This window comes from Choloepus didactylus, chromosome 4, assembly GCF_015220235.1.
Source record: "Choloepus didactylus isolate mChoDid1 chromosome 4, mChoDid1.pri, whole genome shotgun sequence".
In the NCBI taxonomy this organism is placed as follows: domain Eukaryota; kingdom Metazoa; phylum Chordata; class Mammalia; order Pilosa; family Megalonychidae; genus Choloepus; species Choloepus didactylus.
In genome coordinates, this window is record NC_051310.1 from 13,349,539 (window position 1) to 13,417,462 (window position 67,924).

The 67,924-nt window shown below is 47.2% G+C and overlaps 1 protein-coding gene across 1 annotated transcript; it reads right to left on the reverse strand.

Moving 5' to 3' along the window:
• Positions 1 to 6,845: 6,845 nt before the first annotated feature.
• Positions 6,846 to 26,007, reverse strand: SERPINA4 (serpin family A member 4). Its single transcript, XM_037835017.1, is given in 7 exon segments — positions 6,846 to 7,046; positions 7,825 to 7,987; positions 8,695 to 8,827; positions 8,830 to 8,949; positions 11,443 to 12,008; positions 12,010 to 12,100; positions 25,944 to 26,007. Coding segments are annotated over 7 exon segments (1,338 nt in total).
• Between the last annotated feature and the right edge of the window lie 41,917 nt (positions 26,008 to 67,924).

The window sequence follows — 67,924 nt, forward strand, 5'->3', positions numbered from 1 at the left end:
TCACGCCTCGAGGGCCTTGGAAGTCCTGCTGCGAGTGGGGGTTGGGGAAGCTTGGCTTCATCCTGAAAACAATGGAGGGAGAAGAATTCTAGAAAGACCTCTTTGGCTATCAGGTGTATGATGGACTGAAATGGGCGAGTCAGGAGAGCATGGAAATGCCGTGATAATCCAGGTGAGAAACGATGGTGGCTTGTGGTGGGTGTGAGTGAGAAAGAGGGGTTGAGGTCAACAGCCACGCTGCTGTGCGGGTGATGCTGTGGGTCACTCAGGGAGACTGCGAATATAAGCTGCACTGTGGGTTCGGACACCCCTATAGGGGATGCTGAATTCAGTTTGGGATCCAAAGAGTCAGAGGCCCCTGGCCCCCGATGACAGAGATGACAGGTAAGCAGGTCTGGAGAGAGAGATTTGGTCATCAGGAAAAGAGAAGGGAGCTGAAGCCACAGGAGCAGACGAGGTCAGCATCTTGAGAGGAGGGAGGAAAAGAAGAGAGGATGATGTGCAGTGTGTGCAGAACTCTGGGGTCCCTGAGCAGTAAAACTGAGCAGGGCAAGAAGGGCTCACAAAGGTGACTGAGAGAAAGGAGGAGAAGCAGGGAGACAGAAACCAAGGGAGAAGGAAGAAGGGCAGGATCTGTGCCAGATGCAGCAAGATGTTCAGCAGGATGCATATGGCCAAGGGACCACAGAGGCCACCTCGGTGACCTTGGTGGGGGTGGGGGAAGCAGGAGCTGAGGTGCCACTGGCTGAGAAGCCAACGGGACCACACCTGCAGGCTGCTCCTTGGCCAGAAAGGCCTGGAAGAGATGGGACCCGAGGCAGCTGTGGATGAGAGGGAGACGTCACAGGTCTGGAGACTGTTGGGAAGGAGCCAGAGTGGGAAAGGTGGTTCTTAATGGGACGGGGTCTTCAAGGTGGCAGGAGGCCACAGGCTCCAGGGAACAGAGCTGTTTGTCAAGAAGAAAGATACCTGTTCTTGGAAAATTGGGGAAAACAGATCACCCAGCTCCATGAACAGGTGGGTGGGCTAGAAGTGGGACAAGCTGCCCCCTGTTGACCTTGATTTTCTCTATGAAGTAGAAGGCAAAATTGTCTCTTGGGAGATGCATGGCAGGTGAGAGGACTTGACAAAGGCAAAGAAGATCCAGGGTCAGGATGGAAGAGATGGCTACCCTGGGACAGGTACAGCCTGCAGACCTGGCGATCTCAGCGGGGCCATGTGCTTTCTCCTGCAGCCCTGCTTGGTGGCACATGGCCAGAGGGCTGGCAAAGGCTGACCATCGGCCTGACGGGGCCACCTTCATTAACTCGGTCTTTATGGTCTTAGGTTAAATGCAATTATGGTCTTTCTGGACCCAGTTCTTGTGAAATAAGGATTCTTCCTCCAGAACAGCCACCACTCAATCTAAGGACCGATCTGTTCTGATAGGTTTATTTTTCTATTGACCTCAAGAGAAACAGAGCACTCCATCCCCAGAAGGGAAGTACTGGGCAGGGCAGGTTTGGCTTGGATCACTGAGTGCTTGCAACTGTGTTGAACAGAAATGCCTTTACTTCCTGTCCAACTGCTTCTGTCCCCATCGCTCTTCTTTTTTTTATACAGTTTTCTGTGTGGTCGTTACCTTGATGCCCAGAGCCCTGCAAGGAGGGGCTTATGCTGCCCAATCTAGAGCTGAGGAGACTGAGGCTCAGAGGGGAGGTGGCTGTCCCCCTGCCTGGAGACAGCAGGGCAACCACCCAACCTTCTTGCCCAGGCTCACATCCCAGAAAGGACACAGGAGCTGGCTGGCCTCCCAGACCACGAGCAGCGAGCAGCGCTGAAAGGAAGCTCTGAGGCCTCACTCTTCCACAGGAGGCCCAGAGAGGCTAAGTGACTGGCCGAAGGTCACATAGCAAACTAAAGCCCCTTCCCCTGCTTGGGTGACCGGCCCGCCCCTCGCAGGCACCTAAAGTCGTGACCCCCTGCTCTGGACGACAGCTGTGAAATGAAGCAGCAGAGCTGAGATGTGTACAGCACGGACGGAGACATCCATACAAGTGTTTTATGTGTGTTGACTCATTTAGCCCCCACAGTAGGCTTTTGAGTTAGGTATTATCATCTTCAGTTTACAGGTGAGGGAGCCCAGGCCCAGGGAGGTGGCCCACACCCCCCACCTCCTGTTTGGTGGCATCCAGATTCGAATCAGGTGGTCTGGCCCTGAAGTCCAGGTTCCTTACTCAGTGCTCTTCAGCCTCTTGACACCGGGTGCCACGTACTTGGCAGCTCGTTGCAGGCCTGCAGAGCTGCCCCTTCTCAAGGCCCCCCTCTCAGGGAAGGGCCCCCTTGCCTCTCCCCGCAGTCAGGGATAGAGCTGACCCCTCCTGCCGCTCACCCAGTGCAATCAGCCGGAAGCCAGGTGTCTGGGTCTCTATCCTCAGTGGCCCATGCCCATCTCCTGTCTCTGCTGCCTGGATTTGTGCCTCTGATGTCCCTGCCACTTACAGGTGAGGAAACAGAGACGCAGTAGGGGAACACTAGTTGCCCCAGGCTACACATTAGTGGAGAAGCTGGGATTCCAGCCCTCCTTGTCTGACTCCAAATCCCAAGCACCTTCCCTGCATCAGGAATGTCCCTCTAGCTTCCCAGCTACCCCCTCCCCACTCAGTACCTGGTTGTTGAATGGACGTGTGAATAACTGAAGGAAACTATATGCACTCTCCCCACACCCACTTACTGGGGCCAGGCAAACTCCCACCTCAGCCGGGATCTGGGGCCTCGCAGGTCAGATCACCCTCACTCTTGTGACTCACTGCCTCCCTCTGCCCTCACATTGCAAAGTACACAGAGGCTTGTTTTCCCTGCTGGACGATAACCACAGGATCACAAACACACTCAGCTCCTCCGACGGCTGAAGACTGTGGCTGGTCCCGAAAAAGTTAGCCTCCCTCGTAGCATGACAAGAACCCCACGATAAAAGACCCATAAGTGACCTGCAAAACAAAAGACGTTGAGGCCCCATCACTGCTCTCGGCAGACAAGGTCTCCTGCTTCGGGTTTTTTACATCTTTTTTTTTTCTTTTTTTTTTTTAAATACTCCCAAAGGGCATTTTGAAACCTGAGGACCTGGACTAAATATTTGTCCAATCAATTTTAGGGATGGGTCGGGGGTGGGGATGCAGAACAAACAGCCCAGTGCCCTTGCTCAAGGCACAACCTTTTAAATTCGTTCATTCCATAAATACTGGTGGGCCTCTCCGCAGGCCAGGCCTCCCCTCGGCTCTGAGCCAGCAAGGACTGCGGTGGGCAGCAGAAGTTCAGGGCCAGGGTCCCTTCCTCACCCTTGAGATGGTCTAAGAGGCTCAGGTGGGCAGAAATCACCATCAGGCCAACCACGGGTGATGGAGGGACGTGTGGGCTCAGAGGAAAGGAGGCAGATGTGTGATCCTGCCCCAAAGCAGATTCTCAGAGGGGGAGGGGTGTTCCGGGGGGGGAGGGGGCTGCAGGAGCGAAGGCCCGGATGTGGGAAGCCTCGGGACAACCTGGGGAAACAGCAAGACCTTCCACACTGAGTACATGAGAGCGAGAGGAAGGAGAGGCTGGAGATGCAGGCGGGCACCGGATCAGGGAGGGCCTTGCCTTCCAGACAGAGGAGTTTGAACTTTATTTTGCAGGCAACAGGGAGCCATTAAGAATTTTTGAGTTGGGGAGGGAGGAGCTTAATCAGGATAAGAAGGTATCGCTCTCCAGGCTGAGTCCAGGGTGACTCGTTCCCCTATGAAGGAGACTTCAAAGACGGGGTCATTGCCATGGTAACCAAATCCACCCACCTGCCTCTGTAGGGACAGAAGTGAGAGTGAGCTAGCTCGGACTTTATTTCTTGGGTGGCTGTTGAAAAACAGAACCCAATTTCTCAGCAGGTGCAGGGGAAATGCACCAATATTTGAGCTTAACATGGTTACTTTTCAGTCCCTAAAACCAAGAGGTGGGAGGGAGGGTCTGCGTTGCTCTGAGTAACCCCCCCAGGGGGTCCTGGAGCATTTGCAGGTCCTGGTAAGTGCAGCAGGAGCTAGTGTGATCAGCATCAGAATGGCCTCACTCTGCAGTTTTCTTCTTTGGAAACTTTCCTTGGTCAATATCCCCTGACGGCTGTTCTGGGCCCAGCTCCAGGCTGCATTCTAGAGGCCGGGGCGGGAGAGGAAACCCCCCTCGCTCTCTCCCCGCCTGTCTTACTCCCTTCCACAGTGGCTTTTTCCACCATAAAAACTAGTCTGTCTGTTGCTCCGGATATTAGTTTCCTGGTTTCCAGCAATGAGGCTTTTCCTGTGGCTGTAGAGCTCCGTGGACCAGGGACCATGTCACACAACCCCTGAGATCTGCTGACTCTCGAACAGTCGTCAGTGCTGGAGGTGGCTCTCCAGCTGCTCTCCTCGGTCCCAGCCAAGGCTGTGCGCTTGTGACAGGGAGATCCTGTGCTTGCAGAAGACCAGGACCGGACCTGTGGGTTTTGTTCTCCAACCAGTGGCCGTCCGCCTCCCGGGCATTGGGCAGACCCCGTGGAGGGCACGTGGGGAGTGGCTACCACTTCCGAGAACTAGAAGATTCGTTGAGCGAGTTGCAAGGTAACAGCCTCCATCTTTCAGTCCAGATCAGGAAAAACTGTCCCTCCTGAACCTACTGGCCAACAAGGGAACAGAAGCGCTGCCTTTGCCCCTAAAGGGAGAAAGCTGGACACCTGAAGGCTTATGCAGAACCTTCTGGAATCGCACTTTGGAATTTCCCCCTGCTGAATAGTAAAAGCCCTAAAATGAGAAGGGTTTTGGAGTCTCCAGATGGCAGTCAGAGTGCTCCCAACCCAGAGCCAGTGGTGGCAGCATCAACTGTCTGGGGCCAAATAATATTAATGGTAATAATAATAGCTAACATTTGCATAGCACTATTTCAAGTACTACATTACTTAAGTATTACGTATTTAATCCTCACAGCAATCCTATGAAGTAGGTGGTATCATTATCATTATCCTTGTTTTATAGATGGGGTATCAAGGCCCAGAGAGGTGAAGTGACTTCCTCCAGATCACACAGCTTCTAAGTGGTAGAGTTGGGACATGAACCCAGGAATCCTGATGTCGATCATGCTGGCTGTGGCCCGAGCAGGAGTGGATGGGCTGCCTGGCATGGTCCACAGGGCAAGTGCTTGATGGCAAAGCGTGACAGGAATCCTTGCCCTGAGCCTGAGTAAAAGCAGAGGGAGAGCTGGGCTCCATGAGAAGGAGGGGTGGCCCCCATGGCTGGATGGTCCCAATGTCCCAGGGAACTTCATGTCCCTGGTCAAAGGCGGGAGGCCAAGCTGAGGCCCAGATTGCCACCAGGGCACCGGCCATCAAGGAAACCCACGGGCCATCTCAGGGAAATGCATTGGCAGGAAGTTAGTGCGGCTGGGGCAAACAAAGGCAGGGTCCATCAGCCCATGGTCAGCCACCTCCCTCTGGGAGGACGGGGGTGGCTGTGGGTTGAATTATATCCCTCAAAAAGATATGTTGAAGTCCCAACCCCTGGAACCCTAGACTGTCATCTTATTTGTGACCTTTGCAGATGGGACTAGTTGAGAGGAGGCCAAAGTGGACTGGGGGGCCCTGATCTAATTTAACTGGTGTCCATGTAAGAGGAGAGGACACAGAGACATGCAGACAGGGGGACCCACGTGGAGACAGAGGCAGAGTTGGGGAGAGGCAGCTCTAAGTCAAGAAGCACCAGGACGGCCGGCACCCAGCAGGGTTCAGTGGTGGCACGCCCCTGCCAGCACTGGACTGGTGGACTCCAGGTACCAGAACTGTGAGAGAATAAATCCCTGTTGTTTTAAACAACCCTGTTTGTGGCACTTTTTAAAGGGAGCCTCGGGAACTAAGGTAGGTGACGTTCTAGAGGGTATTGCAGACCCTGTCAGAGAATTCGTGAAAGATGGTCTGAGCTGGAATCGTCCAAGAGATCCTCTGGGCCAGCCCATACTGCTCAGCTGGGGAAATTGAGGCACAAGATGTGTGGGGATTAGTCTGGGATCCCAGAGCAGATCAGGGGCAGAGCCAGGTGAAGGGACAGGCCTACAGCTATAGTGCCTGGGTCCCAGCATTTGCCCACACTGCATGTGCTGGAAAGAAACTGGTCACGTCTCCATGGTCACAGGTGGGGCTGGGCCTGTGCTACCCCAGCTGGTGTCCACCTCACTCACCTTCCTCCCCAGGGCTCTGTCATAGCTACCTTAGCACTCTCCCCTGCCAAGATCTTCTCAGCCCCCTGGTGGGAAAAAGGAACCGTCTCCCCACCGGCCTGGGGGCAGCTGCTGCACATGCTGCACCCCCTTTACAGGCAAGGATGCTCACCTGTGCAGGTAGCACCCACCTGGCGTCACACCACCATGCTGGCCCTCCCCCCATGCACACCTCAGACAGCCCACTGACCCTGGATCCAGCATCCCTGGCTCCCCAGACTTTTGTGCAGGACTAGGTATGTCAGAGGATTGAAGCACCAATCCCAAAGGGCCAGGAAAGGGGACACACATTTATTGAACACCTACTATGTGCAAGACACTGAACCAGGCTGGTCAGACCCAACATTTTGTTTAATCTCTGCAGCCACCCTGGGAAGGTTTCACCCACTTTCTGGGGTGGGGGTGGGGCTCTATAGCCCCGTGAAGCCAGGTTTCCAATCCAAGCCCATCCTGTTACCACCTACACCCCTCCCCATTGCCAAGGGCTTCTGCCCGGACTTTCTGCACCATCGTCATCCTCTGCTTCAGACATGGAGCTGCCCACACCCAGCCCTCACTGGCCACATTCCCTTGCATAGACGGGATGAGCCAGACATGGAAGGCTATGGTCCCATGGGATTGCCAATCTTGCCCATAAAAAGGAAGCTCTGGGTGCTGGTGGAGATTAACACCACAAGGAAGGGCCGGTTGAAGCAAATGATTCGGGGATTATTCTGGGCAGACAGGAATATGCTGCAGAAGGTCGAGGCCGCTGCAGCCTGGGTGCCAGCCTCATCCACATCCAGGGTGGCTCTGTGGAAACTCTGAGAAGGAAATCACAAGGGTAATCTTCAAGCTAACATGAGCGGGGCCTGGAGAAGACTGAGAGAACCAGAAACCTCTGGAGCCCGACAGTGCACTCCCCAATCACAAAGCACTCGCATGAGTTTCTACATTGGGCGGGGTGTTGGGCTGGATGACCTTTTATTACAGACTGCAATGAGAGCTGTCATGAAATGAGCATTTGCTATGTGCCTAGCTCTGTGTGCATCATCGGATTCAGTCTTCATAACCACACTATGAGGCTGGTAGTATTATGTCCATTTTAAAGATGGGGAAAAGAAATTCAGAGATTTAGGCAACACCCCCAATGCCATAAAAAGCAGAATGGGGATTCAAACTTCCAAACTCAAAGATTTTTCCCTCTGGGGCACTTTTGCCTTCTTCTTGTCTGAGAATTCTCCCTGATACGTACCTACCCAACCCCAACCTGGTCTGCCCCTTTTCTCTGTTTCTATCATTGCGTTTATCACCCTCTCTTTCCATGGTCTATGAAGTGCTATCTCCTGACTTCACTGGGAAAGCTCCTTGAGGGCAGGGACTGGATGGACACTCTTTCCTCAGCACCGAGTGCCATGCCCAGCCACGGGAGGTGAGTCTGTGGCTGCTGACGCCCGTGGATGAGTGGACAAACTCACACCCTGAGACTCCACGTGGGGGCAGGGAGAGCACCCATTACCCAGCAGCTCCCTAGGGGCAAAAGTCCCCACTGAGATCTTCCGAGGCTGGAGAAGAAGAGCCATGACCATCGATAGGACTTACTTTGGATGCCTGTAGGTTCAGGTGTTGGCTGATGCCCGACAAGTTGGCCCTCTGTGAGAAGAGGTCAGTGAGGCCCAGCTTGGGCAAGATCTGATCTAATTCATAGGAGGCAGAGATGGAGAACTTGGGGAAATGCAACTCTAGCTTCCTGTAGAAATAGGACCTGAAAGGTGCATTGGGTTAAAACACTGAAATCATGAACAAGCTGCCATCACAGATGGGTTACCTCTGTGTGCTCTCCTTGACTGCACTCTCTGCTGTCTCTGCCTGAGTTCTGCCACCACAAATACTGTTGGGTCATGCCAGCCTCTCAAGTGAGTGCTCACAGTGGCTTAAGGCCAGTCTCCTTCCCCAACCCCACCCCTCATATCCAGGACTTGCTATCTGCAAGACCTCCTTCCACTTGTTAGCTCAGAGGTTGCTTTCTGTGGGAGTGCCTTGTGCCCATGGAGATACAAGTCTCCCTGTGTGGCAGCTGTGCATTTTTTTTGTTGGGGTCCTATGGGTTTCCCTTGTTTTGGCCTGGAGTTCTGGTGACCCATTCATTCCACAGAGGTAGATCCTCACAGAGGCGGTGTCACTTAACCCAGGTCTTGTGCAATGGAAGACCTAGACTCAGAATCCAGGATTTTTAACTCCTAGGCTTGTTCTCTTTCTACTGATGAGGGAGAACTCACATTTTTGGAAATTCTATTTTAGGAAAATAGAATCCTATTTTAAATGAATGGGAGAGTTTATTATTTAAAGAAACCCATAGGAAATCTTAGAACAAATGAGAATTTTTTTTTTTTTTTTTTGTAACTTGGAGATCACTCCCCATTTGGGCCATTGAGGGCTAGTGCTGATCATAGATTAAGCACCACTCAGGACAATGATTAGCTTTTCTGGAGTAAGTTGTTCCATCTTATCAGCATCTCTGGAGTCAAAAGGTCTTCCACCTGCTTCATTTTGCCTTGGTTAGGAAGAATGAAAAGCACCATTCAATCTCCCTCGTAGTTCATCTATAATGAAGGTACCAGTGCTCATTATCCTGCAGCATCATGGGTACCTGGACCGTTGCCTTCTCATCAATGTAGAAGTTTTGGAGGGTGGTTGCTGCGTGTCTGAATGGTTTTTCCCACAGAGCTGAAGGGAAGAATGGAGGGAGGTACAGGGCATCTGCAGACAGGGAAGCCAACCCTCCCAGCCCGGGAAGACCACCTGGTGTCCCGCACCATCCCAGCAGCCATCCAGACCCCAGCTCTGTTACACCATCCGTGTGGACCATTCAGATAATTCAAAGTCTGATACACCAGGGGAATGAATCCCTTACTCTCATTTAAATTTTAAAATGGGAGAGACCAGAGAATATCTGTTGGCTGATATGTGAATAGGATTGAGACGGTAGACAGAAAAAATGATGATGCTAGAAAGGGGATAGTTGTTGGGTTAGCATCCTCAAGGAGAGAGGAGATGGTAGAGTGTGAGTGAAGGGGTCAGCCTTTGTTAAGAGGTGGGTCACTCCTTCCATTATCAGAGGAGGGGACACTGAGCTTGTGAGTCCAGATAAAGGGAGAGAAGTAGGTTTGGAAGTGAAAAGATGAGAGATTTCCAATCTAAAGGACTCATCTCAATGAAATGTGAGGGAAGATAAATTGAAGAGTAGGGAAGAGAGTTTGAGAAGGAGGAAGCTGTTAATAGCTGTTTTGGAGAGTTTAGAATGAACACCCTGGACAGTGCAGAGTAACCACTGAAGATTAGTGTTCACAAATTTCAAGTGACAATAGTCAGTATGTTTGGATATTTTTCTCCAACTATTGTCAGCTGCTGGGTGCAGAGGAAAACTAGTTAGATCATTAGGATTAAGCAGATTTGCAGCTATGCAAGGTAAGTATGATGGAAGGAGAGAAAGCCAAGGAAGTTAAGAGTGTTTGCAAGGAAATGATTATAATGATGGGCAGCTGAATCTATGCTGTGTGAGGCGGGAAGTGAGAATAAGAAGTTATGTGCAGTGAGGTGGTAGTAGGTAGGGTCAATGGATTGGTGTCTCCATGAGGTTGGTAATTGCCAAGACTCCTAATGCAGCTAGAAGTGTAGGATCTGGGATTCCAACCAATGTTTAGCTGGCTGTAAAGCCTACACTCCTTTTTCTTCCTTTAATCCCCTCCTTCCCTCCCTCCCTCCCTTCCTTCCTTCCTTCCTTCCTTCCCTCCCTCCTTCCTTCTCTCCATCCCTTCCTCCATTCTTCCTTCCTCCTTCCCTCCCCTTCCCTCCCCCCTTTCACCTTTTCTTTGTTATCCCTAAATAATATAGTTTAATTTTAACTGCTTTCAATGTTACATAAGTGAATCAAATTGCTTAATTTTTGCTCAACACTGTGTTCTGAGAATCATCCCGTTGCTGGGCACAGCTTTACTTTGCTCATGTTCATTGCTCTGTAGCACTACGAGTGATTATGTATCACAGTTTGTCTATCCCACTCTTGATTAACATTCAGATATGCGTAGGTATGCTAAAATTCTAACACAGGTTGCCTCAGGGTGGCAGGATTATAGGCAATTTCTATTTTCCTTTATATACTTTTAAGTATTTTAAGTCTTCAAAATAAGCATTGTTAAAATTAGGATAACTATAGGTGCTATTTATTAAGCATATATAATGATCAGGGTTAAGCAAATTTTTTTTTTTGTAAAGGGCCAGATAGTAAATATTTTAGGCTTTGTGGGTCATTTGGACTCTGTTGCAAGTGCTCAACTCTGCCTTTGAAGAGTGAAATGAGCCATAGATAAAATATAAATGAATGAATGTGGCCGTGTTCCAGTAAACCTTTATAGAGACAGGTGGCCGGCCTGATTTGGTCCAGGAGACGTAGTTTGCTGATCCCTCTAAACCTTCTTCTAAGGAATATACAAATATGTCACATTGTTTGAGCCTCAAAACAAATGTTTGAGGTAGGTTCCCTTATTATCCTTACTTCAAGCAAACAACCTGCTCGGTTCACACTGGTAGTAAGTGGTGGAGCTCAGATACAAATCTTGATGACTGGAAAGAATGCATTTCATACATTGCTTAAAATAAAAAGCCCTATAGCAATGTTAAATTTCTTGAGCTTGATAATTACACATAAGGGGTTATATAAATAAACATCCTTGTTCTTAGGAAATGTACATGGAAGTATGTATTGTGTGTTCAAGGAGCATGAGATATACAGTCTACTCTCAAATGTGCAGAAGATAGATAAATAGACAGACAGATAGATGAACTGATAGATGGATACAGAGATTAATACAGCAAATGTGGCAAAACGTTAAAATTGGTTGACCTTGGTATTTGGGGGGCAGGAGTATGTTGGAATTTTCTGTATGGGTTTTGCATTATTTTCACAACTGTTCTGTAGGTTTGGAATTATTTCAAAATTAAAAGTTTAAAGAAAAAAGTAAGAAAATATGTCAAAAGATATGAAGGGATAAAAACCTCAATACTACACAATCTTAAATATATGCTACTCTATCATAAAATCTTCTCGGAGCTGCTGGACCCCATAGACTCAACCCATACCCTTTTAAAAATATTTAATCAGTCAACAAATTAGGGGGGAAAGAGGGAGGATTTCAGACCCACCAATGAACTGACTCTTACCTTTGGAGTAAATGTCATTCACCAGCACCATCATGATATCCGAGCTGAGCCCACTGACCAGATTCCCAATCGTCCCCCTCGTTTCCTTACTGACATGATCGTTGATAAGCCGGGTTGCACTCTCAGTGTCTTAGAAGTTAGTGGGGAAAAATCGGGACTCGTATAAAGCCAGGGTGTCGTTAAGGAATCTCGGAAGAAAGGGGAGACCCTGGCTCAGAAACAGGGCACTTCCCATGTGTATATCCAGCCTGTTCCCGGGGAGGTTGAGAGTGTGTAGAAGGTGTTGGAAGCCGTGGTGGATATCGGCCTCCGACATCTCTGTGAGGTTGACCCCTAGGCCCCTGAGGATCTGGTTCTGGCTGTGTGAGCGGGCTCCCAGAGAAAGCATGGCCAAGGTGGTGGAGATGCTCACCGGGGAGAAGATGTTCTTGCCAGGGGTTTGGGAAGCAATCAGATGGTAGAGGCGAAAGGCAAAGTTGGTATTTCCAGGAGCGATCTTGAGGCTGGGGGAACCCTCACCTGTACCTAGAGCCTCCTGGCAGGAGCTGTTGGCGGAACCCTCACCATTCAGGGTGCAGCTGACCTTGAGAAAGGGCCAGTAGTCCAGCCAGAAGAAGGTACAGGGGGGCGGCAAGACGCACCTTCTCTGCTCTCAGGTCTGTAGGAGGAAAGAGAATGCCCAGGAAATTCCCCCAGCAGAATACCTACTTATGGTGAAGCTGGGTAGGGGACAGAGCCCCAGAAGTGGTGACACCAGCAACTCCTACAGAATGAAAGATAAATGAACACGCAGCCCCTGATGGTAACAACATTCCCTGTGGTACTTTAGTGTTTACCAAGCACACCCCTGTCTACCATCTCATCTGATTGCCCCATCTCCATGAGCCCTGTACTCTGCTGTCATTTCAGAGAGAAAAAGAGGAAACACAGGCTTCAGGTGTGACTTAATCAACATCACCTAACTAGCAGAAATCGGAGCTAGAATCCAGGTGTCCGGACTCTCAGTCAGGTGCTCCTTCTACCATGCTACCCTTTCTAAGGAGTTCATTTAGCTAGTTCCGTGACTTGCATGAGTTATTTTAGCATTGACTCCATAAACCTCAGAGTGTGCCTTATGGTTTACAAATCCCTTTTATGCCATTGTGTTTGATCCTTTTACCCAGGTAGAGGTTGGTAGAACTGCCATTCCTGTCGTCACCCCATCCAGATGAGGAAACTGAGGCTCAATAAGTGATTCATACAAACTCCTAGGGATAGGGTTGCCCCCCGTTTCATAATGAACTCAACCTTCCCAAATCAGGATGCTCAGTTTTCTCCACCAAATCTGCTCTTGCCTTATCCAGTGGCCCTATGCCTGTCTGGTGCTCAGACACACACCCTAGCTGTCAATCTGGCACTCTCGTTGCCTCTACCCACCACCGCCCCATTCAGACTATCAGCTTGTGCCGCTGGTTATTCCTCCAAACTCCCAACTCCTCCACTGCTGGAACCCAGACCACGGTCAGCAAACATTTGGGAGAGCAGTCTGAACGATAGTAAACATTTTAAGCTTTACAGGCCACACAGTCTCTGTTGCAGCGACTCCACTCTGCTGTCGTAGCACAAAAGCGGTTGTAGAGAAGACAGTATGAATGGGCACGGCTGTGTTCCAACACAACCTCATTTATGGACACTGAAATTTGAATTTCATGTAATTTTCATGTCATAAAATATTGTGCTTCTCCTTCTCCTTCTTCCTCCTCTTCCTCCTATTCTCCTCCTCCTCCTCCTTCTTCTTCCTCTCCTTCTTCTAGCTCATGGGCTGAACAAAAACAGTGGGTAGGATTTGACCCAAGCGTGGGCTGCAGTTTGCTGACCCCTGGCCCAGACCACTGCAGTGGCCTCTCAGCTGTCAGTTTCCCACACAGCAGTTGGAGCGATCATCTTAAAGCATGCAGTGGACCGTTTCACTCATCTGCTCAACACGCCTTCCCCCAGCATGGCGTCCCGCCAACCTGGAGCAAAGCGCCGAGTCCTTTCCATGCACAGCCTGCAAGGCTGCCCGTGAGCTGCTGCCCCACGACCTCCCTGACCTCAGCCCCCTCCCCTGTCACTCTGCTCCTGCCCTGCTGTCTTCTCCGCTTCCCCCCAACATGCCGGCCCTAGGGCCTTTGCACTTGGGGTTCCCTCCCTCTGGGATGACCTTCCTCCAGATGCCACCATTGCTCACTCCCCCACTTTGTTCAATACTTGTCAAATGTCACCTTCTGGGAGAGAACTTCCCCAACACCACTCAGCGAGACAGTGTCCCACGGCCCCCATCGCTGTGTTTTTCCCAGCTCTTCTTGAATCTTCTTCCCAGCACTTGCCACTATCTGAGCTTACATTACGTATTTTTATTATCAGCTTGTTTGCTCTCAGTCTTGCTCAAACCTCTACTCCCAGAGCCTGGAGCTAAGCCTGGCACAAAGCGTGCTTTCAGTGTCCATTGGAGGAAGGAATAAATGGATACAAATAATAACAAAACAAGCCACCGATTCAGAAACACGCAGCATATGGTTACTTTTCAAACATTACCATCTTTTCTCTTTACAACTCCAGAAGAGAGGTCATATTTTTTACATTTTCCCAATGGACAACGTGAGGTTCAGAGAGGTTAAGTAGCTTGTCTAAGGTCACCCAGTCATGGTAGGAGACAACCCCATTTCTGTCTGGCTCCAAAGTCACTTTCCACCACGCTCTGCTGTTTCTGCTGTGCTGTTTGATGCCAGAACACGGGTAAGGAGATTCAGCAGCCAAGTTCACTTGAAATGTTTGTTCCAGGGGATAAAGGAGCTGTGTTCTCCTCCCTAGGGCTCTAGATATGCTCAGCAATGCACCTTTGCATTTCTCAAGGGCAAACTTTTAAAAATTTTCCTGTTTATCACTACACACTTACTGGTATAAGAAACTGTTAACTTCCATACAGATAATAATAATAATAATAATAATAATAATAACAATGGTGGTGTTAATAAGAGAATAACTTACAGTTACTGAGAAATTAAATGTCAGGCTCTGAGCAAATGGGCACAGAACTTGATCAGTCCTTACAGTGACCTAATGGGGTCACAATCCCCATTCAGAAGAAGAGGCACCCAAGCTCGAAAGGGTTTGGTGTCTTGCCCCAGTTCGTCTGGCTGTCAAGTGGCAAGGCCGGTTGTTGTCGTAAGGAGAATGGACATTGTTCGCACTCCCATGTGGCAGGAGGGCAGATCTCAAGAGAAAGGACACCTGTCCCTTAGTCCAGGGGACAGACAATTCATGGTGCCCTGGAGGGCCGTTGTTTTGACTCCCAGCTCTGCCATTCATCACAGGACTGGGTTGCATCACATCTTTGAGCCCCAGTCTCCTTTTCTATAAGATGGGGATGGTACTGAGCCCCTGACCCATCTCCAGGTTGTGCAACACCTAGCACCGACCCGGGCATAGAGAGGGGGCTCCCCATTCTTTCCTCCCACCTGTGCCCCCCACCCTGCATCACTCATATACTTCTCCCTGGCTTACAGCGAGACCATCCAGAATTCCCCTCTGGGGTGAGCTCTCCAAAGCCACCTGGACTGGGAGCCAGAAGATCTGACACTGCCCTGGGCTAGGCTGTGCGCCTTGGGGAGGCTCTTTCCCGGGCTGGGCACCAGTTCCCCAACCAGTGCAGATAGGAGGCTGGGTGCAGTCACATGCAGGGGTCTTACCAGCCATAGCAGTTGTCATGTCTTGGTGGGGGGATTTGCTTGTCCAGGTTTGCCCAGGGTTTCCTGGTGTTAGCACTGACAGTTCCGTGTCACCCTCCCTCTCAGGTCTCCATCATGGCCCTCAGAGGGGGTAGTGTGGGGATCCCAGGAAACAGCTACTTAATGCACAGCGGGTCTTAGAGTGGCTCCCAGGTGGCTGCCTGAGCTCTGGAAAGCACCCAGAGATGTGTCTCCAGGTTTATCCAGTCAGGAGGACTGAGACAGACAAAGTCTTCTCAGCCCCACAGACCGCCTCCCCGATCAGGTAATGATTAATGAGCTTGACACAGAAGACTCTCCCCAGGGTGGCTGGCCTCCACCCATGAGAAACACCCACCTCCTGGGTCCCAAGAGGGGTTCACGCCTTCATGTGCGGACAGAGTGGGGATCCCCATGGGGGCTGGTCTCCAGCCACCCCATCCCTCATTTGCTCTGTGAACTTAAGCACATCCACCCCCCAGCCTGGGCTCCCACCACCACCCCGCTCCACTTGCAAAATGAGGGTTGGATCAGACTGGGGATGCAAACCCCAGGTAAGGAAGATTCCAGGGGACACGGTAGGAACGGTGGGGCTGCAGAACTGGGGAAAATCAGCTCTCTGCAGTTCAGACAAGCTCCATCTGCGGGTTGGAGCTGCCTGGGGCGCTCCTGTCTGCAGACTCTGGGCTATGTGATTTCAGAGGCACCTGCTTTTAGGGTGGAGGTTTCTATGATGGAACCTGCTGGGATCACACAGGTTGAATTGTAAGAAGCGTGCACCCCGGGGGCAAGGGGACCTGGTGGGGGGGGGGGGACCAGACCCCTCCTGGAGCCAGGGATCCAACTGGTGTCCCTCTTTCACGATGGCATGTACACCTCTCTCTCCTTGCCTCAGGCCCTTGGAGCCCTTCATGGCAGCCGGATATGCAGGTGGCATCTGGGTGTCTCCCAAGCCATGGGGAGGACCCCAGGGAGTGAGGTGGCCCGTCATTGTCCCATATGAGGTGACCGTGGCCTTTTAGGCTTCCTTAGAGACTTTCCTGAACGTGTTTCCAGGAACGTGGGGTCTTAACCTAAGTGGAGTGTACACCTTTGAGCAGCAGGGTCTGGCTGGGATTCTTGAGCCATGTGGCACATGGGACAGATAGAGAGGGAATCAGAACAGTCCTGGACCCAGCTGGCCTGGGGTTCAAATCCTGGCAATGCTGGGCTCAGAGAGGATCAGGGGCTTATCCAAAGCCACGCAACAAAAATGCACCAATAGCAGGACAAGAGAGGAACTTGATTGTGCCAGACAGAGGGAGAGCTCTTGTCTCGATTCTATCTGCCTTTCTGGGCTGTGGCCAGAGAAAGGGACAGCCTGTCCCCACCATGAGCACACACTGACTGCTTTTGGTTCCTGGCATCTGTCCCTGCGATGCTAAGAACAGAGCTTGGGCTTTGGATCAGGCAGGGCTGGGCTGTGAGAATTTGGGCAAGTCACACCCCCTCTCTGAGCCTCAGTTTCCACATCTGTCAAATTAGGGGCAATAATAGCTACCCAGAATGGCTCTCTATGCTGACCAGCACATGAGGCACACACAGGGCTCAGTGGGTGATTCCTAGTTCCCTCCTGGCATCTTGCAGTGCTGGAGAGCATGGACTCAGGGTCTACACTGCCTGAGCCTAATCCTGGTTCCACCAGTGGTCAAGTCACTTACGCTGCCTCTGTGTCCTTGTCTGTGAACTGTGGGAAGAACTGTTCATAAATCACAGGGTTGTTATAAGGAGTCAGTGAATTAATGTCCACAAAATGCTTAGAATAGCATATGCCCTTAATAAGTGCAACCTGAAGTGACTTATTCAGCAGTATGATTCCAGACAGCTGGTATACACTTCTTTTATTCCCAAATGTGTTACCTATGACTAAAGCAGTGTTTTTAAATTTCTTTGGGTTGGGTGTCCAAAAGAGAATCTGAAGAAAGCTTTGGACTCCCCCTGAAATATGCATATACACTCAACATTTTACAATTTAGGGGGATTTTAAATCCCTCGATGTCCGTGATGTCTCTGTGTGCTACAGCATTTAATTTCTGTTGAAAAGCAGTCATGAAGTATGGGAAGATGAAAATGACCTTCATACTTAAATGGGAGGCATTGCCTGTGAGCGTGGAGGAGAAGAGGGGACAGACAGATGGCCTTCGGCTCGGGTGGCAGGCAGGGCTCAGCCACTAGCTCGGCACTCACTGCCATCCAGCAGCCGGGCTGCTTCTTGTCCTGAGGCCTCTGGAAGGCCTTATGGGTAGTTGAAAGCTTGCCTGCTAAATCTGAGAACACCAAGGGTGATGAATCATGTCACAATTACTTCTGTATCTCCATTCCCAGAAAAGGACTGGCCTAGAGGAGATGCTTAATAAAAGTCAGTAAATGAATGAATGAATGAAAGAATGAATTAAAAAGACACCAAAGGCTTCACGCAAAGCTTGGGCAGTGATGTGCTCCAGAACACAGCTCTGATCTCGACAAGTCCAGGTGTACGACTTGGTTTAAGTGATAGGGAGCAAGCTGTCTCACGTGGTAGGTCCCGGGTGGAAGGACCTACCAGCGGGGGCAGGACCCTTTATCTGTCTCTTCCAAATGGCTGCTGTGCATGCTGCTGCCTCGGGTGGGGCTTCCGCTGCAGGAGGACTGAGGTCCCCGGGGAAGCTGCTGTCCCAGCAGCCGAGCAGCAGACTAAACTGTGCCGTGGACATAACCTCAGCGCCAGCAGAGCCTGAAGCCCTGCCCTTTCCCAGTAGACATCCTTGGTGCCCTGTTTAAGCTGCCCTCCCAGCTTCACCCAGTCCCAACCCCCTCCATATTCTCTGGACTCCAGGTAGCCAGAATACCTACCCTTAAGAAGGCTCCCGTTGCACACTCCACAATTACGAAAGGTGAATTGTGAACCTTGAAGACATTATGCTAAGTGAAAGAAGCCAGACTTGGAAGGTCACATATCGTGTGATTCCATTTATATGAATTAAACAGAATGGGTGGCTCCATGGAGACAGAAAGCAGATTAGTGACTGCCAGGGGAGAGGGAAATAGAAAGCAATTACTTAAATGATATGGGGTTTTCTTCTAGGGTAATGAACATATGCTGGAACTAGATAGAGTCGTGGTTATACAATGGGAATGTACTAACTGCCATTGAAGTGTACATTTTTAAACTGGTTAATTTTATGTTATGTGAATATTACCTCAATAAAAAATAATTTTAAAAGCCGTCCCTGATATTTTAAAGACAGCTTTATTAAGATACAATTTGCCCAAAGTATAAAATTCAATGGTTTTAGCGGCGTAATCATCACCAAAACCCATTTTAGAATATTTTTGTCACTTCAGAAAGAAACCCTGTAACCTTTAGCCATCACCCCCATCCCATGACTCCCAGCCTCTGGCAACCACTAATCTGCTTTCTGTCTCTATGGATTTACCTATTCTGGATTTTTCATATAAGTTGGACCATACAATATGCGGTATTTTGTAACTAGCTTCTTTCATTTAGTATGTTTCAAGGTTCATCCATATTGTAGCATGTATCAGTGCTTTATTTCTTTTTGTGGTTGAATCATATTCCCATTTTATGGATACAGCACATTTTAATTTATCCATTCATCAGTTGATGGATCTTCGGGTTTTTTCCATATTTTGACTATTATGAATAATGCTGCTATAAACACTGGTGTAGAGCTTTTGTGTGGACAGATGTTTTCATTTTCTCTTGATTACTGGGACACGGATAACTCCATGTTTAACATTTTGAGATTGTTTGCCAGAAGTGGCTGTACCATTTTAACATTCCCAACAGCAGAGCAGTTTCTTCATGTCCTTACCAGCACTTGTTATTATCTGACTTTTTGATTCTAGCCATCCTAGTAGGCGTGAAGTGGTCTGTTGTGGTTGGATTTGCATTTCCCTAATGACTAATGATGTTGACATCTTTTCATATTCTTATTGGCCATTTGTATATCTTCTTTGGGGAACTATTTATCCAGATTTTTTTGTCAATTTAAAATTGGGTTTTCTTTTAATTATTCAGTTGGAAGAGTTCCTTATATATTCTAGATGCAAGTCCCTTATCAGATATACAAATTGTAAATATTTTCTCCCACTCTATAGGTTGTCTTTTATTTTCTTGATAGTGTCCTTGAAGCACAAAAGTTTTTAACTTTAGTGAAGTCTAATTTATTTATTTTTTCTTTTGTTGATTATGCTTTTGGTATCATATCTAAGAATCCACTGCCAAATCGGAGGTCCCTATGTTTCTTCCAAGAGTTTTATAGTTTTAGTTCTTACATTTAAATCTTGATCCATTTTGAATTAATTTTTGTAGACGGTGTAAGGGTCCAACTTCATTCTTTTGCATGGGAGTATCCAGTTGTCCCAGCATGCTTTGAATGGTTTTGAACCTTTATAGAAAGCCAATTGACCATAGACACATGGGTTTATTTCTGGATTCTCAATTCTATTCCATTTATCATTGATCTATCTTATTCCCATACCACACTACCTTGATCACTGTTGCTTCTTTGAAATCAAGAGATGTGAGTCTTTCAACTTTGCTCTTCTTATTCAAGATTGTTTTTGCTATTCTGGATCCCTTGCAATTTCATGTGGATTTTAGAATCAGCTTGTCAATTTTTACAAAGATGTCAGCTGGGATTTGACTAAGGTTTGTGTTGAATCTGTATACCAATTTGGAGAATATTGCCATCTTAACAATATTAAGTCTTCCAATCCATGAAAATGGGATGTTTTCCCAACTATTTAGATTGTCTTTATTTTTTTAACAATGTTTTATAGTTTTCAGAGTACAAATTTTGTACCTCTTTTGTTAAATGTATTCCTAAGCATTTTATCATTTTTGATGCTATATTGTGAATATAATTTTTTTCTTAATTTCATTTTTGTGTTTTTCATTGCAAGTTTATGAAAACACAATTGATTTTTGTATATTGATCTTGTACCCTACAACTTTGCTGATTTCATTTGTTAACTCGAATAGTTTTCTCACAGATTCCTTGAGATTTTCTACATAAAGGATCAAGTCATCTGCAAAGAGAGATAGTTTTACTTCTTACTTTGCAATTTGGATGTCTTTTATTTCTTTTTATTGTCTAAATGTCCTGGCTAGAACCTCCTTTACAATGTTGAGTAGAAGTTGTGAGAGTGCACATCCTTGACTTTTTCCTGATCTTAGAGGGAAAGTTTTTGGTCTTTCACTAGTAAGTATGCTGTTGGCTATGGGTTTTTCATAGATGTCCTTTATTAGATTGTGAAATTTCCTCATTTTCCTAGTTTTCTGAATGTTTTTATCATGAAAGGTGTTGGATTTTGTCGAATGTTTGACAAAAACGCTCTCTATTAAAATGATCATGTGATTTTTTCCTTTAATACACTGATATGGTGTATTACCTTCATTGATTTTCATATATTAAACTAAACTGCACTCCTCAAATAAATCCCACTTGGCCACAGCATACAATACTTTTTAGATGCTGCTGGATTTGGTTCACTAGCATTTTGTTGAGAATTTTCACATCTATATACATAAGGGATATTGGTCTGCAGTTCTATTTATTGTGGTATCTTTGTCTGATTTTATGGGCAGGGTAATACTGGCCTCACAAAATAAACTGGGATGTGCTCCCTTCTCTTCTACGTTTTGGAAGATTGAAAAGGATTAGGTTACTTGTTTAAAAATTTGGTAGAATTCACTAGTGAAATCTAGTCTGCTCCTTATGTGAAGCCTGTTAATTACTAATTCAATCTCTTTACTTCTTTTAAATCTATTCAGATTTTCTATTTCTTCTTGAGTCACTTATGGTAGGTTGTGTGTTTGACGAATTTTTCCCCTTCATCTAGGTATCTAATATTTTGATATACAATTGTTCACGGTATTCTTTCATAATCATTTTTGTTTCTGTAAGGTTGGTAAGATTATCCCATCTTTCATTCCTGATTTCATCCATCCATTCATCCATCCATCCACACACCCATCTATCCACCCACCCACTCACCCACATATCCACACACCCATTGAACTCTCCATCCATCCAACTGTCCACCCACCTACCCACCCTCTCACACATTCATCCATCCATCCATCCATCCATCCATCCATCCATCCATACCTCCATCCATCCATCTAGCCAGCAAGCCATCCAGCCATCCAGCCAGCCAGCCATCCAGCCAGCCATCCAACCATCCATCCATCCATCCTTCCATCCATCCATCCATCCATCCAGCCAGCCAGTCAGCCAGCCAGCCAGCCATCTAGCCAGCCAACCAACCATCCAACCATCCAGCCATCCATCCATCCAGCCAGCCAGCCAGCCATCCAGCCAGCATTGGTGCTACTAATCTGTACCAGGCCCTGTGCCAGATGCTTGGGCTGCAGTACAGGGCAAGACAGGTGACACTGGTATTCTGTTGACAATAAATGAATACTTCATTCTGTTCTCTAAGCTTTGGGGTTCCTACCTCAGGGCTTTGTGGGTCTTCCTCCTTGGTCCTTCCCGGCCCTGAGCATGAACACAGAAGCACCACAAGGCTGAAGAGGTGGATAGAGGCCTCTGGCAACACTGACCTGTCTCCCAAGGGCCCCATTAGCCTGTGTATGGGAGATATGGGGTGGTGGTGGGGGGGTAGAAAAAGAAAGGAGTGGGAGACAAGGGGATCTCTGAAGGCTGTGAGCAGAATTGGCTTCCTGCTCCAGACCCCAAACAACCCTGAGAGACAGACCAGCCTACTACCCCCTATAGAAATCTTAGCTGTGGTCTTCTGGCTGCCAGACATGTCACTCCTAAAGTTCAAAACTTTTACATGTCAAAAATTATCACAAATATATCAAGAACAATGAACTTCAGTCCTGCTCAAATTCTCCTAAAAAAATTGAAGAGGAGGAACATTCTCCAACTCATTCCATGGGGCCAACATCACTGTAATATCAAAGCCAGATAAAGATACCAGAAAGAAAATTACAGACCAATATCACTTATGAATATAGATGCAAAAATTCTCAACAAAATACTAGCAAACCATATCCAACAGCACACAGTTATACACCATGATCAAGAGGGAATTATCCCAGGCATACAAGGGTGGTTCAACATAAGAAAACCAATTAAGGCATTTGAAAAAATCCAGCATCCTTTCTTCATAAAAACACTTAGAAAACTTGGAATAGAAGGAAACTTCTTCAACATGATAAAGAGCATTGTTCTAGTTTGCTAATGCTTCCAGAATGCAGAACACCAGAGATGGATTGGCTTTTATAAAAGGGGGTTTATTTGGTTATGCACTTACAGTCTTAAAGCCATAAAGTGTCCAAGGTAACACATCAGCAGTCGGGTACCTTCACTGGAGGATGGCCAATGGCGTCCAGAAAACCTCTGTTAGCCGGGAAAGCACATGGCTGGCATCTGCTCCAGAGTTCTAGTTTCAAAATGGCTTTCTCCCAGGATGTTCCTCTCTAGGCTGCAGTTCCTCAAAAATGTCACTCTTAGTTGCACTTGGGGTATTTGTCCTCTCTCACCTTCTCTGGAGCAGGAGTCTGCTTTCAATGGCCATCTTCAAACTGTCTCTCATCTGCAGCTTCTGTGCTTTCTTCAAAGTGTCCCTCTTGGCTGTAGCTCCTCTTCAAAATGTCACTCACAGCTGCACTGAGTTCCTTCTCTTTGAGTCAGCTCATTTATATGGCTCCACTGATCAAGGGCCACCCTGAATGGGTGGGGCCACACCTCCATGGAAATATCTCATCAGAGTTATCACCTACAGTTGGGTGGGGCACATCTCCATGGAAATCTAATCAGCACCAAAACGTCTGCCCCACAAGACTGCATCAAAGAATATGGCTTTTTCTGGGGGACATAATACATTCAAACCAGCACAAGCATATTTGAAAAACCCACAGCTAACATCATAGTCAATGGTGCAAGACCGAAAGCTTTCCCTCTAAGAACAGGAACAAGACAAGGTGCCCACTGTCATCACTGATATTCCACTGTTACCACTATTGTTCAACATTATACTAGAAGTTCTGTCCAGATCAGTTAGGCAAGAAAAAGAAATAGATGGCATCCATGTAGGAAAGGAAGAAGTAAAATTTTTCCTACTTGCAGATGACATGATCCTATATATAGAAAATCCTGAGAAACCTGCTACAGAGTTACTGGAGCTAATACATGAATCAGCAAAGTGCTGGGATAAAAGATGAACACACAAAAATCAGCAGTATTTCTATACACTATTAATGAACAATCTGAAGAGGAAATTAAGAAAAAATCCCATTTATAATAGCAACTAAAAGAATCAACTATCTAGAAATGGATTTGACCAAGGACATAAGAGACTTATATATGGAAACCTACAAAACATTGGTAAAAGAAATCAAAGAAGACCTAAATAAATGGAAGGACATTACAAGCTCATGGTTTGTAAGACTAAATATCATCATTATATAAAATCTACCCAAAGCAATTTACAGATCCAATACAATCCCAAACAAAATTCCAACAGCTTTCTTTACAGAAATGGAAAAGGCAATCATCGAATTTATTTGGAAGGGTAAGGGGCCCCAGATAGCCAAAAATATCTTTAAAAAGAAGAATGAATTTGAAGGGATCACACTGCCCAACTGTGAAACTTATTACAAAGCTACAGTATTCAAAACAGCATGCTACTGGCACAAGGACAGACTTACCAACCAATGGAATCTAGTTGAGTATTTAAAAATAGACCATCACATCTATGGCCAATTGATTTTTGACAGGAGTGCCAAGTCAACTCAATGGGGAAAGTGTAATGTCTACAACAAATGGTGCTGGGAAAACTGGATAACCATATGCAAAAAAAATTAACTTAAAATCGATCAAAGACCTAAATACAAGAACCAGGACTATAAAACTCCTAAAAGAAAATGTAGGGAAGCATTTTCAGGAACTTGTGTTAGGCAATGTTTTCTTAGACTTTACACCAAAAGCACAAGCAACAAAAGAAAAAATAGAAACATGGGACTTCATCAAAATTAAAAACTTTTGTGCATCAAAGAATTTCATCATGAAAGTAAAAAGAAAACATGCAGAATGGGAGAAAATATTTGGAATTATTTGGAGATGTCTGATAACAGCTAAATATTCAGAATTTATAAAGAAATCCTACAACTCAACAACAAAAAGACAAACAACCCAATTAAACAATGGACAAAAGACTTGAGTAAACGTTTCTCTAAGAAAGATAGACAAACGGCCAACAAGCATATGAAAAGAGGCTTAGCATCATTATCCATGAGGAAAATGCAAATCAAAACCACAATAAAATACCATTCCACACCCACTATACTGGCTACCATTAAGAAAATGGAAAATATCAAGTGTTGGAGAGGATGTGGAGAAATAGGAACACTTGCTCATTTTTGGTGTGAATGTTAAAATGGTGCAGGCACTGTGGAAGACAGTTTGGCAGGTCCTCTTTAAGTTAAGTATGGAATTACCATATGACCCCGTAACCCTTCTTTTTGGTATATACCCAAAAGAATTGAAAGCAGGGACTTGAACAGATATTTGTACACAAAAGTTCATAGCAGTATTATTCACAATTGCCAAAAAACAAAATCTGGTACATCCACACAATGGAATACTATTCAGCAGTATAAAGGAATGAAGCTCTGATCCATGCAACAACATGGATGAACCCTGAAGACATTATGTTGAGTGAAATTAGCCAGACACAAAAGGATGAATATTGTATGAGCTCACTGATAATAAGAATAAGCAAATTCATAGAGTCAGAAACTAGCAAACTGGTTACCAGTGTGAGGGTAGGGAATGGGAAGTTAATACTTAGTTGGTATAGAATTTGTTTGGGGTGATGGAAAAGTTTTGGTAATGGATGGTGGTGACGGTAGCACAACTTTGTGAATGTAATTGACACCACTGAATTACATACCTGAATAGAGTTAAAAGGGCAAATATTAGTTGATATATATATTACTAAAATAAAAATAAAATAAAAACAACCATAGGATTGTACAACACAAAGTGAACCCTAATGTAACCTACAGACTGTAGTTAATAATACAATTGTAATAATATTCTCCTATCTGCTACTACACTAATGCAAAATGTAAATAATGGGGCTGAGTAGATGGGAACTCTGTTTTCTGCATGATTTTTCTCCAAACCTACAACTTCTCTAATAAAATTTTTATCTGAATTACCATAAAAAGACTACAACACTAATAGTAAAAACCAGGGGAAAAGGGTCCCAAAGGTAGGCAGACCAAGAATTAAAGAAGTAGCCTTAATATATAAAAGGCTTTTATAAAACAACAAGAAATGCACTAAGACATTCATTCTGCAGCTATTTGCTCAGCCTCTACTTTGTGCCAAGTAACAGCAGTCCCCTTTCTCATGGACTTCTATTCCTGCGCGGCGGGGGTAGGGGAGTCAGACCTCAAACAGGGTAAACAAATAAGCGAAACAGGTAATTTCACATCTGATCGCATCTGATGAGTGCTGGAAAGAAGGAGGCTGGTGGGATGGAGAGGACAGGAGGGAGAGGGCAGGGCATGGGGTCAGCAGGAGCTCAGGAGACAGAGAAGGCTGTGAGCACAGAATACTTAGTGCCTTCTCTTTATTTATTTATTTTTTCTGTTTTTCATGAGCTACAAATATTGCTGGGGCAGGCGGGCATCATTTAAATCTGCCAGAAGGGATGAGGCCCGCCCTGCAGGCTGCTGTGACGCCTGACACAGGCGCCCGGAAGGCCCTGGGGCGGGAGGGGCGAGAGGGGGCCGGGCGCTCTCCTTGGCCATGGCCGGTCACTCCTGGCCGCAGGGACCGAGCGGGGGCGGTGCAGGGACACCCCCGGCCCCGCTGTCCTCTCCTTAGGGACCCGCCCCCTCCCACCCTGCCATGCCCTCCCGGGGTCCTTCCCGTTCCCAGACGCCTGCAGCCTTTGGGTGGGAAAAGCAGGTCCTTCCGCCGGGAGCGGTGGCCTGTTCGGGGCTCCTTGCATCTTTGAGACAAGCCGGAGTGGAAGTGACCACCCGGAGGCCTTCAGCATTCGCAGTTGCCGGCACTAGGCGGGGCGGGGGAGGCCTGGCTGCCGCCCTGCTCCTCCCTGTGTTCCCACGTGGAAGGCCCGGCTGGGGAAGTCGCGGCACCCAGGCCGGGTCCCGCCTCCCGGGGGTTCGCCTGCAGCGACCCGGGGAGTCCAGCCTGGGCCGCGGCTTCGCTGGCGCTCCCTGCCCGGCACCGGGGCCCAGGGCGGAGGTTCGGCGCGAGGGGAGACGTTTCTGAGTGTCCCCGCTGCGCCCTCCCCTCCTAGCTGGGTGGCGGCGTTCACCCCGAGATGCAAGGGGAAGCGGCGTGCACCCGGAGATGCAGGGGGAAGCGGTGTGCACCCCGAGATGCAGGGAGAAGCGGCGTGCACCCCGAGATGCAGGGAGAAGCGGTGTGCACCCGGAGACGCAGGGGGAAGCGATGTGCACCCCGAGACGCAGGGGGAAGCGATGTGCACCCCGAGATGCCGGGGGAAGCTGTGTCCTGCCTGGAGGGGGAGCGGGCGAGGCTGACCGAGCCCTGCCGGGTGCAGGTCCCCGCTCCGGGCTCCGGGAGCTCAGGGGTGCCCGGGCAGGGCTGACTCGGAGGGGATCTGACGCGGGCGCAGTGAAGAGAGCAGTCGGAGCCGCACGCGGGGCCCAGCTGCCTCTGACTGGCTGGAGGCTTCGGGCGAGTCACTTAACCCCTCTGGCTTGGAACGTGAAGGGGTTGGGCCAGAGTCGGAGTTTTCAAACTGTCGGGTTCTCTAGCGGCCCTCGGTAGTCGCGGCAGGAGGGGTGTTTCCTAGTTCACGGGAGCAAACTGAGTTCAACAAAAAGCCTGCAAACCGGACCCTGCGCTCTCTGGGGCCTTGACATTCTTTCTGGGGGCTCCTCGTGCTGGCGTTTGGCAAAGCACCAGAGCCTGGGCCCCGCGTTCTGGGCGGCAGCCTCTGGGGTGGACACCAGGGACGTCTGTAACAAGCAGGGAAGGCCTGCTCCCTGGGCTGGTGGGACCTTCCTCCCAGGCTCCCAGCACCAGGGACAGACCCCCATCAGTCGTGGGGCAGAAGGGAGAAGTGCCCTCATGGACTCCTTTGCCCACATCCCTTCCCGATGCTGGCTGACAGCTGACCCACTGAGCTGCTGTGTACCAGGGGCAGTGGGTTTTTCCAATCTATGGACGATACACTCTCCCCCAAGAGAACTCGCCCTAAAGGTGAGGTGGGGGCACCTGCCACCTAGTGGTCCTGGCAGGTAGTGCGAGGCCCCAAGTCAAAGAGGAGGGCTGGCAGGGCCGCCCTGGGTAAAAGCAGGGCTGGAGCTGATGGGAGTGAGCTGGTGGGCGTGCACGGGTGGGAGTGAGCTGGTGAGTGTGCGTGGGTGGGCTCCGAGTCCTCCTCTTTCGCCCCAGAGGGCAGAAACCTCCAGAGCATCTCCTCAGGCTGCCCGGCCACGTGCATCGCTCTCACATTACCAAGCACTGCACTTTGCACGTGCTCACCTCATTTATTTTTCACACCAACCTTAGGAGGAAACTGAGGCATAGAGAGGATGGAACTGGCCAAAGATCACAGGGCTGGATGCGGAGGGACAAAGCCAGGACCTGGGCCCTAGGCCCGACCTCCAACTGAAAGTTCTCAATCAGCCGTTACCTACTCTGGTACCAGCCAGGGAGCCAGGGCCCCTGCAAGAACCAGGACAGGGAGGGGCCAAAGAGGGTGCTGGCTCTGGGGGGCAGCAAGGGCTAGAGGCGACCAGAGGCTTCCAAATGGAGGCTTACTGGACGCAGCTTTGAGCTCTGCTAGAAAGCGGTTTAGTGGTTCTTTGATTAGGAACACCAGGCCAAGGTCCCTGTTGGCCCTGACATCTTTCTTTCAAAAAATGTCTCTCTCCTTCTTACACTGCTATGAAAGGGAGGATGATTCTGCAGCTGCAAACCCCTTTAACTCCCCCATCCCAGTCAGGGTGCGAACTTTCCCCATATTGGTTGTGGAATGTGTGGGGATGTGTAGGCAGCTCCAAACAGGGTAGCAGTTAGGAATGCTTTGGGCTGCAAATAACTCACACTGTAACTAATAATGATTTAAATAAGAGTGAAGGGCTGCTTTGTCTCTTGCATTCAGACATCCTGAGGTAAACAACTGAAAGGGAGGCAGTTTCCAGTGGGGCCAGCAAGGAAGCAGGGACCCAGCTCTTTCCATCTTTCCTTAGCATCTGGGCCAATGGCTGAGCACAGAACAAATCCTTCATCAGGGTTTGTTGAATAAATAATAATAATTGCAATAACAGCTACCAGAGATGGCTCCTGTCTGCTTAGTGTTCACCATGTGCTACATCTTGTGTTTGGTGTTTTGTCCCCATTATATTGTTATACTGGGAATCCTAAGAGTTACGCTTTAGCCCCATTCAAGAGGGAGTGGAGACCCAGAGAGATTAAATAGTGTGCTTGTGGTCACACAGCTAGTAAACAGGCCGGCTGGGATTGTCTGGCTCCAAAGCCCAAGCTCTTAAGCTGCATTTCTGACCATAACTGTGAGAAAGGGGGAGATGGAACCTCAGTCTATGGTCCTGCCAGCCAGCGGTCACTCCCCCCCCCCCACATGCCTCCTGCAAAGTCCTTTGGTCCTTAGGGGATTGGGCTACCTTTGCCAGACTTAGGCTGTTAGACCGGGGGTCTCTTGAAGGCAGGGACCGTGTGGGACCAGAGCCAGGAGGCTGTGCATCTTTCCAGAGTGAATTCTGCTATTCGTGAGGCCCCACCCATGCCGAGGGGCAGAGGGGCCTGCAGAGGCGGCTGGGAAACCCAAGGGTTCTACTGCCTTTTGCTTGAGACCAACATTCTTCAAAGGGTGTTCCTGAGCTCCTCCATAAGAATCTCTGGGATACTTGTTAGAAGCAAAGGATCACAGGCTTTGTTTTAACTACCTGGAATCAGAATCATGGGGGTCGCTTAGGGTGGGACCAGGAATCTGCCTTTTAAGGAGCCTCCCGACTCCGTCTTGGGCACGGGAAAATCTGAGAAACACCTGTCTCCTCCGAGTGGGTATTTTGTTGGACCTACGCCCTGCAGTTTAACGTTTTACCACCAGAGGGCGCCGCATAATTTCCTAACCGCAAGGGCATCTGCCTGGTCAGTCTTGGGTAAAACATTTGTTCTTGGGCTTTGGGTTGAAACAGGTGGTTTTTGTGTTTGGGAAATCACACTTGGTCCTCAGCTAATCTGAAAGAATGTTAGAGAAGGGATCCTGTCCAAAGTCACTTAGCTGATGGTAGAGCCGGGCTTAGAAAAAGAGACATGGCTCTCTCCATACCACCACACCTGCTTATCCTGTGCTCAGATTTGTCTACACTTTGGAGGGGAACTAGAAACTGGCTCAGGGACGAGACTTGATCCCTGCATTCATTCATCTGTTCATTCCTTCATTCAATCATTCTCTGCTATTTATTGAGCTCCAGCTGTGGTGAGCTCTCTGGTGATCCCTGTTTTCATGGAGCTGCTATTCTCATTGGTGGGGGCAGGGGAGAGAAAGTTCCCTGGAGGAGAAGTCCAGGAACGTCCAGGAGGTCCAGGATGTTAGGATCGACTGTTTTGGGGACTTGCTGTGGCTGGGGTGGGGGGGAGTCAGGAAGGGTTTCCTGGGGGAGGGACATTTGAGGAAGGAACAAATGAGTTACTCCTGAAAAGGAGCTGCCCATATAAAGGGGTGGAGTTTGGCGTGGGGGTCAGTATTCCAGGTGGGGGCACAGCATGTGCAAATGCCCAGCAGAAGAATGGAGCCTGGCATCTGATGGGCTCAAAGACGCCAGTATGCCTGGTGGTGAGGCATGTGGTTGGAGAAGGAGGGGGGCACACTATGGACCTGCCGCTGCACAATGCACGAGCTTGGCTTCAGGAGTCAGAAGACAAGGTTTGCCTGTGAGCAGCACAAGGTGAGGCAGCTCCCACATGAGGCTGTAAGCCACAGAGCAAGGGACAGATAGAGGTACACAGGGCGGGCTTCATGGAGGAGGAGGCATTGACTGGGGCCAGGCTTGGTTTGATTTAAGCCTCTAGGCTCCTCCTTCCTACTGCATAGACTGTTTCTCCCTGTCCATGGGGATTTTCTGTCTGATCCTGAGCAGGTTATTTCAGCAGGTACAAATTCTTCTGAACTGAGGAGGGAGGGAGGGGTTGAGGATTTCTGTTCTTCAAGGGCCAGCTCAGTCTCCCAAACTCTTACCCCTCCCCCCGGCCCACTCCCCCTCCTCCTCCCGGCCCCAGCTCTTCTCCATGTGCTTCTGGTTCTATGCAGAGCTAACCAAAGGGCTGGACACACACTCCAGGCTTTGAGCCCATTTACCTGACTCCTGTCCCCTGCCCTTCTGCAACCCTCAGCTTGGAGCCACCTGCTCTCAACATTATGAGCTGTTGTGGATTGTGGGGGATGGAGGAAATAGGTTTTATAAACTATTAAACAGATATAAAGGATTTCGCAGGCCCCTTGCTATAAAAAGTCTGATGAATTTTTTGAAGTTTGGCAGCTGACAACTTCTAAGTTTTACCTGCCCTCTTCCCCTCCTGTGCCACATCTGTGGGGGCTGATAAGAAGACCTGGGTTCTCCTTCCTTTGGTGGTGGCAGGGATGCTCAAACCATGCATGGGCATCCTCTCTCCAGCCCCTCCACCTTACTGCCATAAAAACCCCAAGCCAGTCTCCTTTCCTTGCTCTCTCAAGCCACTTTTGAACTAGCTTGGGGGCTTGGTGCCATGAGTAATGAAACTTTCATCCTCTCTTGGTGCCTTTTTGGTGTCATGAGTCTTGACATCGAAACCATATTTTGGGTGGGGAGGTCCGTCCTGTGCCTGTGGAGTGGTTGGTGGTTCTTAACCGTCTCCCCTCTCTGAGAACTGCCCCGATACACTGGACAGTCCCCAGGACCCTGGCTGGTGTGACGGTTTGAAGCTGTATGTACCCCAGAAAAGATCCTCTTCTTTTAATCCATACCTGCGGGTGTAGACCAGTTGTGGGTGATTAGGTTATTTCAGTTGAGGCATGGGTCTTAATCCTCTTACTGGAGTCCTTTATAAGAGGATAAAAGAGAGAGAAGCTGACAGAAGAAAGCCCCAGAGAAGCTGAGACAGAAAGGACACACACAGAGGTCAGAGAGGAAGTCACTGAAGCCGGAAGCTGGGTGAGAAGGGAAAGAGCAGCAGATGCGCCATGTGCCTTCCCACATGGCAGAGGTGTCCCAGATGCCGGCAGCCTGTCTTCCGAGTCCAGGTGTCATCCTCTTGATGTCTTGATTTGGACATTTTCATGGCCTCAGAACTGTAAGCTTGTAAGTTAATAAATCCCCATTGTAGAAGCCAACCCAGTTCTGGTATATTGCATTTCGTCAGCTTTAGAAAACCAAATTAGCCTCTGCCCTTCAGGCTGGAGCAGCGAGTGATGAGCCCGGGAGTCCTCTCCTGGGAACTGGCAGGTGGCAGGGAGAGAAACAGGGACTGAGAGCCTTTCACACTGACTTCCACTGTGGCCGAGCCTAGAAGGGCCGTCCCTAGACCCCTGAAGCCGAGTCCCTGGGCTTGTCCTGCGTGTCATCCAGTTGTTCCTGCTCCCTTGGAATTCATGAGTTTCTCGGACAGCCTTACCACCTGTCCACCCTTTTGTTTAAGTGGTCCTAAGTGTCTCTAAGACCCTCTCTGTGCAACCGAAAGCTGTGTAACAGGCATAGTTTGTTGACAAATTTTAAAAAAAGGGAAATGATGTTCTATTAAGTTGGACTGATAGCCTCCCTCAATTTTGCCCCTAATAATTTTCTCAGTAAACCCGTCCTTCATAGCTTAGTCCATCATTAGACTTAGCCTTTGTGTGAATAATTATAGTCCTCCAATTACTGGCATCTGGGTAAGGTCCTGCCTGAAGTAACCTGGAATATACATCTCTCCAGGTCCTCTAGGTGGAGCCGGGGAAGCGAGGGGTCTTTGTGGTGGATTAAATATGGCTGCAAAGTCTTGGCCAACCCTCCCGTTGAGAGGTGCAGTTGATTTCCCCTCCCTTTGAATTGGGGCCTCCCTGTGGCTCCTCCTAATAATGTGGGGCCAAAGTGATGCTGTGTAAACTTCTGAGGCTGAGCCTGGAGATCTTCCCTTCAGCTTTTCCAAGTTTGGAATGCTCCTTCTTGGAAGCCAGCTGCCGTGTACGGAGTCTGACTTCCCTGAGGCCGCCATGCTGTGGGGAAGCCCAAGCAGGGAAGAGCTGGGGAGAGACGGGCCGGTGGGGGAGCCCCGAGGCACCAGCCACCAGGGTGAAGCCTTCTTGGACCTTCCAACCCAGCCCAGTCTGAGGCAGCTAAGTGAATGACCCCGTCAACACCAGGTGGGACAGAAGACCCTCCTGCCAAACCCCACCTGGATTCCCAACCTACAGAATCCTGAGCAAATAAAATGGTTGCTGTTTCAAGCCACTAAGATTTGGGAGGTTGTTCCATGGCAATGGATACTCCCAATGGACTGAAAAGCCTTTCTGATGGCTGTTTGTTTTCCTTTTTCTTTTTGAAAAGATGCTACACAGCCCAACCCATACCTGAATGAATGATATTCTCATGCATGCAGAAAGTGAGTCCATCTGTTTGGCTCCCCCTCATGTATTTGGGACCTAATCTGTGGCTGGCAGAGTGCCAGGCTCTGGAAACTGAGCCTCGAACAAAACAAAGGCTCCACCCATATGGAATTTATCCCTGCCAAGGAGAGGGACAGTAAGCAAATAAGCGAATAATATAATTGCAGAGCTTGATAAGGGCCAAGAAGAAATACAGCAGGGGAAGCGGGTGAACAGGAAACGGGGTGGGAGGTGGGGAAGTCCCAACCACAGAGGTGGGATTTGAGCCAAGACCTGCATGACAGGAAGGGATGAGCCAGGCAAAGTGGTGGTGCTGAGTGTTCCGGGCAGCGGGGACAGCCCCTGCTACCAGGTCACAGGGAGTGAGCAGCTGAGCTGGCAGCCGGGCATCTGGGCAGCCGCAGGAGGATGTTGGAGAAGGGCAGCCACTGCTGGACTCTGAAGCCACTCTCATTGCCATGGAAACCTTTTTGAAAGCAAGGAATGGTCCCTTCTTCCTCGCTCCGGAGCCTCACAGAAATGGCAAAGAGGGAGGCTGGGAGGGAGGCTGGGGCAGGGGGAGGAGAGTGGGAAGAGGGGGTGAGGAGGGGGTTGCCAACCTCCAGCAGGTGTGTGGGTAGAAGACGCTTGGCTTATGGTCTCACTGCAGGGATGGTTGGGTTGCATGTTCCTGTTGATGGTTTGATCACAGTGAGTTAAAAAGAAACAGAAACGGAAAATCCCAAACTAGCCAAAGAACAGCAGCGGGCGCGTCTGTAGCTCAGTGATGAGCCCTGAACCACGGGGGGCTGTGGGAGCTGCTGACATCGTGAGCTGGTATGTGGCCTCATGCAGGAGGGCTGTGGAATCACAGACCCCCCTCAGCCAGAAGTGGTGAGAGGTCCCCCTCCTCGTAGCCTGGCCGGTCTCGGACCAGTCAGCCCAGTGCGGGACACATGCTCTGCTGGAACAAAATTGTCCTGGCAACCTTCAGAGAGCCCTTCCCAGATGTGGGCCGTGGCAGAGGGACCTGGGCAACATCACTGGGGGTGGGGTGAGGGGTGAGGGACTGCTTCGTCACACCCAGTGGAGCCCAGGCAGTGAGGCTCAGAGGAATGTGGGCGATGGGAGTCCGGAGGCCTGGGTACCAGCTCCAAGTCTGCCATCGAGCCCCGCATGGCCTTTAGCAAGCTGCTTCCTCTCTCTGGACCTCAGTTTCCCCATCTGTAAATTTAATAGTTTGGACACTTGGCTGTGTCCGGAACCAGGAGTTAACACACCCATGAGGCAAGCGCTAGAGCTTTGGGGTGGAGGTGGGGGTCGTTCCAAGGGGGCAGGCGTGTCCCCCTGTGTCCCTGCCAGGTAAATCGCCAGGGCTGGGGCACTTCCCACTGCAAAGGGGATGCTCAGGAAACACTTTTTATAGTACAGATGAATGGGGGCCTGTGTGACCAGTCCAACGCCAGCTTCCATGGATATCTTCTCATTGTTCTAAGGAAGTTGGAAATCTGGTTTTTGTTTGTTTGTTTGTTTGTTTTTTTATGGGAACTGTGCTAATTTTTAAACGTGGACCCCCAATTTAAATAAGTTTTAGAAGTTTATGTGCGCCAAGCAAAACATTCCACAGACAATTCAGCCTGCTTGCTGCCGGTTTGCAAAGACCTAGGTGCTAGATCTTTAATGTCTTGTCCAGTTCAGCAATCTTGGGGGAAAAATGTTTATGCCACACTGGATCCCCTAAAAAGATTTGAGGCAGCTTAGGGGACACCCCTACATTTAAATTAAAAAAACTTAAAACTCAGAGTCAGACTCAGGAAATACATAAATTAAATCAGAATGCCAACGAAAGCAATCATAAAAAAAGAACAAAGTTGGAGGACTTCGTCTTAGTTTGCAGGCTGCTGTGACAAATACCACCGATGGGTTGGCTTAACAACAGAAATGTCTCGGTTCATGGCTTTGGAGGCTAGAAGTTCAAAATCAAGGTGTCGGCAGGGCTATGCTTTCTCCTGCAAGTCTGTAGCCTTCTGGAACCGGCTTGCTGCAGTCCTTGGGGTTCCTTGGCTTGTGTGTCCAACTGCTATCATGTGGCCGTCTGTCTCTTCTTGAGTTTGCTCTTTTGGTTTCTGCTGACTTCTTGCTTCTCTCTGGGACCTTCTCTGACTTCCTGCACCTGAATTTCTTCTGTCTATAAAGGACCCCAGTGATACAGAGCAAGGCCCACCCTGATTTGGTTAAGCCATACCTAAGTAGGATCTTAGAAGATCCTATTCACAAACGAGTCCACACCTTGACTGATAATGCATCCTCAAAGGGTCCTTCTTACAAATGGGTGTTCACCCCACAGGAATGTGGATTGAGGTTGAGAGCATGCCTTTCATTGGGGTGCATAGTTTAGTCTACCACAGATTTTACCTGATTCCAAGATTCATAAAGATACAGTAAAGTAATCCAGACCAAAGCCCATGGCTCAGATGGCCCACAAAATGCTTATTTACAAGCTAGATGGTTTCACGCAGCCATTTGAGTCTAATCATCCTGGAGACCAAAGTCAAGTGTCTTGTGCCCCCTTATATCCTTATGGTCACAAGGAAAAGGGACAACCAAGCACAGACAAGCCCCTAAGGCTAAGGGAAACCTCTCACTTGGGAGTGTCCATGGTTCCTGCCGGCTGCACACCCACTGCCCTGCATCCCCAGCATGCGGTGGGCAGACCCCTGGAGGGGACTGACCCAGAGAAAGTCGGTGCGGGCAGCCCAGGGGCGCCTCCTCCCTTAGTGGGGAGCCCTTGGCAGAGGCCAGACCCTCAAAAGACAGCATCAGTCTGTTAAGTTTGCCTGGGTGGTGGCGGGGGTGGGGAGGCGCTGCTCTCTCTGGCCTGCCCCTAGCTGGGGGCAGAATTCCAAAAGTGGGGTGGTGGTGGTGGGAGGACCTGCAGATTTCTATCCACTCTAACCTGGTGTGTCTAGACAGGAAACGCAGGCTGCAGCCCTGGACCATGAGTGTTTCCTTGGCCTGTTTCTTTGCCTTTGCTCATTCCATTCCCCAGGCCTGAGATGCCGTCTCCCGGCCGCCAGCTCCTGCTCATCTCGGGGCCCCGCCTCATCTCCCCACCCCACCCCACCCCACCCTTCCAGGGCTTCTTATCCCTGGATTTTGTGGTTGAACACGGCTGAGTGTCAGCAGTTTCACCCGGTTCAGTCTAACACATGGAGCCCTGTGTTCTCTGTTTCCCACTAAACTTTACATCCCCAGCATTTCCCCACAGTAAACAGAAATCCTTCCAAACATCCAAAATATCCCGTTTTTAGGATCTACCATCATTGAGATGTAGGCAGTCTCCTACCACTGGATCTTTCAGTTACTGAAGATTACCTTTTCAGCTTTGGGAAATTATCTTGGTGATTATCTTTAGATGTAAATTTGTGTCCATTCCTACTATTTTTTTTTTTTTTTTTTTTTTTTTTGTCCCTAGGACAGAGTTCTAGAGGTGGAGTGGATGAATTCCGAAGCCCTTGGCCAATTGCCCTCCGTGAGAAGCTCCCTGACCTCACACACTGTTAGAAGGTCCCAGAGCGCCTGTTTCTGCCTCCACTTGCTAATGGCCCTGGGAAATCCTTTCCTTCTCTGAGCCTCGATTTCCCTCTATCAACTTGGTGTAAAAAGCCCTGGTTCCCTGAGGGCCCCAGATCAGGGGCTTAGGGGCCGGGCGTTGCCAGCAGGTGACCCAGTGTGGAGGTGAGAGGTTGGTTTGCTCGCTGCCTGCAGATCCTCAGCCAAGGCAGTGAGTGCAGCTTCGGGGCTCCTGGGGGAGCCTGTGGAACCTCATGTCTCAGTGTGTGGAGACCCAGAGAGCTGGGCTGTGAGGGGAGAGAGAAGGCCACTCAGAGGGAAGTGGGCATCTGAGGGGCCTCCTGACAGGGAGCCAAAGAGCCTCAGAAGCAGATGGGGTAGGAGGAGGTTTCAGCCTCAGGAAGTGTGTTCAAGGCCTGGGGCTCAGCATTGAGGGAGGGAGAGGAAGGGGCAGCCCTCTCTGGGTCAAAACTTCCTCTGAGCAGAACGCCAAGGGGATGGAGGGGTAGGGAGAAAGCCAGTACCACTTGCTGGGCTTGTTGGACTAGAAGGGCCTGGGGAAATCCCACAGGGAGATTCTTAGCTCATCTGCCTTGCTACACGGCCCAGTTCTTTTTTACTCTTGGCAGCTCTGCCCTTAAAACGGGCACGAAGGCTCCTACCAGCCAGGGCCAGGCTGCTGTTTCTCTGTCAGAATCACCTGGGCAGGCTTGTTCTCACCTATTGGGATCACCCAAGAGGCTTGACGGGCCACAGACTCCAGGCCCGTGCCCCCGAAGGTGCCAGTTAGGCAGGCTGGGGGTGTGCCCACAAATCTGTGTTTTCACCTGTTCTCCAGGGGAATGTGAGGAATTGCTGGAAGGGTGGCCCACCCAGGGACCTGAGCGTGTGCCTGAGGACATGAGGACACCTGGCTTTCTCACAGACCTCCCAGCCGGTTCCCAAAGTGGGTGGCCGAGAAGAGAAGCCTGACACTGTGGCTCCTAGAGGGGGCCTTTTTCTTTAGCTCTAGGTTTACAACTAGATAGCTCAGGCCTTGAATGGCACCTTCCTGGGAATATGTTCACACGCGTTGTAGGCAGCTGGTTTCACATATGTCTATGTACACTCCTATCCACAGTACTGACCTGTCTCTCTATGGACATGGATTCTTTAAATGTAATGTAATGTAATATAAACTGACTGGTATGTACGTAGACATCTATACCTAACTCTGTAGGCTATGTGTGCACACACAGAAGCAGAGAAGGATAAAGGAGGAAAACTTAAGACTTTATAAAAACAGAGCCCCAGAGTGACCACAGGTGTTTTCCTCCTGCAGGAAACCAGGTGATGCAAGGGCCTCAGACGGCACAAGGCCTTTAATGAAGGCCCGATGGGGTACTCCAGGGCTGTGCAGGTAGGGTGGGGAGCTTTCCAAGTGCAAGGCCACACAGACACAGTGGGCTGAGCGCTGGCTCCAGAGACGCAGCGGTTTATAGGCTGGTGAGACAGCAGGTGGACAGCCCGCGCACCCAGCTTCACGGCACACTGGTTCTGCAGGTTTCATTCTCAGCCTCGCACTCGGCTACTGTCAGACCAGAGTCCTTGTGGAAAAGGGGGTGGAAATCATGGTGGAAATCCTCAATGGAAAGAAAGGACTGTGACATGGAGGGCCCTTTGTCCAAAAGAATGTTCCAGAACTTAATGCTATTTCTCTCTTGGCAGGCCTTGAACTTGGCTGCTCGCAGCAGACTGCAGGGGCTGGGGTCCTCATGCCCATTGCTAGTGGAGGGGGCAGAGCCAGGGAAGCAGGAGCTGTGGCTTTAGCAGTCGCTGCCACTTGATTTAATCTGGGGGATGCAATCCTCTCAGAGAGCCAAGCAGCGGTCAGCAGGAAGGGCATTCCTCCCTATCGTTCAAAAGGCAGGGCTCCCCATGCAAAGGCCCCCAGGGAGGTATGACACATCAGCTCCGGCTCTGTGAGCCATAGTCAAAACACGGCACTTTCCTGCCTGTTTGGAATGAGTCACGCACACACTGCATCTCTCTGCTACCCCTTGGGCAGCAGATGGGAAATCCCAGGCCATGGAGGGGATGGTTGAACCTCTGTCCCTGCTCACAGGTGTGCTCTGACCCCCTGGCCACCTTGCAGAGCAAAACTTGTGGGTAGATCTGGCCCGGTCACTTGCTGTTTGCAGGCCCAGGAGTAAGTTATTTACCCAGGTGGGCCTCAGTTTCCACATCTGGAAAGCAGGGTGCTCTTTTGCTGCCAAAAATGGGTGGTACAAGGATTGTCTGGAAGAGGAAACCCAAAAGAGCTTCTTGAATCCCTAAGTTCAGCCCAAACATTTGGCCTGAGGATGCCCTGTCTCATGGATGGGTCGTTGGCTGGCACATTTTAGTTACATATTAGTCAGCGTTCTCCGGAGGAAAAAAACAGACAGGAGAAATCTATTAATATTAAGAGATTTATTATGGGAACTGGCTTATGTGACTGTGGGGACTGACAAGTCCAAATGTTGTAGGGCAGGCCACAGGTTGGAAACTTAAAGAAGGTGACGTTGATTTCCCAGGAGAAGCTGGCTGGCTGAATTAGAGATAGAAATTCTTCTTTTCTGACTCTGAAATCCTTAAAGCTTGTCCCTTTAAGGACCCCAGCTGATTGGATGAGGAGAAATCTCCTCTAATTGTTGAAGGCAATCTCCTTTGTTGATTGTAGATGGAGCCATAGATGCAGTCAACTAACTATAGATGCAAATCCATCGACAAGACACCCTCACACTAACAATCAGGCCAGGGCCTGCTGGACACCATAACCCAGCCAAGGGGACACATGAACTTAACTATCACACCCTGTTACTACAAATCATTCCAGAATCATTTTCTCTAAGGTCTAGAATGTTTTCCTAGATTTCCTGTGTTGTGTATAATTGTGCCCTGAGGCAAGGAGCACTCTGAGAAGGTTAGCCCTTAGTTCAGTGCAGGGTTTCTCAACCCCACACTGTGGACCTAATTCTCTATTGAGGGAGCCATCCTGGGCATTGTAAAACGTTTGGCTGCATCCCTGATCTCTACCCACCGTGCCAGTAACATTTCCCAGGTGTGGCAATCAGAAACGTCTCCAGACATTGCCAAATGCCCCTTTGGGGCAAAATCACCCCACTGAGCACTCTGGGTAGGAAAGCTAGTGGCTCTTCCTTCTGGGAAGTATTGGCCCCAATAGCCTTGCTTTCTGTCTTGATTTGTAGACTCTTCAATGACTCACACACACAAATCTTCCATTCCTGATCGGGTTTTCCAGGCAGAGCCTTGGAACCCCTGCTCCGGGCGGTCACACGCTGAGAGCCGGGCCAGCAGCCGGGCCAGGAGAGGAAAAGGCTTCCGGTCGCCAGCAGATGGCACGGAAATGCTTCCAGCCGCCCTGTGGATGGCTGGTTTCTTCTAGGCCTCTCTGGATTTACTCTGAGAACCAGGTGACATTGGATCTGACAGCCGTCTAAAAGCCATGGCTCTCAACTAGGGGTGATGTGCCCTGCCGGGTGCGTTTGATAATGTGTAGAGGCACATCTGCTCGCTGTCAATGGGAGGTGGGGTGCTTCTGGCATCCATCTTTTTTTTTTTTTTTTTTTTTTTTTTTTTTTTTTTAATCATCATTTTATTGAGACATATTCACATACCACGCAGTCATACAAAACAAATTGTACTTTCGATTGTTTACAGTACCATTACATAGTTGTACATTCATCACCTAAATCAATCCCTGACACCTTCATTAGCACACACACAAAAATAACAAGAATAATAATTAGAGTGAAAAAGAGCAATTGAAGTAAAAAAGAACACTGGGTACCTTTGTCTGTTTGTTTCCTTCCCCTACTTTTCTACACATCCATCCATAAACTAGACAAAGTGGTGTTTGGTCCTTATGGCTTTCCCAATCCCATTGTCACCCCTCATAAGCTACATTTTTATACAACTGTCTTCGAGATTCATGGGTTCTGGGTTGTAGTTTGATAGTTTCAGGTATCCACCACCAGCTACCCCAATTCTTTAGAACCTAAAAAGGGTTGTCTAAAGTGTGCATAAGAGTGCCCACCAGAGTGACCTCTCGGCTCCTTTTGGAATCTCTCTGCCACTGAAGCTTATTTCATTTCCTTTCACATCCCCCTTTTGGTCAAGAAGATGTTCTCCGTCCCACGGTGCCAGGTCTACATTCCTCCCTGGGAGTCATATTCCACGTTGCCAGGGAGATTCACTTCCCTGGGTGTCTGATCCCACGTAGGGGGGAGGGCAGTGATTTCACCTTTCAAGTTGGCTTAGCCAGAGAGAGAGGCTGGCATCCATCTTTAAGGAGGTGCAGGGCACCTGTCTCTTGGCTCTTGCCCACCTGGTTGGTGTCCATGGGTGCCCCACCACTCAATTCACAGTGTATTCGAGGCTGCACGCTCCAGTGCACTCTGACTTCCATCTCCGTCATTGCTTGGCTTGGCCAAGTCCCTTCACTCATCTGAGAAAGGGGAATAATATTTCCCTTGCAATGTGTTGGGCATCTTCAGTGAGATGAGGGATGGGAAGATGCTTCATACATTTTGAAGAGCTGGACGTCTGCCAGGACTCGCTCACGGACTGGGCTGCAAATGAGGTGATGTCACCATGTTCTCTCTGTGGCAACATAACTACACGTGACTTTGTTTTGTTTGTTTTGTTTTCTGTTGCCTTTTTCCCTCCTCCCACAGAGACTCTCAGGCTGATAAACCTTCATGGAACTTTTGACCTCACCCCTATGTTCCCCTCATTTTATTGTGTCTGTTATATTTTTATCAGATAAAGATGGAAAAGATTTTTCCAACAAAAGTTTTGCAACAAGAGTTGACATGGGTATTCGGTGTTTACCTCTCTCTTCATTGTCTGCCCTGTGCCCCTGCCACCCCCTTCTCAAATGCCTCTGGGTCTGATTCTCTGAGCTAGCATTGGCTCCTACATTGTTAGTTTCCAACGTGCCCACTGGGGTTTCTCTAATTGTGTCATCATGTTCTGGATAAAGCACACTTAGTCCTCATCAGATTCTCCAAGGGGCCACTTACCCCCAAATGGAGAACAACTGATTGATTCCAACTCTTGGGGGAAACTGAGGCCCAGCGGGGTCTGTGCTCTCGGGGAAGAGGCAAGATTAGAACCCAGTGCTAGGAGCTCCCACCACACCACTGGGTCGGCTGGGCAGGGTTTTTTCGCATCTGCCTGCTCTGCCTAGGAGCTCCGGGTCCAGACTGCTATTGTTTGCTGGGACAGGGCTGAGGAAAGAGAGAGAGGGAAATGCAGGAGGCAGGGAAGGGAGTGGTGGAAGGCGGCCAGGGGGAGCCAGAGAACGGCCACCCAGAGAGGGAGAGCAGAGCCGGGAACGGTGCCAGAGGAAGGGTGGCAGTGAGGCCTTGCTGGGGTGGAGGCAGTTGAGCAGAGACATCCAGAGCCAGGCAGGGTTTCTGGGCCCAGCTGGGGCTTCTGGAAAAAGTGTGCTCTTCAGAGCTACAGAACAGGGTCGGAATTGCAGCTCTGTTTTTAAACAACTGGCAACAGTTCAAATGACTTGTCTCTCTGAGCCTCAGTGTCCTCATTTATAAGCAGAGGCACCTACCCCATGGGGCTCTTTTTAGGAGTAAATTACATAATATATATAACCTGCTTGGCACACAGTAGCTGCTCAATTAGTGTTAAGCTGTCTAATGTAAAAAGATACATGAAAAGCAGAATAGAATCTAGAACCCAGAGATGGAAGCCCCCTGTCCTCTGCCTTTATCTCACCCCGCCAGGAGCTAGATGCCCTATTGAGGGTGTCTATGTGGGCATAGACAATGGGAGATGACCGGAGAATATGTACAGTGATGATGAGGCCAAGGGGAAGGTGGGTGTGCACACTGGACAAGAGATGTGCAGGGACAAGCCGAGTTGCGTGGTGAAATGCTTGAAGGCCGGTCAGCTATGCACTCACCCAACACTCACTGAGTGCTTGCATGTGTCAGACACCAGCAGGCTCTGGGGACATAACGCCAGGCACACTCCTTGCCCCCAAGGAGCTTACAGACTATCGCCAATGTTTGGGAAGGAGTAGGCTTCGCTGTTGCACCCACTCCATTGACCAGTGTCCTCTTCCTTCATTAAGATGCCGTTCAGAGCCTTTAGGATGGCCCAGTGGCCCCGCACGGCCAGACCGCTGCCTGCTTTCCTACTTCAGCTCCTACCACCGTCCCCTTCACTCGCCCCACTCTGGTCTCCCCACTCTTCCTTCTGCCCTTCCAGCAAGCCAAGCACTCGTCCAGGCTGGATTCTTCTCGTCATTCAAGTCTCTGCTCAAATGCCATCTTTTCAGGGAGGCCTTCGGTGTGCACACAGACAGCTTCAGCCACTCTGCCCAGGGTCACCCAGATGTTGCCGTGCCATTCAGCTCCCTCAGAGTAACAATGCCTGCAATCACTGTGCTCGCTCCTCTGCTTGCGTGCTGTCTACGTAACCCTCATGAAGGCAGGTACCTGCCTGTACAGTTCAGGGAGCTCCAAAGCAAAGCATGAAAGATGATTCATTGGGGGGGGATTTTAGAACTTTGCTTAATTTTTATTTTTTTCAATAAAAAAGGAAGAAATTACCCTTTATTAATATGCAATCAGTGGGTTGACCCTGGCTCCTTCACTCAGTTCACATGTCACCAGGCACACTCCATGTGCAGAATCCGAGGTATCTTGATGGGAGGGTGGAAAGTTCCATGTGGTGGGGCAGTGTTCTCCCTCCTGAGTTCAACTTCTGAGTGTTGGTGGGCATTGCAGTTTTGGAGTGACTGGTTAGAGCATTTGCAGAATATACAGAATATATTAAAGAAGGGTTGACCAAACTAACCCTCACAAAATGGACAGTCTGTTTAGAGAGAACGCTGCAAAGGAGCTATGGATTGAGGATGATAAAACTAACTAAGCAGAGATGACGTATACAAACAGGAACTGACATGTCTCCCACTGAAGGCTTCTGCATAGAGCTGTGCTGGTTGTGAGCTACTCACGGGCCTCCAGCCAGGGGGCAAGTGGGTGCTGAAATCCCATCGACACCTCACTGACCGGTGCGTCCCCCCACCCAAGGGACCGTGCCCACCTCACTGAGATATCTTTCCCCTATCTGCATGAAGACTGGCTGTGGGCTTCCTGCTGCCAGCTCCTACTGCTGGCACTGGCTCCTCATCGGCCCCATTAAGAGGAGTTATGATGGGCAAACCATATGGGACAAGAAGTCATCCGAAGTGCCCAAGATGCCACGGGGACCATTTGAACTGCAGATTTACAGCCGTGATCAGCAACCACTCCAACCTTGTTTGGAGGCTCTGCTCATGCCTCCCGCGTGGCCGACCTCTCCTTTCTTGACGAAAGAGCCCTCATTCCATGTGGGGTAGCAATGTGCCCACTTAAAAGCTACATTTCCCAGCCCCCCTTGCAAGTAAGGGTGAGCACATAACAGAAATCTGGCTAATGATAAATCATGGGATGTCTTCTAAGGATTTGGGGAAGTTTCTTTTTTTTTTAACATAGGCAACACTCCTCCCTCTATAGGGCTTCCTCCTTCTTCCTTTCTGGAACATAGATGTGATGACTGGAGGTGTAACCGCTGTATTGTGGTCTGGAGGGAAAGTGCAGGATATTGGTAAAGATATGTCCCTGGTATCTTTGGGCTACTGAAGTAATGCCAGGAGAAAAAGTAACCCTCCATTTGCTCTAAGGATTGTTTGGTCAGGTTTTATGTTACTTGCAGCCAAATACAATTCTAACAGATTCATTCCTCCTCCCTGAAATATTTGCTATGATGGTATGGAACCACCGCAATAAGCTCTGTATGCTTATTTTCAGCAGCGTGTAATATCATGTATTCTTCAATCTGGTACTTTATAAAATTGCCTTGATTTTAATAATACGTTTTTAGAAATCTCTTTAAATATTTTATTGACATATAATATGCATGTAGAAAAAGGCATGTATCATAGCATACAGGTCATTAATTCTTCACAAAATGAACCCATCCAAATAGCCAGGACTCACATCAAGAAGGAGAATGCAACCAGCTTCCCAGCAGAAGCATTTTTGGAGATTTCTTTCTTAATAATAAGAACAAAATGCCACTTACCATTGCTCATAGTAAAAATGGCTGAAATAGTGCATGCAAAATAATATGGCAATAAACTGAAAGGAACTTGTTTGTGAGCAAATACTGTTTAATGAGCCAGACAATGCATGGCTAAGGATTCAAAGCAGTCTCTTAGAACAAATTCCTCACATGGGAGCTTTCTCAATAGTTGGAGAGCAGTGCTGGGGATTCTATGTCTCCAATTATGATCTTGCTAGATTCTTAGATTCTGTTTCAGTAAGCATAGCTGACTAGCTATTGTGTGCGTGTGTGAAACACTAATGGAAAGATGTACTGGAAAATATGTATTTTTCAACACTAAATTATTTCTTAGATCAAAGCATTTTTTTTTATGGGAAAAGAGTGTAAGCACAGATGCAGTATTTGTTTAGACTAGAATATGCAAAGGTTTCTGGGGTATTAGCACCACGTATGAAATTCTTTGCTTTTATCATCTGTAGGCAAGCTAGAAGATATTACAAATGTGTTTAATTTTATAAAAATAAGTCTTTAAGAATGAATATTTGCAATTTGTTATAATAATATGGGGAGTCATTTACAAAGTCCTGATTTGGAAGATGTTATCAATGTACCTAATTTTATAAAAAGATCTCAAAATGGAATCTTTATAGTACTTTGTAATAAGATGAGGTTTCTGTTGAAAGTCCTGATGTCACACAGAAGTTTTCTGCTTCTCTTGTGAAAAGTACTTGAAAGTGTTATGATCCTTAAAGATGAGCTGCATATTTTTTTTTTTATGTAACACAGATGCATCAAATTTGTGGACTTTTATTTTGCAATGACAAGTGGATGGCATTTCCAAATGCAATTATGTACGAAAAATAAATTTTCTGTCCCTTTGATAAAAAAAGAGAGGTTTTAATTATGAGTGAGAAAGTGACATTTTTTAAAAGTATGAGCAAGCAAAAACAAACAAAAACATTCTCATGCTTTGGAGAACTTTTTGAAAACAGATGTTAGGAAACATTTCCATTGTTATATAATGTTGAAAATTATGCAGAATGTGTCATCTGTAAAAATTCTCATATCCGTATACTTGAAAAACCTTGGCAACAGTATTTTCTAATGTATTTACATGTTTTTCCTAACAAAGAGTTTCAGTGATTTTGAGCTGTTACATATGCTGCCCCTCCATGACAGGAGATTATACATTGACCCTGTATAGTCAAATATGTGCAGAAGTGATGTGTGTCACTTCTGGGAAGTGGCTTTCAGAACCATGTGTAGCTTACCAGGCTTTCTTTTCCCACTGACACTGTCATCAGCATTGTTCAGGAAACGGTTTGGGTCCTGCAGTGAAGATGATTTGGGGCAGAACTTTTCGCATGACCAAGAATCAAATGTTGTTTTAAGACTCTGAAATCTAGGGGTCATTTGTTACTGTAGCATACCCTAGTGAATCCTGACTGATCTATGACTCATTAAAAAATACATGTATATAAATATGAAACTTTCAATTTGTTTGCAAATGCAGCTGGTTGATATCAGGGAAGTTGAAAAATATACTCTCCAGATATTGAGCAAAATCCTTTCCATAATTGATGGATGGCCTTGAAAAATGCTGTCATGATTTGGTAAATGAAGCCAAAGATGCTCTTTTTCTACTTAGCTGTAAGGATTGGAGAGGAGGAAATCATTTTCATCCATGGCATAGTTTTTCTGCAGGCTGAATTCAGAATTGGATCTTCAAGTTGTGTCACCAAATGTTAAACCAAGATTTCCAAAATTGATCAAGCATCTCCATTGCATTATTCTCATCAAAATATAATTATTAATAGATATTTAGCAAAAGCAAACAGGGTTTTGTACTACTACAAATGAAACACAAGCAATTAGAAATACTATGTACTTACCTTTACTTGGTCTTTTAAAAGTTTCTATTTTCATGTACATTTTATAATAAGTTTAATATATTAATACAAAGGTTACCTGTATATAATTTATAAATAAATAAACAAATACATAAATATTTATTGAGGGTGGATGTTCAAAAATTCTTACTGCCAGGAGCATGCAATCAGAGACACTCAAGAGTTATTCAGCTACATTTACAGGACACTTTTAAGTCTCTATTTCTGTAGCATCTGGCACCATTGAGCTCCAGACCCAATCTTATGGCCCGCCTTCTTTCTAGGTTGCTCTGGAATTGTTCTTTCTTGCCATATCTCCCCCTCTCATCCTCCTCTCCTGGATCATCCTTATCCAGAAAACTCAGAGTCTCCTCATGTAGGAGAAAAGGACAATGAGAACTGCCAGGCACCCTGTGTTTATAAAGGCTCTCTCCCTCCTTAAATAAGACAGTGGTAATGCAGGGACAGGGGCAGCAGAATCCAAGGCATGGAGGCTGGAAATGTGCCAGGAAAAGCGATCCACTTTGGCTGAACCACAGGGTAGAAATGGTGGAATAGTGAGAGATTAGGCTAGAAGAGCAGGTTGGGACAATGCTAAAAAGGACTGTGGATCGGACTGAGAAGCAGATTGTGAATGGAGGGAGGGAGGGTTGTGGGTAGTAGAGGATAATACCAGAGCTGTACTCAGGGAGGTTTTCACAGTGCTGCTTCCACCAACGAAGAGGAGAAATGACAGTGCATCCGACGTGGGTTAGTAGCAGGAGGATGGAGAGGCGGGCATGGAACTGGGAGCTCAGCAGAAGTGAAACTGTGATGAGGAGGGGGAGGTCAAGGAGAATTGGCAACCCTGAGTGAGCAAAACTGGGAAAAGTGTGGTACTCGGGGCAGAAACAGGGACTCCAAAGAGAGAAAAAAATAATAGCTCACATTTTCATTGTGTTTTAGATCTCAGGAAACGCATTCATAGCCACCATTTGATGGGAAAAGTGATAAGTAAGAACAGTGCTGACACGTGTTTGTGCTGTGCACAACCTGTCCAACAGTATGCAGTAGCTCTGTTAGGAAATTGATTTGAGGGGAAGAAGAGGCTTGATTTGGATATGTTGCATTGGAGACTTGTGGAACATGACAGCTTTCTAGATCATTGCCCTACTTTCTCCTTGAAGAGGTCTCTTTCTTCTGTGAATTCCTGCTATTTACTCATGTGAGCACAGCCCGAGGGAACAGAAGGGTTTTGATACGGGGTAGTCACTGGTGGATGTTAAATTAGATGCCCATGTTGAATTGGGGTTTTCTCACCACTGTGACTTTTGTAAGTTTTCATAGCCTCCCCAAGTTTCCCAAAGGAGCCACAACTGAGAAGATAAAGCCCAAGACCAGCTTAGAGGTGGCAGGGACTGCCTGGAAAGGGAGACTCTGGAATGGGAGAGGGTCATGCTCTAAGTCTTGCCATGCCCAGGCCAGGACTCAGAGATTCCTGGGGATCTGTTACTGCCAGGCAGCCTGAAATAACATTTCCATGGAGAATCTGTGTTTCAGTTGGAAGTAGGATCCTCAGGATGGGGAGGTGGGACAGGGACAAGGGGGGGCTTGGGCGAAGTCCTGTCTTGTGGACTGTGGAGACTCAGAATGAGAGGCTCTCGGTAAAGAATGCCTTTCCCATGAGCCCCAAATGCCCTCCCTTGGCAACCCCAGATGGAGACCTGGAAGGAATTACAAGAAACAGGGAATCATTTGGGGAAGGAATAAAGCTTCCAGGAGATGCTTTGTCCTGCAAATGATCCTCTCCGTTAATGTCACGTTCAATCAAAAACAATTAATTTGTGAGTAGTTTGATGTTTTCTTAAGCAAATTTCTCTGGAAGAGTCCAATTTTGGCCAAGGGGGTATCTCATGGGACCTCTGGGTAGTACTGTAATCAGGCATTAGCTACAGCCCGTTCCAAGGAATTCCATTTTTTCTCTTCTCCCCCTTCTTTCTCTGTCTCCTCCTCCTTCTCTCCACCTCCTTTTCCTTCTTTCATTGCTTATTCTCTTTTATTGACAACTGCTCTATTCCCTCCTTAGTCCACATGGCAGAATAAAGCCACCAGGAGCTCCGTGTTTTTATCCCTTCTATTCTAGAGAGCAGCCAGACAAAGGATTCATTACTTGGAGTCCAAATTCCTGGGAAAGGAGATTGGTTGGCACAGATTGGGTCAGTTGCTCACCTCAGGAACACAGTGCAGACATCAAGAACACATTTTATCATCATGATAGCTGTCACAGTAATGACAAAGAAAGAATAGATGGTAAATGAGGAGTTTCTGTAATGGGAGTATGATGGTTAATTTTGTGTGTCAGCTTGGCTAAAGCTAAGGTTTCCAGCTGTTTAGTCAAGCACTGGCCTGCTTTTTACTGTGAGGGTATTTAATAGATGGCGGATTTGCACCTATAATCAGTTGATTGCATCTACAACTGATTGTATCTACAATCAACAAAGGAGATTGCCCTCAGTGATGTGGGGAGACTCTTCATCTAATCAGGTTGAGGTCTTAAAAGCCAGAACTGAGGTTCAGAGAATGAAAGAATTTCTGCCTCAACTTCAACATAGGATTTTGTGGGAATTTCCAGCCAGTTAATATCCCCAGGGGAATTCTACTGAGGACTTCAGCATCACCTTCATTGAAATTTCTAGCTTGTGTCCTGCCCTGAAGAGTTGAACTTTCCAACCTCCATGGTTGCATGAGCCAGTTTCTTACAATAAATCTCATTATAGAAATATATCTCCTTAGTTTCTCTGGAGAGCCCTGACTAATTCAGTGGGGTTCTTGGCAAGCAAAACCAATAGATCTCAGCTATAGTTGTTTGATTTTGAAAAGTTAATGAATCTGCAGTATTTTATTAATCAACAGTTCAACTTCTTTGCATAATACCTCTATTTTCTCATAGAATATAACAAAAATTTCATTAAACAATCAGTTTTGTTTCCAAAACCATTGAATGTTGACTTTAAAAGGGTAACATGCAAGGAATATGCACTATTTCTCAATAAGGCTGTTAAAAACTTTGTCCATCTATTCATCCATCCAACAAATATTTATTGAGTGTCTATCACATACCAGAGGCCATTCTAGGCCTAGACAAACAGCAATGAAGAAAGTGGGGAAGAGTCTCACAGAGCTTACATTCTAATGGGGTGGGGAGATAGACAATAAATAAATAAATGAATATGGTGACAAGTGCTAGGGAGAGAAATAAAGCGGGGCAATGGGGTGGCGGAAGGGGATTACCAAGTTTAACAAGGTCATCAGGACATGTCTGAAGCTGACACTGGGAGCGCGAGCCTGGGCTACATGGGTTACAGCTGAGCAGGACCCAGGTGTGGCCGAGAGGAGCTCACTGTCCAGCCAGCGGCCCTCTACTGCAGCCCAGGCTCCCCAGGCTTCCTCACCGCAACTTAGCGAAGCTGCTACGGTGGGGGTTGGGGGCGCACATCCACTTTTGTATGTTTGATGTATTGAGGTTCCATAAAAATAATGTTCAAAATAATGCTCTGTGCAAAATTGAAAAGGGTTGAAAACCACTGAGGTGGGTTTTGGAATGGGGATAGGGGAGAGGAGGTGCCCCCATCAGGCTAGGATACCACCCTAGCGATGGCAGAGGCGGGCCAGGTGCCGTGTGGTCCCAGATTTGAGAGGACTTACTTCTGTGGGGCAGGGGAGGGTGGCATGGGGCACAGGGCTTATACAGGAGGGACACAGGATCTGAATCGCGAAGGTGAGGAGATGCTGAGAGATGGAGACAGGTGGCCCATCGGTGAGTACTGCAACAGAGGGGACAGGTGGCAATGGCCAGTCTGAACCAAGGCACCGCAGTGGCTCTGGAGGTGTGGTCCTCCCAGAGAGACTGATGAGGCATCAGGACCTGTGGAGGATGGATTGGGGCTTAACATGACAGTCAACGACCTGGGGGGTTGTTCCCTGTGATAATGAACACAGGCCAAGGAGTGGGAGTAGGATGGGGGTGGGGAGTCCACTTTGGGCCTTTGAGTCTTGGGGCCTGGGGGCAGCTGCTGTGATGTCCAGGAGGCAACTGGACATAGAGAGCCAATAGAACAGCCCATCCCATGACCAGCTCCTCCTTAACCTTCAGAACTCAGCTCAAAGTTCTCCTCAGAGAAGCTTTTCCAGATTCTCCTCCTCCCTGGCCATCTAGTCATTATCTCCATGTTATTCTCTGTCCCCTTACCCAGTTCTGTCCTCATAGCACTTGCCATCATCTTGTTCATTTGTTTACTTGCTTCCATTTCTCCTCCTCCCACTAGTCCACAAGACTTTGCTCTTTTGCACAAGAGCAAAGCTTTTTGTGCATTTGGTTTGCCACTAGAGCTCAACTGCCCAGAACGATGCTTGCTGCATGGTGGGTGCTTGATCAATATTTGTTGAATGAATGATGAATGAATGGATGAATGAATGAATGGACAAGCCCAGGAGAAGGCCCAGTGTTTGCTGGGTAAGCTCTCTGGAAGCAGATACTGAACAGGAGTTTGGGGTACAAGATGCTTATTGGGGATCAATGCCTGTGAAAGGAAGTAAGAGGAAGGAAGATGGGCAGATGGAAATGAACTGCCCTGACATGGGCCTAAATGTTGGGGCCACGATATCCCCATCTTGCTCAGTCCCTGGCTGCAGACAATCCCGGGAAAGGCAGGCCCTGGGGGAGGTGCTAGCTGGAGGCTGTCTGCCAACCCCACTCCCCACTGCTGGGCAGTGCATCTCCACACCTACCAGCCCTAGACTGGACATACAAGGTTTAATGTCATCAGTGGTTGCCTTAGTTTCTTAGGATAGCTGTAACAACTTACCACACGCTGGATGGCTTAAAACAACAGAAATATATTATCTCACAGTTCTAGAAGCTAGAAGTCTGAAATCAAGACATTGCAGGGCCCTTCTCCCTCTGAACCTGTAGGGGAGAAGGCTTGCCTGTTTCTTCCAGCTTCTGCTGCAGTCGTTGGCCTTCCTTGGCCTCCATCTCCAGATGGCCATATTCTCTCAATGTCTTTGACTCTCTCGCCTTCTTACAAGGACACTAATTGTATTGGATTAGTGCCCCCACCTTAACCCTGTTTGGCTTCATTTTAACTAATCATATCTTCAAAGACCCTATTTCCATATAAGGCCATACTCATGGGAGTGGGGATTTAGGACTTGAACATGGCTTTTTGGAGGGCACGATCCAACACACACTGGTGGTGGTGGCAGTGGTGGTGACGGAGGTGGTGGTGGTGGCAGTGGCGGCGGTGGTGGTGATGGTGCTGCTGGTGGTGATGGTGGGGGCAGTGGCGGTGGCAGTGGCAGTGGTGATGGTGGTCTGCTGGTGGTGATGGTGGTGGAGGTGGTCGTGGTGATGGTGGTAGTGGTGGTGGTGATGATGGTTGGAATCAGGCTCCTAAGCAAGTGCTGACTGTATGAACACGATTAGTGATTGGAGACCAGCAAGTCAGGCACACTGGGGATAGAGAAAGGAGTGGCACATCTAAGCCACAGCACTTTGGGGAGACTCTCTGGAGATGGTGGAATTTAAATGAAAGGGCTTATTTGTGCTCAGATATAGGTAGCTGGAGTGGAGAAAGTGTCCAAGAGAAGGGCAGCCTGGAGTGGGGCGCCTCAGGCTCTATGAGAAAGGCAGTGAAGAGCTTTGCTGCAGTGTGGCTTCCTGAAGGGTTAGCAGGGAGGCTCCGGCAAAGGCAGAGATGGCCAAGGCACGGGGGCCCTGGATGATGGGCCCAATGATGAGCCTAGGGGAGGACAGGCTCTGCGGAGAAAATAGGCACTTATTCAGCAACAGGAAGCCCCTTGGCACCTGGGCAGGGAGTCAGAGTCACACAGGGGCTGCTTCGGAAACTGGAGCAGGGCAGCCAGGCAGGGCAACAGCAGGAGGCTGGGTTAGGGTAGAAAGGGATGTTATGCAACCATTCCAGAATCAAAGTCCCATTTGAAGAAAGGGAAGCCAAGTTCAAGGGAATGTTGACAAAGGGTATCTCTTTAGAAGTTGCTGAGAGGGACCAAAAGGAAACATCACAAGTTATCCAAAAGATGGCACAACTTTTGGACACAACCTCCCCTGTCCCCAGAAGCAAGGGGGAGCTTTCATCTTCCAAAGAAACTTCCAACAGAGTCTCTGGTACCCCTCCAGGGTGGAAATGAGAGCTGCTGCACATTTTACCCCTTTATTAGAGGTGGAGCAGTGGGAAAGGCTGTTGGGGGGCACATACCAACCCCAAGAGCAGCTGACCGCAACCAGCATCTCCCGTCCCCCCCGGGCATGGTGGAGAGGAGCAGGGGAGCTTTCTCTGATGCCAGGTGGGGGCTCCTACCTGCCCAGACCCCCTGGCTACACCTACCTGCTTCTCCCCACCCTCTCACCTCCTCACAGGCCCAAGCCTGAGACATTAGAGATTCCAGAGACTGGCATCCTCGATTGTCATCTCAATCCCTGTGCCAGACTCGTCCAAGAGTTCAGCTGAGGAGTTTGTGTGCAAGTATTTTTTTCCACTTATTATATTTCTGGGTGTGAAGACCTAATTATCTAGATCAGCAGGCTGTTTGGGCACCAAGAAACTATTGGTCAGGATTCTTCAGAGAACAGAACCAACAGGATATACACACATATACATATGTATATGTGTATAAACTGTATATATGCATATGTATGCATAAAGAGATTTATTATAGGAATTTTCTCACATGACCATGGAGATTAGTAAATTCGAACTTGGAGCAGGCTGCAAGTTGGAAACTCCAGTGAAAGTGACATAGAATTCCCCCAGGAGAAGCTGGCTGGCTGAAGAAGAGGAATAAATTCTTTCTGACTGCTGCAATTTTCAGTACTGTTTTAGGACTCCAACTGATTGGATGAGGAGACTCCCCACATTGCTGAGGGCAATCTCCTCTGTTGATTGTAGATGCAATCAACTGACTATAGATGCCAATCCTTCTACAAAATACCTTCACAGTAACTATTAGGCCAGTGCTTGCTGGTCAGACAACCGGACACCATAACCTAACCAAGTAGACACATGAAATTAACCATCACAGAAGCCAGAGATGAATTGTAGACATTTATCTTGCTGGATTCCAGATATGGGGAGGTGGAGCCACTATAATTTCCCTAAGGGAAGCCTGCATTTGTGGCAACCAGAGGGAATTTTGTTTAGTCAAGCAAGGAGAAGGTGGTTGATAGAAACTTATAAATGGATGAATGAATGAATGAATGAATGAATGGTATTAGAGGGCACTCCAAGGAGGGAATTCCATTTGGGGCACCCCAGAACCTCATTTTCTATCCTATGTTGGGAATGCTCTGCTATTTCCTTCTACTGGTCTATCCAAGTTTAGAATAAATGGCATTTATTCATTTATATTTTATTTATGTGCTATATTCAGGGATAGATGACCAAGAACAGGTCAAAGCTGAGAGTTCTGAAAATTGAAATTTGTTTGAACTTTAAGAGGAGGAAGGAAGTACAACATAATACTTTTCCTTTTAAGCACATGTAATTAAATAATTATTAGAGTAAGGGAGTGTTTACCGTCTGCACCAGCCCCATCATCACTCCCACCACCACCACCCCCATCACCATCACCATCACCACCACCACCACTACATTCACAATCACCTTGTTACAAGCTCCATGAAAGCCAGGGATATGGCTTTCCTGTGCTGTACTGTGCCTTACTGGTTGAAACATACTGGTTGAATGAAAATGAGTACAGGAGGAAAGGAAGGAAGGAAGGAAGAGGAGGAAGAGGAGGAAGATAGAACTTCTGAGGTCTCCTATCTCAGTGGGGCAACAGAGTTGGAAATCCACAATTTTTCTACACTGAGGTAAGTACAGTGATAGGAACGAGCAACAGGGCCATGGGAAGCACCATGTTGGGAGTGACGATCTCTACTGGGAGAAAGGGATTCAGAAAAGACCTGCTGGAGGAGGTAATATCTAAATTGGATTTTGAAGATGGGTAACAATTTTTCCAAGTGGACAAGGAGGAAGTATTGCAAGCCCGGGGCCTGGGATGTACAAAGGCAAGAAGGGCTTGTTGTGGGCATGTAAATCTAAGGATTTGGGCTCTTTCAAAGAGTAAAAATGTGACAAGAGGTTGAACAGGTTGGTGAGTGAGGTAATGGGGGATGGGGATGAGTGTCAACATTACAATTTAGAAACTTCCTAACTGTTGCTATGTTAACAAACTTTGATTTTCTTTCATAGGCAAATAAATTTCAATGAGTGAAATAATGTTTATTCATTCATTTATTTATTCATTAATTTCTTCAACCAATATTTATGGAGTGCCTGTTATGTGTGAGATACAAGGGCTAGAGCAATGCACCAAACCACAAAGTCTGTTAATTGATCTCACTAATCCTTACAATAACCCTATTAGTATCTCATTGTATATCCATTTTGTTATTATTAATAAAAATAGATTCAAGACCTAAGCTAGATTTTTATATAATTATTCCTCACCACAAGCCTGTGGGGGAAAAATGAAGTCATTTTATGGAAGAAACGAAGCTGGGAGAAGTTGAATGTCCCATCAAAGGCATGCAGCTAATAAGGGCTATGGCTGAGATTCACAGCCAGGCTGGTCTGAGTCAAACCTTACATTCTTTCCTTTTCGAAATGTTGTCTGCAATACATGGGTGAAGCTGTAATGCAGGAAATTCAGGAATGTGCCATCATATGGGTTGTGAACATCAGGGACTTTTTGACGTGTAATTTGATGGACGTGCTCAAGAGCAGTGTTTTCAGGTTTCCTTTTCTCTATTGCTAAATGCAATGGCAATTCTCTCTCTTGCCAGTATTTTCCTGCCTCCCCCTGAGAACACAGCGGCTCCCCTGGAAATTTGTTGAATACAACTGCCCATTGGCCATTGCCAGTCAGGGAGTCAGGAGTCTGGGCAAACAGTCCTCACCAGCCTGTTGATGGATGTGCTGCCCACACGTCAGCCGAGAAGGCCCAGGGTTGCAAGGGCAGCACTGAATTGTGTCCCCCCCAAGACATTCTGGTCCTAACCTCTGTCACCAGTGGTTACCAGATAAGGTACCAGAACTTATTTGAAAATAAGATGTAATCAAGTTACAATGAGGTCATAGTGGATTAGGATGGGCCCTAAATCCAATGACTGGCATCTTTACAGAAGAAAGGAGAGGGAGATCCAGGGACAGACACACAGAGGACAGACAGCCACCTGAAGCTGGAGGCAGAAAGTGGAGTCATACGGCCACAGGTCAAGGAATCCCGAGGATTGCTGGGAGCCACCAGGAGCTAGGAAGAGGGCAGGAGGGGCCCTCCCCTAGAGACTTCAGAGGGAGCGTGGCCCTGCCCACATCTTGGTTTTGGACTTTCAGCCTCCAGAACTGGGAGAGAGTAAATATCTGTTGCTTTAAGCCACCCGGCCTCTGCCCTCTGGTAATTTGTTACAGCAGCTGTGGGAGCCAGTGCACCAGGAGAAGCCAGCTCACAGCGTTGAGAACCTGTTCTTCATCAGAAACTGAGTGCGCTCCATGCTAGAATCCAGTCCCTGTCTGCTGGGAATTCTTTTTAAGTCTGGAAAATCATGTATCCCCAAGGAAAAAGTAAAATTTCCTATACTAGGGGGAAAAAACAAGAGAAAAAGTAGCATTCCAATATATGGGGGGAAACTCAACTAAACACACAGGTAAGTGTGCATTTGCAGTGTGACAACCATCCAGATATTTAGACACCCTGGGACAGTGGTGTCCAGTACCTCCCTCCCTGGTTCCAGCACCAATTCCCAAGGCAGAGACCACATCAGCCTCATCCACTGCTGGGTCCCAGGATCTAAGACAGCGTCTAGCACACACTGGGTGCCAAATAATGTCTGTGAATGAATGAACGAGTGACAGCTGAAACAGGATTTTCATCAGCAAGCTGGGTGGTGCCTTCCTATGGGAGAGAAACCCACGATCCAATCCGAGTTGTGTTTTCAAAAATTCCACTTGGTGGTAATGTGGAAATTGGGTCAGATGGAGAAGGAGCTGCCGGTGGGACTCCTGGTTAGGAAAATGTCCTTCTAACTCAGGAAAGATGTAACAAAGATGTGAACCAGGGGTGGAAAGGAGGAAACAGAGTCAGTGAAGCAGGGAAGGATGGGACACAGGTGGATCTGGCAGGCCTCTTTCAAGGGAAGGTTAGTGTAGAAACTCTGCCCCTTCTTTAGGGTTCCATCCTATGCCTGTGTACTCCAGGAAGCCTTCCCAGACCACCCAGTGGCCCTGGGTCTCCTGATCCTGTGGCAGCTCTCCTAGGCCTTCCTTGGGTTTCTGGTTCTCAGGGGTGTAGCTGCAGTGGCCTTGGCCCCATTCAGTCACTAGGGGGAACCATCTCCCTGGCCTCAGTGCATTTCCTCAGTCCACAGAATCTGGTCCCTGCCTGGAGGTCCTGATCGACTGTTTCTCTCTCAGGGGCCACAGGCCTGTCCCACACACAGCCCACCTCTTGTGCACCTCATGGCCCCCAACCCCTGTGGTCTCCACTGCCTGTTGACCCAGTGGCCCCTGGAGCTCTGAGTCAAATGACCATGGACTCAAAGCTTCACCACCAGCCTGTCCCCAACCCAAACTGCCACCACCTCCAAACGCCCTCAGTCCTGCACATTCTGCTGGCTCCAACCCCCTAGATGTCTACTGGCTCAGACCAAGTCCCTGTAGAGCCTCTTCCAAGGACCCTCCCTGCCCCACCCGGCTCTGCGCAGTGTGCACCCCCTACCCTACATAGAGCTCTGAACATTGTTCTCCAAATTCCGTCAGTGGTGAATCACAGCTGCCAGGGGTTGGCCAGGAGAGCCCACCTGGTGCCTGTGGCATGTGGCTCTCTACCCACGCCTATGGCACATGTCTCCTGGCCCAGCACGCCCAAGGCTGCCAGAGAGTGCGGGGCAGGAGACAGCTGTGGCTAGGATGTGGGGGGGGGGGGATGGTATGGGGAGGCAATGTGGACATATCTTTGGAAATGTTCTCTCTTCAGTGGCTCCAGCCCTTTGGGGTTGCTGCCCCAAACAACCATCTCCATCATCAGTATCATTATAGAATTATAATTAAAATTACCTAATAATAATGATGATAATAAAACAATAAAAGTAACTCCCTTGGAGTGCCACGATATGCCGGGCCCAGCTCAAGAGTGTTTTATGGATTTTCTCACTTGGTTCTCTCAATACTGGGAGGTACTTCTGATTATCCCCATTGTAAAAGCGAGGAAACTGAGGAAAGGGATGGGATGAGATTTGGGGTGGCAGCAGAAGTGAAGAAGATGAGAGCTACTGGTTCAGCTCTTGGGCATTCTGCAAAAGTCCAAAGTCATGGAGCAGCTTGGGTATAGGAGAGTATGGTTTACACCATGCCTTTCATGGTCATGGTTTAATTGATCCTCCCAATGCATTTTTCAAGCATTTCTCCAATTTTACAGGTGAGGAAATAAAAATTCTGAGAGGTGAAATGATTTGAGGCGCATTATGCAGCCAGGAAGTGGCAGATATGGAAATGGAACCCAGATTTTCTGACTCCAGATCGAACCTTCTCCATTTCCCAGGGTTCTCTCCATTTCCCTGTTCCAGAATCTTTTCTCCCCGCTTCAGATTCCTGGGGCCCTACTGTTTTCCTTCCCATTAAGGATGTCTGACATCATTAATAGCTCAGACTGAGTAAATTTCAGTCAATGTATTCTCTCTCCAAAAGTGCCTGTACTTCATTTTGTCTTGGACTGCAGAGCCAGACTTGTGTAAAAAGACTGACATCAGCCAACAGGTGGGGCCTGTTTTGTGTTTTCACGAGTATACCCTCGCAAATAATGGTGACCTGCTTACCAGCTCAGACTCGTTTTCACCAGCCTGTTGTTTTGTTTTTGTTTGTTTGTATGTTTCATTCTGGAAGGACTGCTGGAAACGTGGATGAAAGAAGTGAACCTTCTTTTCCACATTCCTGACAAGCCTTGCAACTCTCTCCACCAGCAGGGTGAGCTGTGTGATGACAGCTTCTTTTTTCCATGCTATTGGTTTATGGCTGGTCTTGGATTCCACTTGGCTTTACATGGGACATTCCTGGAGACTGGATCTGTGGGCCCTGCATATTTTCTACCCACTTCTTCACCCACATGGTTCAGCTACCCCAGCCCTGTGATGTGTTGTTTCCTTCGTCTTAGGTGGACAGCCATTCCATTTCTAAATCCTGCATTTCTGAAAACTCAAAAATGAATTTTCCCAACCCAATTTCACTGTAGTACATAAAATATTCAGTAGTTACCCAAATAGCAACATCTTTTCCTGAACTAACTGGATTATTTACAGACCCATGCCTTCTTTAAAGTTCTATTCTTGCTGTCTGATCCACTATTTATTACACACTTTCTATGCAATGGTGAAGAATTGCCCTACTCCTGGGCCTACAGCTGTGTTAAGCTCCCCAAACCCTCTCTCTAGATGCTGGAGACCGAGAATGATGAGCACTGTGAGACTTGGATGAGCCGAATCAGCTTGCACTTATTATTTTTATTAATTACCACTACTATTATTATTAATTTAGTAGTTTACCAAGTATGAAGCACTTTCACATTGGCCAAATTCTCTGACAGCATTGCTAACAACTCGGCCAAGGAAGCAAAGTGGACTCCTGCAGGTTGACAGAGGAGGACAGGACTCCTTCCAAAGGAGGAGACGGACGGCTCAGGGAAGGGGGGCTGAAGGTTCTGGTGGCTTCCTCTCCCCCTGCCAGCATTTAACAGCGATGACCTCATGGAGAACCATGGAGACAGTCCCAGGTTTTCCTCAATTTCTCCAAAATCTCCACAAATGGTATCCACATTTAATTTTTTCTTTTATAGCCAGATATTCTTAAGAGGATAGATGATCACTTAACTATGTGATACTCGGCAGATTACTCACCATGCCCAATGCTCAGTTTCCTATTCTATGTAATGGGAGTAACAACAGTCCTTCCCTTATAGGCTTGTAAGAATTAAATGTTTTCATTAAAATCAAATTAGCAACTTTCTTTTTTTTTTTTTTTTGCAATTTTTCCTCTATAAATATTTTTCTGAAATGGTTGGTGGCTGCTTGTATACCAGAATCTAGCTAGAATGAGATTTATCACAGACTTGGAAATCTGTATTATTTTAAGTGATATTGTCAGCATGGCTTCCAAGAGATTGGCCCCCTCAGGCAATCACAGATTCAATGCTGTCCTCTGTGCCCCATGGTACAGGTGGGTAAACTGAGAATCAGCTCAAGAGACAGTTTCCACGGTAGCCAGGTGCATTATGGCTCAGCTTCTGCAGCGATGTGGTGCATTGTGGGTTGATTTCCCTAGTCAGCTGGGGCATTATGGGTCAGCTCCTCCAGTCACCTGGTGCATTATGGGTCAGCTTCCACAGTCACATGGTGCATTATGGGTTGGTCTCCCTAGTCACCTGACACACTATGAATTAGCTCCTCCCATTACCTGGTGCATTATGGGTCAGCTTCCACAGCCACCTGGTGCATTGTGGGTCATCTTGTCTGCCAAGAGGGTTATGGAGTGCCCAACACAGACCCTGGGTCCTCCTGGAGCTTGGGGGTGCTGAGCTGTCTGTTCCCTGCCTGCACCTAGCAGGGGGGGCAGGAACCATGTTAGCACCTGTGCTGTGTGGCTGGTATTCTTCGGTAGTGCCAGGGCACCCACCCCACTCCTCCCCTGCCTCAGGGAAGGAATCTGGGATGGGTGATTCTACTCAAAGATGTTCCGGAGATCAGGGCTGTGGAACCAACCAGACATTGGAATGGAGTGTGTCATGCTGATTTCCTCTGTGAGGTCTACCAAGTGCCAAACACTCTAGTCCTAGCAAGTCAGGCCCCCACTGATAGAATCTACAGAGTACTTACGCACAGAGCTAGGTGCTGTTTGGGACAGACAAGAAAAACGGGTCTGAGGTTGTCAGAGCAGTGAGGCAGGGAACTCCCAGATGTGTCCCTCCATGGGTATGGCCCTACACAGGGCCGACTGGCCAGGAGGATGCAGGGGAGGGGGCAGTGGTGGCAAAGACAGGCTTGGCAAGTCCTTGGCCGAAGCCCACCCAATTTGAAGGCAAGGCTTTGTGGGACTGGTAAGTCTAGGGGACACATTTGAAAAGAGGGGGCTGCAGAACCAAGGTAGCAAGAGGCTCAGGAGCCTGGAAACAGCAAGACCCAGGGAAGGACAGTGAAGACAGACTCAAAGTGACAAGGAGGGTCTAGGGAGGTCAGTCCAAGGGGTGTGTGTGTCTGTCTGTTAGTCTGTCTGTCTGTCTTTGGGGAGAGAACCAAGGGCTGAGGTGGCCGCTTACAGATGTCCTGCCTCCTTCTGGGTGCGGGAACATCAGTCTAGGCAGATGCTTTGTGGGTCAGAGGCAGCTGCCAACATGCTGTGGACATAGATTCATTCTGTGGTCTGCCGGAGCTGTTGACAGAACAAATATTGGGTCTGCTAATTATCTGGTTATAGGAACCTCAGTTTTCTCATATGTGAAATGGGTCTAACAATACCTACCTTACAATATTGACGTGAAGTATATATAGTATCTATCAGTAAATATATCTATTAATAATATATATGAAAGTGCCTAGCTCTACAGAAAGAATGAAGAAAATGAGATAAAGAAGAATGCAAAACCAGCCCCCATTCATGATTAAGAACATTAACTCTTTCTCTTGCACACATGCTCCATTTTGAAACTGGTCCTTGTTTTGCCTATGCTGTAGAGTTTTTTTTTTTTTTTTTTTTAATCTTCATTTTATTGAGATATATTCACATACCACGCAGTCATACAAAACAAATCGTACTTTCGATTGTTTACAGTACCATTACATAGTGGTACATTCATCACCCAAATCAATCCCTGACACCTTCATTAGCACACACACAAAAATAACAAGAATAATAATTAGAGTGAAAAAGAGCAATTGAAGTAAAAAAGAACACTGGGTACCTTTGTCTGTTTGTTTCCTTCCCCTATTTTTCTACTCATCCATCCATAAACTAGACAAAGTGGAGTGTGGTCCTTATGGCTTTCCCGATCCCATTGTCACCCCTCATAAGCTACATTTTTATACAACTGTCTTCGAGATTCATGGGTTCTGGGTTGTAGTTTGATAGTTTCAGGTATCCACCACCAGCTACCCCAATTCTTTAGAACCTAAAAAGGGTTGTCTAAAGTGTGCATAAGAGTGCCCACCAGAGTGACCTCTCGGCTCCTTTTGGAATCTCTCTGCCACTGAAGCTTATTTCATTTCCTTTCACAGCCCCCTTTTGGTCAAGAAGATGTTCTCCGTCCCACGATGCCAGGTCTACATTCCTCCCCGGGAGTCATATTCCACGTTGCCAGGGAGATTCACTCCCCTGGGTGTCTGATCCCACGTAGGGGAGAGGGCGGTGATTTCACCTTTCAAGTTGGCTTAGCTAGAGAGACAGGGCCACATCTGAGCAACAAAGAGGCATTCAGGAGGAGGCTCTTAGGCACAACCATAGGGAGGCCTAGCCTCTCCTTTGCAGCAACCGTCTTCCCAAGGGTAAAACCTGTGGTAGAGGGCTCAACCCATCAAGCCACCAGTCCCCTATGTCTGTGGTCATGTTAGCAACCATGGAGGTGGGGTAGGCGAATACCCCTGCATTCTCCACAGGCTCCTCAAGGGGGCACTACATCTTTTTTTTTTCCTTGTTTTTCTTTCTTTTTTTTTTTTTTTTTTAACTTTCCCTTCTTTTTTAAATCAACTGTATGAAAAAAAAGTTAAAAAGAAAGCAAACATACAATAAAAGAACATTTCAAAGAGACCATAACAAGGGAGTAAGAAAAAGACAACTAACCTAAGACAACTGCTTAACTTCCGACCTGTTCCTACTTTACCCCAAGAAAGTTACATAATATAGCAACATTTCTGTGAACTTGCTCCTACTATATCCATCAAAAATTAACAGACCATAGTCATTCCTGGGCATCCCCAGAACGTTAAATAGCTTATCTGTTCTTCTTGGATTACCATTCCCCCTTCCTTAATTGCTCTCTATTGCTAGTTCCTCTACATTCTACATTATAAACCATTTGTTTTACAATTGTCAATGTTCACATTAGTGGTAGCATATAATATTTCTCTTTTTGTGCCTGGCTTATTTCGCTCAGCATTATGTCTTCAAGGTTCATCCATGTTGTCATATGTTTCACGAGATCGTTCCTTCTTACTGCCGTGTAGTATTCCATCGTGTGTGTATACCACATTTTATTTATCCACTCATCTGTTGAAGGACATTTGGGTTGTTTCCATCTCTTGGCAATTGTGAATAATGCTGCTATGAACATTGGCGTGCAGATATCTGTTCATGTCACTGCTTTCCGATCTTCCGGGTATATACCGAGAAGTGCAATCGCTGGATCGAATGGTAACTCTAGTTTTCTAAGGAACTGCCAGACACCAACAATGAATAAGAGTTCCAATTTCTCCACATCCCCTCCAGCATTTGTAGTTTCTTGTTTGTTTAATGGCAGCCATTCTAACTGGTGTTAGATGGTATCTCATTGTGGTCTTAATTTGCATCTCTCTAATAGCTAGTGAAGCTGAACATTTTTTCATGTATTTCTTGGCCATTTGTATTTCCTCTTCAGAGAACTGTCTTTTCATATCTTTTGCCCATTTTATAATTGGGCCAACTGTACTATTGTCATTGAGTTGTAGGATTTCTTTATATATGCAAGATATCAGTCTTTTGTCAGATACATGGTTTCCAAAAATTTTTTCCCATTGAGTTGGCTGCCTCTTTACCTTTTTGAGAAATTCCTTTGAGGTGCAGAAACTTCTGAGCTTGAGGAGTTCCCATTTATCTATTTTTTCTTTTGTTGCTTGTGCTTTGGGTGTAAAGTCTAGGAAGTGGCCGCCTAATACAAGGTCTTGAAGATGTTTTCCGACATTATCTTCTAGGAGTTTTATGGTACTTTCTTTTATATTGAGATCTTTGGTCCATTTTGAGTTAATTTTTGTGTAGGGGGTGAGGTAGGGGTCCTCTTTCATTCTTTTGGATATGGATATCCAACTCTCCCAGCTCCATTTGTTGAAAAGACCATTATGACTCAGTTCAGTGACTTTGGGGGCCTTATCAAAGATCACTCAGCCATAGATCTGAGGGTCTATCTCTGAATTCTCAATTCGATTCCATTGATCTATATGTCTATCTTTGTGCCAGTACCATGCTGTTTTGGCAACTGTGGCTTTATAATAAGCTTCAAAGTCAGGGAGTGTAAGTCCTCCCACTTCGTTTTTCTTTTTTAGAGTGTCTTTAGCAATTCGAGGCATCTTCCCTTTCCAAATAAATTTGATAACTAGCTTTTCCAAGTCTGCAAAGTAGGTTGTTGGAATTTTGATTGAGATTGCATTGAATCTGTAGATGAGTTTGGGTAGAATTGACATCTTAATGACATTTAGCCTTCCTATCCATGAACATGGAATATTTTTCCATCTTTTAAGGTCCCCTTCTATTTCTTTTAGTAGAGTTATGTAGTTTTCTTTGTATAGGTCTTTTACATCTTTAGTTAAGTTTATTCCTAGGTACTTGATTTTTTTAGTTGCTATTGAAAACGGTATCTTTTTCTTGAGTGTCTCTTCAGTTTGTTCATTTCTAGCATATAGAAACATTACTGACTTACGTGCATTAACCTTGTATCCCGCTACTTTGCTAAATTTGTTTATTAGCTCTAGGAGCTGTATCGTCAATTTCTCAGGGTTTTCTAGATATAAGATCATATCATCTGCAAACAATGACAGTTTTACTTCTTCTTTTCCAATTTGGATGCCTTTTATTTCTTTGTCTTGCTGGATTGCCCTGGCTAGCACTTCCAGCACAATGTTGAATAACAGTGGTGATAGCGGGCATCCTTGTCTTGTTCCTGATCTTAGAGGGAAGGCTTTCAGTCTCTCACCGTTGAGTACTATGCTGGCTGTGGGTTTTTCATATATGCTCTTTATCATGTTGAGGAAGTTTCCTTCAATTCATACCTTTTTAAGTGTTTTTATCAAAAAGGGATGTTGGATTTTGTCAAATGCTTTTTCAGCATCTATTGAGATGATCAATTGATTTTTCCCTTTTGACTTGTTAATGTGTTGTAATACATTGATTGATTTTCTTATGTTGAACCATCCTTGTATGCCTGGAATAAACCCCACTTGGTCATGGTGTATGATTTTTTTAATGTGTCTTTGGATTCGATTTGCAAGTATTTTGTTGAGGATTTTTGCATCTATATTCATTAGGGAGATTGGCCGGTAGTTTTCCTTTTTTGTAGCATCTTTGCCTGGTTTTGGTATTAGATTGATGTTAGCTTCATAAAATGAGTTAAGTAGTGTTCCATTTTCTTCAATGTTTTGAAAGAGTTTGAGTAAGATTGGTGTCAGTTCTTTCTGGAAAGTTTGGTAGAATTCCCCTGTGAAGCCATCTGGCCCTGGGCATTTATTTGTGGGAAGATTTTTGATGACTCATTGGATCTCTGCTTGTGATGGGTTGGTTGAGGTCTTCTATTTCTTCTCTGGTCAGTCTAGGTTGTTCATATGTTTCCAGGAAATTGTCCATTTCCTCTACATTATACAGTTTGTTGCCATACAGTTGTTCACAGTATCCTCTTATAATTTTTTTAATTTCTTCAGGATCTGCAGTTATGTCACCTTTTTCATTCATTATTTTGTTTATATGGGTCTTCTCTCTTTTTGATTTTGTCATTCTAGCTAGGGGCTTGTCGATCTTGTTGATCTTCTCAAAGAACCAACTTTTGGTGATATTTATCCTCTCTATTGTTTTTTTGTTCTCTATGTCATTTATTTCTGCTTTAATCCTTGTTATTTCTTTTCTTGTACTTGGTTTAGGATTGGTTTGCTGTTCATTTTCTAGCTTCTTCAGTTGATCCATTAGTTCTTTGATTTTGGCTCTTTCTTCCTTTTTAATATATGCGTTTAGTGCTATAAATTTCCCCCTTAGCACTGCTTTTGCTGCATCCCATAGGTTTTCGTATGTTGTGTTCTCATTTTCATTCGTCTCTATATATTTAGCAATTTCTCTTGCTATTTCTTCTTTAACCCACTGATTGTTTAGGAGTGTGTTGTTTAACCTCCAGGTATTTGTGAATTTTCTAAGTCTCTGATGGTTATTGACTTCTAATTGTATTCCATTGTGGTCAGAGAATGTGCTTTGAATAATTTCAATCTTTTTAAATTTATTGAGGCTTGTTTTATGTCCCAGCATATGATCTATTCTGGAGAAAGTTCCATGAGCACTAGAAAAGTATGTGTATCCTGGTGATTTGGGATGTAATGTCCTGTATATGTCTGTTAAATCTAATTCATTTATCAGATTGTTTAGGTTTTCAATTTCCTTATTGGTCTTCTGTCTGGTTGATCTGTCTATAGGAGAGAGTGATGTGTTGAAGTCTCCCACAATTATTGTGGAAACATCAATTGCTTCCTTTAGTTTTGCCAGTGTTTCTCTCATGTATTTTGTGGCACCTTGATTGGGTGCATAGACATTTACGATTGTTATTTCTTCTTGCTGAATTGCCCCTTTTATTAGTATGTAGTGGCCTTCTTTGTCTCTCAAAACATCCCTGCATTTGAAGTCTATTTTATCTGAGATTAATATTGCTACACCTGCTTTCTTTTGGCTGTAGCTTGCATGAAATATTTTTTTCCATCCTTTCACTTTCAGTTTCTTTGTGTCCCTGTGTCTAAGATGAGTCTCTTGTATGCAACATATTGATGGTTCATTTTTTTTGATCCATTCTGCAAATCTATATCTTTTAATTGGGGAGTTTAATCCATTTACATTCAACGTTATAACTGTGAAGACATTTCTTGAATCAGCCATCTTATCCTTTGGTTTATGTTTGTCATATTTTTCCCCTCTGTCTATTAATATCCTTTATTGTACCCATACCGAATCTCTTTAGTACTGAACCTTTCTCCAAGTCTCTCTGTCCTTTCTTTGTTTCTCTGTCTGTAGGGCTCCCTTTAGTATCTCCAGTAGGGCAGGTCTCTTGTTAGCAAATTCTCTCAGCATTTGTTTGTCTGTGAAAAATTTAAGCTCTCCCTCAAATTTGAAGGAGAGCTTTGCTGGATAAAGTATTCTTGGCTGGAAATTTTTCTCACTCAGAATTTTAAATATATCGTGCCACTGCCTTCTCGCCTCCATGGTGGCTGCTGAGTAGTCACTACTTAGTCTTATGCTGTTTCCTTTGTATGTGGTGAATTGCTTTTCTCTTGCTGCTTTCAGAACTTGCTCCTTCTCTTCTGTGTTTGACAGTGTGATCAGTATATGTCTTGGAGTGGGTTTATTTGGATTTATTCTATTTGGGGTTCGCTGAGCATTTATGATTTGTGTATTTATGTTGTTTAGAAGATTTGGGAAGTTTTCCCCAACAATTTCTTTGAATACTCTTCCTAGACCTTTACCCTTTTCTTCCCCTTCTGGGACACCAATGAGTCTTATATTTGGACGTTTCATATTATCTATCATATCCCTGAGGTCCATTTCGATTTTTTCAAATTTTTTCCCCATTGTTTCTTTTATGCTTTCATTTTCCCTTCTGTCATCTTCAAGGTCACTGATTCGTTGTTCAACTTCCTCTAGTCTTGTACTATGAGTGTCCAGAATCTTTTTAATTTGGTCAACAGTTTCTTTAATTTCCATAAGATCATCCATTTTTTTATTTAGTCTTGCAATGTCTTCTTTATGCTCTTCTAGGGTCTTCTTGATTTCCTTTGTCTCCCGTACTATGGTCTCATTGTTCATCTTTAGTTCTTTGAGTAGCTGCTCTAGGTGCTGTGTCTCTTCTGGTCTTTTGATTTGGGTGCTTGGGCTTGGGTTATCCATATCGTCTGGTTTTTTCATATGCTTTATAATTTTCTGTTGTTTTTGGCCTCGTGGCATTTGCTGAACTTGATAGGGTTCTTTTAGGATTTGTAGACCAATTGAAGTCCTTATCTCTAATTTATCAGATCTACAGCTTCGTGGAGTACACTTTCTCTAACTAACCAGCAGGTGGCGTCCACGAGCCACCTGTTCTCCACAAGCCAGTTCTCCCCTGCTTAGCCTTTTTGGTGAGTGGGGGAGTGAGTCTTGTGAGGTCCAATTGGTGTACCAAGCTTGCGTGTGTAGTTGGTGTTGCCTGCCCTGTTTATGGGGCGTGTTTCTGGGCAGTCAGGGGGGGTGTGGCTCTAACAATCAAATCTCCCTGGTGATCCTAGAGTTTTGAAGCTGCTGCAATAGTCTAATCCTTCAGTTCAGTCCTGCCACAGTTTGTCTCTGCCACTGACCCACAAGTCCTTGGTATTGGCATATGGCTCCTGAGACTTGCAAGTGGACCCCTCTTCCAGGCCGTGCACCCCGGGTCCTCTGTTGAGGGCTGACTGTGCTATGTCACAGGTGAGTGCCGTCCCCCCAGGGCAGTTCTGGGCTGATGGGCTGTGTAGGGAGGCTCCCA